Source organism: Aegilops tauschii, chromosome 1 (genome assembly GCF_002575655.3).
Source record: "Aegilops tauschii subsp. strangulata cultivar AL8/78 chromosome 1, Aet v6.0, whole genome shotgun sequence".
NCBI lineage: Eukaryota > Viridiplantae > Streptophyta > Magnoliopsida > Poales > Poaceae > Aegilops > Aegilops tauschii.
In genome coordinates this window covers 392,254,461-392,326,549 of record NC_053035.3, presented here as the reverse complement: position 1 = coordinate 392,326,549, position 72,089 = coordinate 392,254,461, and the positions used below count along the sequence as shown (strand labels likewise).

Sequence of the window (72,089 nt, the reverse complement as noted above, 5' to 3'; positions counted from 1 at the left end):
GGGATACATATCGAAGAGGTGCAGGCCTCCTACCTGGGATCCTCTTAAAGTACTCCTGGTCGTCGGCAGCCTGCATGTAGTAGTAAGAACCCTTGGATTGGTAGTATGGATCCTGGGCTCCAACATCTGGTTGCGACAACCGAGAAGAAAGGAAAAGGGAGAAAAGAGGGAGCAAAGCAACCGTGAGTACTCATCCAAAGTACTCGCAAGCAAGGATCTATACTACATATGCATCGATATCAATGAAATGGGTAGTATCTGTGGACTAAACTGCAGAATGCCAGAATAAGAGGGGGATAGCTAGTCCTATCGAAGACTATGCTTTTGGCAGCCTCCATCTTGAAGCATATAGAAGAGAGTAGCAAGTACGACATCAAGTAACATCGTATAGAATAATCCTACCCGGCGATCCTCTCCTCGTCACCTTGTGAGAGAGCGATCACCGGGTTGTCTCTGGAACTTGTTTGGGTGTGTTTTATTAAGTATCCGGTTCTAGTTGTCGTGAAGTCGGAATACAACTCCAAGTCATCTTGTCACCATGGACACGACTATTCGAATAAATCAATCTTCCCTGCAGGGGTGCACCAAATTACCCGACACGCTCGATCCCTCTGGCCGGGCACACTTCCCTGGGTCATGTCCGGCCTCCGAAGATCAACACGTCGCAGCCCTACCTAGGCCAATAGAGAGGTCAACACGTCGGTCTAAATCCTAAGCGCGCAGGGGTCTTGGGCCCATCGCCCGTTGCACTCCTGCATGTTGCGTACGCGGCCGATGAGTAGACCTAGCCCCCTTATACAAGTGCAGGCGGTCCAGTCCAACCCGACGCATGCCACTCAGTCGCTGACGTCTGGAAAGCTTCAGCTGATACTACAACCCCGGTTGCCCATATCTTGTCCCACGTGGCGGTTAGTGCGTATAGGCCAACGACCAACTCAGACCAAATACCCAATCTTGTTAAGCGTGTTATTTTGAAATAACCACGGACAACGACCAGGGACCAAGCCCACCTCTCTCTTTTGTGGTCTCAACCTGCCCTGTCGCTCCGCCACAAAGATCCACTCAGAGGGCCATTAGGAAATATATCCTTTCAGCCCCCAATCCGTGAATCACTTGTGGATACTCTATGAGGCGACCCTACTTTAGTCACCACATGTATCAAGTATAATATGTAGGTATGTATATACCCATGATCACCTCCTGAGTGATCACGACACGGTAGTATAGCAAGGCAGCGGACAAGAGTGTAGGGCCATTGATGAAATACTAGCATCCTATACTAAGCATTTAGGATTGCAGGTAAGGTAACAATATTAGTAACAAGGACAGGCTATGCAGTAGTATAGGATCAAACCGATGAAACAATAACACTACTCTAATGCAAGCAGTAGAGGGAAAGAGTATGCGATATCGGGATGATCAAGGGGGGTTTGCTTGCCTGGAAGCTCTGCTGAGAAGGAGGGGTCATCAACACTGTAATCGATCGGGGCAGCAGTGGCATTAGTCTCGAAGTCTACCGGAGAGAAGAGGGGGAAGAAACCATGAATACAATGCAAACAGATGCATGACGATGCATGACATGACAATAAGTGGTGCTAGGTATGCCCTAACACGGTACCAAGCGATACTGGCGAAGGGGGGGAAACATCCAGGAAAGTATTCCCGGTGTTTGGCTTTTTCAGACAGATGAAACGGAGGGGGGGCGATTGCATGTTCGCTATTCTAGGGACATGTGGCAGATGAACGGACTGCGTATTCGGATTCGTCATGTTTTTCTGAGCAACTTTCATGTACGAAGTATTTTCAACCGAGTTACGGATTATTTTATATTAATTTTCAAAGTTTTAAACATTTTCTGAAATTAATATTAATTCAATTTAAAAAGGCAAAAAGCTAAATGCACCCAGAACTGTACCAGTTCAGTGCACACAGAGGATGAGAGTGGCCCAGGCGGCCCAGTCAACAGCCTAGTCAGCTTTGACCACTGACTGGTCAAACTGACTAGTAGGGGCCACCTGCCATAGACTCAGGTATTTAGCAGTATGTTTGATTTATTTCAGTTAGACTAACTAACAGAGTGGGGCCCATATGTCCTACTCAATAACTACACTCATGGGGGGTATTTATTTTAATTAGACGCGTGGCGCCCAAGTGTCTGTGGGGGGTTAGGGGGATTAGCGTCCTACTTAAAAGGGGTAATTGGCAGGCCCATTAGTCAGTAGTCAGTTTGTCCAGCAGGGGGGGTCTGAATGCGCGTACACAGAGGGGAGCTCGCGGCCCCTGTGCGCTTCGGGCAACGGTGAATCAACGGCGGAACAGAGTGGATTCGAGGTGGGGGAAAGGGGAATCGGATGGGGGCTCACCGAGGAGCTCGGGGGTGTGCTCGGGGAGGCTGGGGGTGGCCGGAGGCGAGGTCGAGGCGGCGGGATGACGGCGACCGGAGCAGAGGGAGTCGCTCGATCCGGCTATTGTGGTGCTCCCCGCCTCGGTCTAACCCACGTAGGCGTTGTAGGGGAGGCGGATGAAGCTCCCGGCGTAACCTCGGCTGGAGGGGACGAGGAGCCGGGTGAGTGGGGCTAGGGTTTGCAGTGGGGGGTCGACGGGGTCAAGTAGGGCGCCGGGGAGGAGCGGGGTGCTCGGCACGTGGAGATCCCCTCGCCATGGACGTGCGGCCTTCGTCCACAGCGTCTCTGTGAACAGAGAAGTTGGTGGAAGAGGGGGTTGGGCTGGGCCTGATATAGTAGGCAGTGGGCTTAGGTGCAAAGGGGGGTTTCCTCTATTTCTTTTTTAGTTTTCTTTTCTTTTGCTTTTCTGTTTTTCTTTTATTTCTTTATTGTTTTCATTTAAAGTTTCTTTTATTTTAGTTTTATAAAATACCAAGTTAGCACCTAAATTAGTATTACTAATTAGGCCACTACCACAGTTATTTTGGCACACTACTAATTTAGTTATATTATTATAACTTTATAGAAGGCATTAAATTAATTGTTCTGCCCTCTGTTTTGGTTATTTTAGTGCATTTAAATATTATAAGAAATGTTGGTTTCTCCACTAGTATTACTCATGAATTATTTGTCACATTTAGAACATTTTAGTTTTAATGTTTGAAAATATTTATTGTTTAACTTTATTTTAAATTTGAATTCGAACGGGATTTGAGTCATCACGAGATTAACAATAGTAATCGTGGTGACATGGCATCAGTAGTAGAGGCTCACTCTATATTAATTATCCGGGCGTTACACTCCCCCTCTCCAATCGGTCTCCCCTTAGCCTCCAGCGCCACCTTTGTTATTGGGCCCTAGGGCCCAATAACTTTCCACTACTTTCCCTTATTGTATTTTCTTAGGCCCTTTGATTTTTTAAATAATTATAAGAGCCTCCTAATCATCATTAGAGCCTTTTATTATTAATTTAACATCTTCGAAAATGTTTTCCACCTAAATATCAATACCCAGTAAACCCCGAAATGCTTCTAGTTCCTCTCGAAACTATTTCGAATATTAATGAAACTATTTCATAAATATTTTCCCATTACTCCTGCTCCACTAACACTCAGCAGATCGATTACCAGTGGCGAAACTAGTTGTAATAACAATTTGAACCCCTCATATGTTCATGTTCAGCTAATCAGCGCGGGCGTCTACAGCTGCATGACAAAGGTTCTGCATAAGCTGGATTTCATTTCTAATATCAGTTTGAACCTTGTAATCTTCAAATTTGAGCCTTCTAATTCTGGAATTTGAACCTTATAATATTTCTATCATTTGCGATACAATCATTGAAATGGCGTCGTATGAGACTCATATATTGGTAGTACTATTTTGACCTTAATATGCAATGGACGATTAATATCTGGACCTTAATATGTAATTGACTTGATTTTATTTACCATTCTCGCATGTGTTTTCCCCGTCGATCTCATCACAAACGATCTATATTGCGGCCTCGACAGCGATCTTCAACATTATTGCATATAGTTGGTTTCTTCAATTGTGTGCTCTATAGAGCGCAAAATTATCGCACACGAGTGTCCCTCTTTACCCTTATGTGTAAGTTTTACCTCATTACACATGAGTAAACTTATTATCGAACGAGTGCGCTGCTTTTAGTCATTCCACACACTTTATTTTTGCAATGCTTTTGCAATAAACACCCACAATTTGCCCCTCTTCGAGATGACGCGTGGCCAAACGATTCGGGCGGGAAACTTGCACGGTTGTGTGCGGTAACCTGCACAGTTGCATGGGAACAGACTCACCAATGATACATTGGCGCCTTTTCGAGCCCGCGCGTGGCCAAATAAAACGTGTGTGGGGTGCTCAAGCGTGCACTGGAATCCTCCATCAGGAACGATGTGTCAAGACGTGCTGATTACAGGCCGTCCGACCACCATGTATTATAGTGGCCCTTTAACCCTTGTCTCTCTTCAACCTTTCGATCGCACCCCAATATTGCAAGAAGCACACCCACGATGACAAATACTAAGAGGGTATCCCGCACGGCTCCAATGATGCTCCGAGCGGCTGCCGACTACGAGCGCCAGTTCATCATGCGTGCCGTAGTGGGCACCCACAGAAGGTTCACGGAGCTCTCAGTGGTGTACACCAATGACCCGATCTGGGTGGAGAACTCCATCCACACTATGGAGCTGTTGCTTGCTATAGACAAGTACAAAGTGGTCGGGTTCGACATCGAGCACACATCGCTTATGCCGGGTATGATCAAAAGGTCGCCGTCATCCAGATGTGCGCGTGCAATCAGATCCTCGTCTACCACTACTACCTGGCCACAAGAACTTACGAGCGTTTCTCCAAGTTTGTCAACGGCCTTGACTACAAGTTCGCTACGATTGACACCAGCAAGGATTTAAAGGTGCTCAAGAATTCGAGCATCGCCTGCCAGAATCTTGTTGACAACCAGGGCTAATACAGGATCTTGGGCAGCAAGAAGTAGAAGAAGGATTCACTGGTTCACCTCGCCAAGGCCATCATCGGCCCCTACTACAGAGACATGAAGGATGTCTTCAACAAGAGCAGGCTTGCCTGTCACTCGGCCTGGATGGAGAAATTGGACAAAGATCACGTCATGTACGGGGCCAAGGAGGCGTACATGAGCTACGGGGTGTACAGGAGGATCGTTGACAAGAGAAAGTGTCTCCTTCCGCAAGACGACGAGGGATCCAGCCGGAAGCAGAGCAACAGCAAGCGTCACAACAAAAAGTAGATGATTTGATGATCGTTTCTCCTAGTTTATTATGCATGTAATTGTTTACTTAGGTGTGCAAATGTTATCTATGGTCAGTTATGTAATTGGATATTTATTTTGGTTATGCAATCATGTTGTTATAAGGATATATGTTGTTGTTCAGTAGACATAGCATAGATATTGTGCAGACTAAGCAAATCACATCGCATACGGATTAAATGACGGAACCTATCAGTGATGATTTCATCAATCGCTGACTATTGTTTACCAGCAAGCGTTTGCCCATAACACACACAACTTATTAGCAGGAATCGTCTATGTTATTATTGGTCTTCCCACATAATTCTGATTACTCACATGGATCATCTTGTTAAGCTGAATCGTTTGTGTTCTTATGGATCATCGCAAACAGGTCATCCGAGTGACCTGTATGCTGTCTATCGCACACATCTTGTCCTTGGCAAACCGTTTGTGTTATTTTGGCTCATGCAAATAGTACACCCGAGTGAACTGTATGCCGTTTATCGCACACATCTTAATCTGAGTAACCGTTTGTGTTTTTTGGCTCGTCGCAAGTAGTTCGTATGGATCAACTGTATGCCATGATTTGGCACACACAACTCTAATATGAATCGTGCTTGATGGATCAGCAATCGCAAACAATTCATTTATCGGCGAAGATTTTATTACAGTATCGTTTGTGATTGATGCATCACACATAGTTTGATCGATTGGTTACCTATACTTGTGTCGTCTTAGGACCTTCCTGCAGTAATATTAGATGGAATAGTTATGGCACATCTAGATGTGCTTTAACAAAACTGAATTATTATTATATCAAACCAATTCACTCCCATAATTTCTCACAAAAATATATTTGAATAATGATAGTGATGCTCGCTACTGTTGATTGTTGAACGTAATTCACCTTTAGAATTTTTCCCGGGTGATCAACACTAGTAAGGCTAAGGTTATTGTTAGTTATATGTACCTTTAGTCGTGTACCAGTTTATGTTTTACCTATTCTATAAGAGGTTTTCTGCATAGTGTACCGCCCTTGTGCGTGTATATATACTGGCCTATGGCCATCTGAAATAAAAATTGCATATTTTCTAACATGGTATTAGAGTTAATTTAGGTTAATTTTTGGAATCTGATAATTACTGAACGTCAGGTACGAGCACATGGCAATTTTGAAAGTTTTCGACGGCAAATTTGGTGACGCAGGGATGACAACTTTTGTTTCCAAGCATGGCGACTTTCGTGCTTCTGTTTATTTTTTGACAGAAAATTATCGTGCTTGCCAACTAATTTGCCATCCTCGCGGGGTGCGGACGTTTGGTTCCTGGATGTATATACACCCAGGGATTGGGAAAAAATAATTAGGAAAAAGACAAAAAAGTTCAGAAACATTTTTGAAATAAACTTGACTTTCTTTACACCAGTATGTAATTTTTCATCCACCAAAGCCCTGCGTTGACTTTGAGAAAAAACAAAAAAATATTGCTAAGACACTATTTACACTATTTTCACCAAAATTTTGTATGATTCTCCCTAAAGTCAATGCTTGGTTTCGGTTGGCAGAAAATAACATACTGGTGCAAAAGTGTTGGGTAACGTAGTAATTTCAAAAAAAACTACGCACACGCAAGATCATGGTGAAGCATAGCAACGAGAGGGGAGAGTGTGTCCACGTACCCTCGTAGACCAAAAGCGGAAGCGTTATGACAACGCGGTTGATGTAGTCGTGCGTCTTCATGATCGATCGATCCTCAGTACCGAACGTACGGCACCTCCGTGTTCAGCGCACGTTCAGCTCGGCGACGTCCCGCGAACTCACGATCCAGTAGAGCTTCGAGGGAGAGCTTCGTCAGCACGACGGCGTGATGACGGTGTTGATGAAGTTACCGACGCAGGGCTTCGCCTAAGCACCGCTACGATATGACCGAGGTGGATTATGGTGGAGGGGGGCACCGCACACGGCTAAGAGAGATCAATGATCAACTTGTGTGTCTATGGGGTGCCCCCGTATATAAAGGAGTGGAGGAGGGGGAGGGTAGGACCTCTCTTGGGCGCGCCATAGGGGAGTCCTACTCCCACCGGGAGTAGGATTCCCCCCTTCCAAGAGGAGGAGTAGGAGGGAAGGAAGGAGGAGAGAGGGGGAAGGAAAACGGGGGGCGCCTGATACGTCTCCAACGTATCTATAATTATTGATTGTTCCATGCTATTATATATTCTGTTTTGGATGTTTAATGGGCTTTATTATACACTTTTATATTATTTTTGGGACTAACCTATTAACCCAAGGCCCAATGCAAATTGCTGTTTTTTTGCCTATTTCAGTGTTTCGCAGAAAAGAAATATCAAACGGAGTCCAAACGGAATGAAACCTTCGGGAACGTGATTTTTGGAACAAACGTGATCCAGAGGACTTGGAGTGGACGTCAAGAAACGAACGAGGAGGCCACGAGGCAGGGAGGTGCGCATGCCCCCTGGGCGCGCCCCCACCCTCGTGGGCCCCTCGTGGCTCCACCGACCTACATCTTCCTCCTATATATACCTACGTACCCCGAAACCATCGAAGAGCACCACGAAACCCTATTTCCACCGGCGCAACCTTCTGTACCCGTGAGATCCCATCTTGGGGCCTTTTCCGGTGCTCCGCCGGAGGGGGCATTGATCACGGAGGGCTTCTACATCAACACCATAGCCTCTCCGATGATGTGTGAGTAGTTTACCTCAGACCTTCGGGTCCATAGTTATTAGCTAGATGTCTTCTTCTCTCTCTTTGGATCTCAATACAAAGTTCTCCTCGATCTTCTTGGAGAGCTATTCGATGTAACTCTTTTTTGCGATGTGTTTGTCGAGATCCGATGAATTGTGGGTTTATGATCAAGATTATCTATGAACAATATTTGAATCTCCTCTGAATTCTTTTATGTATGATTTGTTATCTTTGCAAGTCTCTTCGAATTATCAGTTTGGTTTGGCCTACTAGATTGATCTTTCTTGCAATGGGAGAAGTGCTTAGCTTTGGATTCAATCATGCGGTGCTCGATCCCAGTGACAGAAGGGGAAACGACACGTATTGTATTGTTGCCATCGAGGATAAAAAGATGGGGTTTATATCATATTGCTTGAGTTTATCCCTCTACATCATGTCATCTTGCCTAATGCGTTACTCTGTTCTTATGAACTTAATACTCTAGATGCATGCTGGATAGCGGTCGATGTGCGGAGTAATAGTAGTAGATGCAGGCAGGAGTCGGTCTACTTGTCTCGGACGTGATGCCTATATACAAGATCATGCCTAGATATTCTCATAACTATGCTCAATTCTATCAATTGCTCGACGGTAATTTGTTCACCCACCATAATACTTATGCTCTTGAGAGAAGCCACTAGTGAAACCTATGGCCCCCGGGTCTATTTTCCATCATATTAATCTCCCAACAACTAGCGATTTCTGGCGCTGTTTATTTTGCAATCTTTACTTTTCAATCTATACAACAAAAATACCAAAAATATTTATCTTATTATCTCTATCAGATCTCACTTTTGCAAGTGGCCGTGAAGGGATTGACAACCCCTTTAGGCGTTGGTTGCAAGGTTCTTATTTGTTTGTGTAGGTACGAGGGACTTGCGTGTGGCCTCCTACTGGATTGATACCTTGGTTCTCAAAAACTGAGGGAAATACTTACGCTACTTTACTGCATCACCCTTTCCTCTTCAAGGGAAAACCAACACAGTGCTCAAGAGGTAGCAGCGTCGCCCCCCCCCCTTCCTTGTCCAATTCGGACTAGGGGAGGGGGCGCGCGGCCTGCCCTGGCCGCCCCTCCTCTTCTCCACTAAGGCCCACAAGGCCCATTATACTCCTCGGGGGGTTCCGATAACCCCCCGGTACTCCGGTATTCGCCCGATATCATCCGGAACCTTTCCGATGACCAAATGTAGGCTTCCAATATATCGATCTTTATGTCTCGACCATTTCGAGACTCCTTGTCATGCCTGTGATCATATCCGGGACTCTGAACTACCTTTGGTACATCAAATCACATAAACTCATAATAACGATCGTCACCGAACGTTAAGCGTGCGGACCCTACGGGTTCGAGAACTATGTAGACATGACCGAGACTCATCTCCGGTCAATAACCAATAGCGGAACCTGGATGCTCATATTGGTTCCTACATATTCTACGAAGATCTTTATCAGTCAAACCGCATAACAGCATACGTTGTTCTCTTTGTCATCGGTATGTTACTTGCCTGAGATTTGATCGTCGGTATCTCAATACCTACCTCAATCTCATTACCGGCAAGTCTCTTTACTCGTTCCGTAGTGCATCATCCCGCAACTAACTCATTAGTCACATTGCTTGCAAGGCTTATAGTGATGTGCATTACCGAGAGGGCCCAGAGATACCTCTCCGACAATCGGAGTGACAAATCCTATTCTCGATCTATGCCAACTCAACGAACACCATCAGAGACACCTGTAGAGCACCTTTATAATCACCCAGTTACGTTGTGACGTTTGGTAGCACACAAAGTGTTCCTCCGGTATTCGGGAGTTGCATAATCTCATAGTAATAGGAACATGTATAAGTCATGGAGAAAGTAATAGCATTAAACTTAAACGATCAAGTGCTAAGCTAACGGAATGGGTCAAGTCAATCACATCATTCTCTAATGATGTGATCCCGTTAATCAAATGACAACTCATGTCTATGGCTAGGAAATTTAACCATCTTTGATTCAATGAGCTAGTCAAGTAGAGGCATACTAGTGACACTCTGTTTGTCTATGTATTCACACATGTACTAAGTTTCCGGTTAATATAATTCTAGCATGAATAATAAACATTTATCATGATATAAGGAAATATAAATAACAACTTTATTATTGCCTCTAGGGCATATTTCCTTCAGTCTCCCACTTGCACTAGAGTCAATAATCTAGTTCACATCGCCATGTGATTTAACACCAATAGTTCACATCACCATGTGATTAATATCCATATATAGTTCACATCGCCATGTGGCCAACACTCAAAGGGTTTACTAGAGTCAATGATCTAGTTCACATTGCCATGTGATTAACACCCAATGATTACTAAGGTGTGATCATGTTTTGCTTGTGAGAGAAGTTTAGTCAACGGGTCTGCCAAATTCAGATCCGTATGTATTTTGTAAATTTCTATGTCTACAATGCTCTGCACGGAGCTACTTTAGCTAATTGCTCCCACTTTCAATATGTATCCAGATTGAGACTTAGAGTCATCTGGATCAGTGTCAAAACTTGCATCGACGTAACCTTTTACGACGAACCTTTTGTCACCTCCATAATCGAGAAACATATCCTTATTCCATTAAGGATAATTTTGACCGCTGTTCAGTGATCTACTCCTAGATCACTATTGTACTCCCTTGCCAAACTCAGTGTAGGGTATACAATAGATCTGGTACACAACATGGCATACTTTATAGAACCTATGGTTGAGGCATAGGGAATGACTTTCATTCTCTTTCTATCTTCTGCCGTAGTCGGGCTTTGAGTCTTACTCAATTTCACACCTTGTAACACAGGCAAGAACTCTTTCTTTGACTGTTCCATTTTGGACTACTTCAAAATCTTGTCAAGGTATGTACTCATTGAAAAACTTATCAAGCGTTTTGATCTATCTCTATAGATCTTGATGCTCAATATGTAAGCAGCTTCACCGAGGTCTTTCTTTGAAAAACTCCTTTCAAATACTCCTTTATGCTTTCTAGAAAATTCTACATTATTTCTGATCAATAATATGTCATTCACATATACTTATCAGATATGCTGTAGTGCTCCCACTCACTTTCTTGTAAATACAGGCTTCACCGCAAGTCTGTATAAAACTATATGCTTTGATCAACTCATCAAAGCGTATATTCCAGCTCCGAGATGCTTGCACCAGTCCATAGATGGATTGCTGGAGTTTGCACATTTTGTTAGCACCTTTAGGATCGACAAAACCTTCTGGTTGCATCATATACAACTCTTCTTTAAGAAATCCATTAAGGAATGTAGTTTTGACATCCATTTGCCAGATTTCATAAAATGTGGCAATTTGCTAACATGATTCAGACAGACTTAAGCATCGCTACGAGTGAGAAAATCTCATCGTAGTCAACACCTTGAACTTTGTCAAAACCTTTTTCAACAAGTCTAGCTTTGTAGATAGTAACACTACTATCAGCGTCCGTCTTCCTCTTGAAGATCCATTTATTTTCTATGGCTTGCCGATCATCGGGCAAGTCAACCAAAGTCCACACTTTGTTCTCATACATGGATCCCATCTCAGATTTTGTCGGGTGGTTGGTGCGACATATGCCAATGGATGGCTTATCATTGTGGGTGCCAATAAGACATCGCCGGTGCCTGGAAACGGGATGAGGCGAAGACATGCACGCCGGCGGATCTTACCCAGGTTCGGGGCTCTCCGAGGAGATAACACCCCTAGTCCTGCTCTGCGGGGTCTCCGCATGATCACTAGATCAGGAAAGGTAGCTACAATCGCTCCTAGAGCTGTTTGGGTTCAAGGGAGAAGAAGAACAAGGCTAGCTCTTACTTCTCTCTATCTATGGTGTGTGTGCTAAGCTTGGAAGCCCACCCTTTGCATGGGTGCACCGGGGGGTTTATATAGGCCTACCCCCCGGGGGTACAATGGTAATCCGGCTGGGCACTGGTCCCAGCCGTCACTGTCTACGCTCGCCGGCTTCTCCGCCGGCTGTCGGGTCCCGCCGACTGGTGGGTCCCGCCGGCTGCCGGCTTCTTGGTCGACAGGCCGGCCCCACCGCCTAGGGTCTTGTCGGCGGCTGCTTACTGTAGCCTCGCCTCTGATGACGAGGGCTTTGTCAAGGTAAGCGTGGCTACAGTGGGCCGCCTCGGGGGCTCTCACTGTAGCCTTACCTCGTCTTGTCTCCTTAATGGGGCTCCTGCTTCGAGGAAGGGAGTAGCCGGCTTCTAGGGGCCGGCTACGCCCTTGGCCGACTGGGAAAGGCCGGGCGCCTTCACGCCTCTCTCTGGCTGAAGGGGCCCGCCGCCCGTGGGCCGTACGGGAGTCTGTCATGGATGACGTTGAGGCTAGCATGGCTACAGTGCCGAGCCGCACGGGAGACGGCCGTCCCGTACGGCCTCCTGTAGCCATGCCCGCCTCGGGCTTCGGGGGTAGTGGGCCGCACTGTGGCCACACCCCGTCTTGTCACCATTATGTGGGAGTAGCTTTGGTGGTTGTGGTCTCGGCCGGCTTCTTGGAGTCGGCGCTCTTTGTGGCCGGCTTCTTGGAGTCGGCCACCCCGCGGTTGTCTTGGGGAGGGAGGTCGCTTGAGGCTGGGCCGCCTTCTGTGAGTCGGCTTCAGAGGTAGCCGGCCAGGGAAGGGGGTCCAATGCTTGGAGCGTTGGGAGGCCCAAAGGCCTGATAATTTTTCTGAAGAACCAGGGGTAGTCGGTTAGGCTACCCGTGGCCATTTACTCCGACAGTAGTCCCCGAAGCTGATTGGGCTTCGAGGTTGAGTAGGAGTTGAGAAGCTCGATCAGCTTCCCATCTTAGCAAGCCGGCAGCTGGGATCCGGCTTTGGTTAGGCGTGCCGCCTGGGTCGAAAACTTCCGAAGTCGGAGGGCGGGAGCCCGCCAGTGCGTGCACCAGGCCGCGGGCCGGCCACTGGCCGTCTGCGAACCACGTGGCCCCTCTTGGCCGGAAAGCCTGCCAGCCCACGCGCGCGACGGGACGTCGCCGCAGGGAGGGGGCCCGCCACGTCCGCGCCCTGGCCCAGGCGCGGATTGTCTGCATCCCGAAACCGCCCGCACGCCTTATCGCGGCAATTTCGGCTCGCCTTTATGCGCAATAATCGCAAGGCGTGGGGGGAGTGGGTGCAGTTAATCCCACGACTCCCCCCACGTTCGGCCTCCCCGGCCTTGCCTCGCGAGGCTATAAGTAGGGGGAGGTGGAGGGCGGCAGGCCCTCGCACGCTCCTCCTACTTCCACCATCTTCTTCGCTCGCCGTTTCTTGCGTCAGCGCCTCGCCGCCGCGCTCTTCCACCACACGCTCCTCCACCGCCGTGCTTGCTTTCGCCATGCCTCCCGCCACGGAGCAGTATGGCGGGGATTGGGACGGCTCCAACGTCCACGACGACCACGTCGAGTTCCTCCGCAATACGCGGCGGCTGCCCAGCGCGGACAAGGTGGAGGTCCGTCTCGCGCCGGCGAAGGAAATTACGCCGGAGCCGCGGGAGGGCGAGCGGGTGGTCTTCTGCTCGCACTTCTTGCGCGGCTTCGGCCTGCCAGTGAGCGCCTTGTTCCGCTCCTGGCTTGATTTCTACCAGCTCCAGCCGCACCACCTCACCCCAAACGCGGTGGTGCTGGTGTCTGCCTTCGTCACCCTGTGCGAGGGCTACCTCGGCGTCCTCCCCACCCTCGAGCTCTGGGGGGAGTTCTTCCAGTCCAAGCTGGGCACGCGCATGCAGGACGTGCCGGCTCAGACTGGCGCCTTCATCGCGTCGCGGAGGTCGGTCGCCGACAACCCCTTCCCCGTCATCACGCTGATCCAATCGGTGAAGAAGTGGCAAAAATCGTACTTCTACGTGCGGAACATCGCCCCGCGGGGCGACTACATCAACCTTCCGGCTTACGTAGCCGGCCCACCAGCGGGCAGGCGGCCCCAGTGGTCCTTCCGGGCCGTGACTCTGACGCCGGCCGGGTCCGCAGCCATCGCCCGAGTGCGAGTGCTGACCCAGTCGGAGGGCTTGACGGGGCCCGACCTGCTGGCCGCATTCGTCACGCGCCGGGTTCTTCCGCTCCAAAGCCGGCCTCATCTGATCTGTCAGATGAGCGGCCAGCTCGATCCGAGCCGAATGTGCACCAAGGAAATGCCGCGCGAGGAGGTCGCCTATATGGTGAACTACCTTGCGAACTGCAAATTCTCTGAAGAGTGGCAGTTCGGCAAGGAGCCATACAGCCGAGCCAATCCACCGCCCACGGTATGCTTTCCTTGGCTCTTCTTTTCTTTTGACTTTGTTGCCAAGTTCCTCTTGTCCGACTCTAACTTAGTCGGCTCGTTTTTCGATAGAGCCCTCTGCTTCGGCCGGCCGGCGGGTCGGACGCGGAGCGTCGATTCGTCCCCGATCGAACCGAACACGATCTGGAGGACCCCGACTTGGGGGCGGCCGGCATGGACGACAACATCGAGCCGGGTGGTGGCCAAGCCGGCGGCGAAGCAGGTGGCTCCGGGCTCGGAGTCACCTTCGACGACTGGCCGGACGACAATGAGGCCGAAGTCGCCCCGCGCCGCCAGCCGGCATCTGGACGCAGCGCGGGTTCCTCCGCTGCACCGCCTGCTCGAGGCGGAGGGCAGAAGCGTTGCGCCGCCCAGGGTTTGTTCGGTAGTCGGACGAAGAAACCCAGGGGCGGGGCGGCAGCAACCAGGCGGGAGGAGGCGGCCGCGAAGGCGGCTCGCTTCCGCAAGACGGTGAAGCAACCGCAGACCGTGTCGGCGTAAGTTCACTTTCTTTTGTATACTCTTTTTTCTTTCTTTTCTCTGGTGGTTCTTGAGCCCTTGTCCTTTTCTCCAATGATCAGAGCTCCACTGTCTCTTGAGCGGGCGGCTGCCGCCTCCGTCGTCGAGTCGCCGAGGGGGTCTGGGAGCACCACTCGCCGTGTGGACCCCCGGGCCGACCTTCAGGAGGCGACAGAACGGAACGCGCGGGAGGCGCGAGAGGCGGAGGCACGGAAGGCGGCCGCCGCCCAGGCGGCCGCCGCCCAGGCGGCGCTGGAGGAGGAGGCGGCGAAGGTGCTTGCCGACGCTGCTGCCAGGGCCCAAGCGGAGGCTGTAGCTGCAGAAGCAGCGGGGGAGGTCCTGATGGTCACCCCTCTGCGCGTTGCGGCGCCGGGGTCCATGGATCCCTCGCCAGAAGGAGCCAGCGGCGACCAGCCAGGGCTGGGGAGAGACGACGACGTCATCATCCTGGAGAGGGCGCCGGTGCCGACCCCGCCAACTGGGGCGGCTCAAGGCGGCCGGCCTGATCAGCCGCCTACACAGTCGGCGGGGGGTGAGCCGGCCGCGAGGACTGAGATGGCGGTCCGGATGCCGCCGAGCCGGCGCGCGGGGAAGGCCGCGTCGGAGCCACAGCCGGCCGTGGGCTCCAGCTCGTCGGCCCAGGATGCGGAGGCGGCCAGCGCAACCTCAGGGTGGACGCCAGGCGGAGGGACGGCCGTGATGAACGTGGCTGCGCAGGACGTCCGGACCCGGCTCCAGGGCCAAGCCGCGGCGCTGAGGCAGTTCACCGATAAGTTTCTCGCGACACGGGCGGCCATCCGGGTTAGTCTTCCCATCTAGCTTCTCTTGATCTTGATTTCTTCCATGGGGGCGCGTCAGCGCACCCACTGGGTGTAGTCCCCGAGTTCCGAGCCGGCTGCTGAGCAGGCGGCTTGGAACTTCTTGGAGGATTTGTCTTTGCTATTCTTGTTCTTACTCCGATCTTCTGTCTTCCTTGCAGGACTACCACAATCTTCGTGCGGCCGCCTTCAACTCCCAGGCTCGGGAGCTGACCCAGAAGACCGCCGACCTTACTAAGAGCCGAGGTACGTGCTTAGTTCTTTGTCTCATGTGGGGGCGCGTCAGCGCACCCACTGGGTGTAGTCCCCGAGATTCGGGCCGACTGCTGAGCAGTCGGGTCGGATATTCCTTGACGACTTCTTCTTACTGTTCTTTCTTCTTCTGTCGTCTCTGCAGCGGCCAACGCCAGTCTGAGGGCACAGCTGGGGGAGTCCCAGACTGCCCTTCGTGCCAAGGATGCCGAGCTCGCCGCCTTGGTGCAGGAACGCGACCGCCTGGCCAAGAAGTTGGCCGACCAGGAGGAAGGCCACAAGGTGGCTCTGAAGGCTGTGCAGGACCGCGAAGCCACTCTCCAGGCCGAGTACGAGACGGAGGCGGCTGGCTGGGCTGAGGCCAGGCAGACTCTGATCTCTGGCTATGGCCAGATCGAAGATTTGGTTGACGGTAAGCCGCCTACCTCTTCGTCCTTTCTTGCCATCTGCCACTTTGGCTTGTTTTCTGATTTTGGTGTTCTTTTCTTCCTTTCTTCTTCTTTCTTGCGCAGAGTATTTCCCTGGCTATTCTACTGCCGCCAACCAGACCATCGAGGCCCGTTGCCAAGCGCGAAGGCAGGCTGGCTTTGAAATCTCGCCAACCGCCGGCCGCTCGCTGGAGGAACAGCTCCTGGCGATCCAGGCCCGCATCCAGCCGGCTCACCGACTGCTCCGCCGGCTTCAGCGTGCCGGGGCGCAAGTCTTGGCCGCCCTCTGGCCCGGCCAAGTGGTTCCTCGCACCCCCAGTCGGACTGCCGACTGGCTGGAAGTGGCAGTCGGCTGCTTCGAAGCTTGGAAGGCCTCGGCGGCTCGCACTGGTGCCAGGCGGGCGCTGGAGTTCGTCAAGGCCTCGTATCCCGGCCTGAGCCTGGACCAGCTGGCTACCTGGCGGCAGCAAGCCGACACGGAGCTGGAGCCGGCGCGGCCGACCATCATCCGGCGAGCTTCGGCAATCGCCGACTACCCCGACACCAGCGTCTTCGCCCCCGAGGTGGACGACAACGGTGTCGCCTAGCCGGAGGAGTGGTTCGGTCTGAACCCGGCGGACGACGAAGACTCGGCGGAGGAGATCGACTCCAGCGACGAGGGTGAAGAAGAGGAGGAGGAGGGTGAAGACGCCGAGCCGGCTGGTGGAGCAGCCGGCCAGCCTCAGCCTGACCGCACCTCCAGCACCACGTCGCGCGCGAGTGCGTCGCCTGCCGTAGGTGGTGATCAGGCCGAGACCCGCTAGGCGGCCACTCCTTCAGCCGGCGAGGCCGCCTTCACCGACCAGCTCGGCCTCCGCACTGCGCCTTAGTCTGCCGTCTTTTGTTTTCCTGTCTTGTTACTTTTGGAACAATGTTTGGTTAAGTCTGCACAATTCCACCCACTGGGTGTATTCGAACTTATGTCTGTTGCCAGCCTGTTGGGGGCTTTATGTGTATATATAACTTATGCATTTGGCCTTTCCTTGTACTTTTGCTTTTTGTCCTTCTGCTGTTTCCTTTGCCGCCCTCCCTTGGTTGCCGCCTCCCCAGTCCAACAGTTGCTCTGCAATCTGTAGCTGGAGGAGTACTTGGCCAATTGGGGGGGAAGTACTTTAGCTTTGCTGGACTGGAGCTAAGTGTTTAGGAAGCCGGCCAGCCGGCTGTTTTGACAGCCGGCAGGCATGTTTGGAGGCCGTCTTTTTGCTATATAGGTTCGTTGTTCCTTAGCCATTTTTCGTGTGGGCATCCTTTCTGCCTTGCCTCTTGCTAGTCGGACAGTCGGTTCTTCGAGCTGCGACTTTCAACAAGAGAGGACTCGGGAGCTGGCACACTACTTTTCTGACTTCAGGTAGAACTTTCAATATAGCTCAAGGCGGCCAGTCCCCGGGCCGACTAGTCGAACCCGGTGCCAGACAAGAATTCAAATGTAATAATACATTCATGGATATGACACTTGTCATTCATAGATAAACAAAGGCAGTCCCCGAGTACTGTTCGGGGGGCCTGTTGGTTTGTACTTAATACAAAAGGGGTAGCATGATACATACTGCTTTCAACTGTAAAATCGTCTCAGGAGGTTTGCGTTCCATGGTCGCTCCGACTCCTTGCCGGAGTCGTCTCTCTTGCGTGCTCTTGGTTTTTGTGCGTCGATCAAGTAGTAGGAGTCGTTGCCGAGTGCCTTGCTGACGACGAAGGGGCCTTCCCAAGGGGCCGAGAGCTTGTGCTGGCCGGCTGTTCGCTGGATCAGCCGGAGCACAAGGTCGCCCTCTTGGAAGGATCTTGGCTTGACCTTGCGGTTGTAGTAGCGACGCAGCCCTTGCTGGTAGATGGCGGACCGGCTGAGTGCTAACAGCCGGCCTTCTTCCAGTAGGTCGACGCCGTCTTCTCTTGCTTCCTTGGCCTCCTCCTCCGTGTACATGGTGATCCGAGGTGAGTCGAACTCGATGTCTGTTGGGATGAAAGCCTCGGCACCGTACACAAGGAAGAATGGAGTGAAGCCGGTTGACTTGTTGGGTGTAGTGCGCAGACTCCAAAGGACAGCTGGCAGCTCATCGAGCCAGCAGCCGGCCGATCGCTCCAGTGGTACAACTAGTCGAGGCTTGATGCCGGAGAGGATGAGTCCATTTGCTCGCTCGACCTGGCCGTTTGACTGCGGGTGGGCAACGGACGCTAGGTCCAGTCGGATGCCCTGCGTCACGCAGAAACGTGCCAGTGCTCCCTTGGCGAAGTTCGTGCCGTTGTCGGTGATGATGCTGTGCGGCACGCCGTACCGAGTGGTGATGTCGGTGATGAATGTCACGGCAGTCGGCCCGTTCAACTTCTTAATCGGCTTTGCTTCGATCCACTTTGTGAACTTGTCCACAGCGACCAGTAGATGTGTCAAGCCGCCGCGGGCTGTCTTGAAAGGGCCCACCATGTCCAGTCCCCATACAGCAAAAGGCCAAGTGAGGGGAATGGTCTTGAGTGCAGAAGCCGGCAGGTCTTGCTTGGAACTAAAAACTTGACATCCTCTGCAGCTCTTGACTATTTCTTTAGCATCCTCCAAGGCAGTCGGCCAGAAGAAACCGTGGCGGAAAGCCTTGGCCACGAGTGATCTTGAGGCTGCGTGGTGGCCGCATTCGCCTTGGTGGATGTCTTTGAGGATTGCCACTCCTTTTTCTGGCTCGACACAACGCTGGAAGACTCCAGTGACGCTGCGCTTCACAAGCTCTCTGTTGATTATTGTGTATGCTGCGGCTCGTCGTTGCACTAGTCTTGCTGAGATCTCATCAGCCGGCAGCTCTCTGCTGACTAGGAACTGAGGATGGGCTGGGCCCATGACGGAGCTGTGACTTCTTCTTCTGTTAATGTGGCCACCATGACTCGGGTGGGTGGGTTGGGTGGCGTTGAATTGGAGTCGGCCACCACTTCTTGTGTCGTAGCAGTCCCCGGGCCGACTGCTGCAGTCCCCGGGCCGGGTTCTGAAGTCCCCGGGCCGGGTGCGACTACGGCAGTCCCCGGGCCAGTTGTCGAAGTCCCCGTGCCGCCTGCGGGATTTCTCCAGTCGGATCCGGCTGTGTCTGGCGCAGGCGGTACGAAAATGGAATCTGACTCTGGAGACGGCTTGATGGACGGCTTGAGGAGGCGCTGGAGGGAGACGCCAGTCGGTATGGCTTGTCGAGTGGAGCCGATCTGTGCTAGGGCATCTGCTTGGTCGTTGTCGGCCCTTGGCACGTGAAGGAACTCGCACCCCTCGAAGTATCCGCTGATCTGCTGGACCAGAAATCGATAGCTCGCCATGTTCGCGTCCTTGGCGTCCCAGTCGCCAGATGATTGCTGGACCACCAAGTCTGAGTCGCCGTAGCACAGGATCCGGCGTATGCCGAGCTCTTTGGCTAGCCGGAGCCCGTGTACGAGCGCCTCGTACTCGGCCACATTGTTGGAGGCGGCGAAGTGGATCTGCAGCGTGTACTTGAGCTTGTCGCCTTTGGGAGAGGTGAGGACGATGCCGTCTCCCAAGCCGGTGCGCATCTTGGACCCGTCAAAGTGCATCCGCCAATGGGTAGAGTCGGGAGCCGGCGGTAGGTACTGGGTCTCGGCCCAGTCGACGAGGAAGTCGGCCAATGCTTGCGACTTGATGGCGGTGCGGGGTTGATAGAAGATTGTGTAGGGCGCCAATGCAATGGCCCATTTAGCCACCCGGCCAGATGCATCCCGGCTGCCTATGATCTCGGCGAGCGGGGCAGTGCACACGACCGTGATGGGGTGCTCTTGGAAGTAGGGCTTCAGTTTCTTGGCAGCGAAGTACACCCCATAGCACATCTTCTGGTAGTGCGGGTAGTTTTGCTTTGAGCTGGATAGTACTTCGCTGAGATAGTACACCGGCCTCTGGACTAGCTGGGCTCGGCCTTCCTCCGGGCGCTGGACCACAACAACAGTGCTGACGAGTCGGCTAGTCGCGGCGATGTAGAGGAGCATGGGCTCCTTCTCAGTCGGCGCTGCCAGGACAGGCGGAGTGGTCAACATTTTCTTCAACTCATGGAAGGCTTGGTCGGCTTGATCATTCCACTCGAAGTGAGTGGACTTCTTCATGAGTCGGTACAAGGGGAGAGCCTTCTCTCCTAGTCGGCTGATAAAACGATTCAGGGAGGCTAGGCAGCCGGTGAACTTCTGCACATCTCGCAGCTTGGTGGGAATCTCCATCCTCTCGATGGCCTTGATCTTGACGGGGTTGCATTTGATGCCGCGTTCGGAGACCAGGAAACCTAGCAACTGGCCGGCTGGCACTCCGAACACGCACTTCTCAGGGTTGAGCTTGATTTGGAATCGGCGCAAGTTGGCGAATGTTTCTTTCAGGTCTTCCAGCAAGGTACCGTGCTTCTCTGTCTTCACCACAATGTCGTCTACATAGACGTGGGCATTTCTGCCGAGTTGTTTCAAGAGGCATTTCTGCATGCAACGCTGAAAAGTGGCACCGGCATTCCTCAGGCCAAATGTCATAGTCAGGTAGCAGAAAGCTTCAAAGGGTGTGATGAAGGCAGTTTTCAGGCGGTCAGCTGGGTCCAACTTGATCTGATGGTACCCTGAGTACGCATCCAAAAAACTTAACAGCTCGCATCCGGCTGCGGAGTCTATCACTTGGTCAATCCGTGGCAGAGCAAACGGATCCTTTGGGCAGGCCTTGTTCAAACTGGTGTAGTCTATACACATTCGCCACTTGTTATTCTTCTTCAGAACCAGAACTGGGTTGGCAAGCCATTCTAGAAAGAATACTTCCATGATAAAGCCAGCGGCAAGGAGCCGGGCTATCTCTTCTCCCACGATTCTTCGCTTCTCTTCGGACAGTCGGCGGAGGGGTTGCTTGACCGGCTTCGCGTCAGCTCGGACATGTAATTTGTGCTCGGCGAAATCCTTCGGGACACCCGGCATGTCCTTTGGGGACCATGCAAAGATGTCTCGATTCTCGCGGAGGAAGTCGACGAGCTCGCCTTCCTATTTACTGTCCAAGTTCGCCCCAATGACAGCGAACCTCTCCGGGTTCTCCGGGTCCAGAGGTATCTTCTTTGTCTCTTTGGCAGGCTGGAAGGAGCCCTGCGCATCACAATCTTTGGGGTTGGGGGATAGGGCCGGCTGCTTGCCGGCCATGGCCACAACCCGTTCCAACATCTTCTTCTCTTCTGCCACCACGAGGGACTCGGCCAGCCGGCTACTGGCCATGGCGCACTCGATGGACTTCTTGTAATCGCCGGCTACCGTGATGATCCCCTTCGAGCTCGGCATCTTCATCTTCAGGTAGGCGTAGTGTGGCACAGCCATGAACTTGGCCAAAGCAGGTCGGCCAAGCAGTGCATGATAGGGGCTCTCCAAATCCACTACCTCGAACCATATTGCTTCTCGGCGGAAATGATCTTTGTCTCCGAAGAGAACATCCATTTTGATTTTGCCGATTGGGGAGCAAGACAGGCCGGGGACGATACCATGGAAGACGGTGCGGCTCGGCATGAGCTGCTTCGCTTTGATGTTCAGCTTCTCCATAGTATCACGGTACAGTATGTTGATACTGCTTCCGCCATCTAACAGGACGCGGGAGAATTGGGCAGCTCGCCTCTCCGTCGCGAGGGTGACATCTAAGACCATTGCATAGGAGCCAGGCGAAGGCATCACCTCTGGGTGGTCGGCCTGGCCCCAGCTGATCGGCTTCTCCGACCAGTGCATGAACTCGGGGGTGCTGGAGGCGACTGCATTCACTTCTTGATGCTGTCGGCGTCGGCTGCGCTTGTCGTCGGCTTGACTGGTGAAGATGACGTAGGCGGCGTGCTCTTCGGGGAATTCGTCTTGGATGGCGCCGACTGCCGGCCGAGCTGCCGGCTGCTGGGGGGCTGGAGGCGGCGGGCCGGGAGGCGGAGGCGGCAACATCCCCTCGCCCTTGGTGATGCGGGTGAGCCAATGGCATTTCCGGGTTGTGTGGTTGGACGGCTTCGCGCCGCTGTGGAATTTGCAGGGTGCATCAAGAGCCTGTTCGTAGGAGAAGGCCGGCTGCCAAGGCGGCCGGCCGCCCTTCTTCTTGGGAGCGGGCCGTTCTTCGGGCTGCTCATCTTCAGCGGTGGCCACCTGCCGACTGGAGGAAGTCGGCATGGGGGCCTTGCGCTTGTGGTCGTTCTGGTAGGGGCGCCGGTTAGGGTCGCCAGCCGGCGTCTTAGGAGCCGGAGCAATCACCTTCCCCGAGGCGTCTACTCGGAGCTCGGTCTTCATTGAGGAGTCGGCGGTGGCGTACTTGTCGGCGATGACCAGTAACTCGTCGAGGGTAGCCGGCTAGTCGCAGAGGAGTCGGTGCTTGAGGAGGGTGCCCTCTCGGCACCCGGCGGTGAAGTACTCGATGGACTGGACCTCATGCACTCCCTCGCAGGAGTTGCGGAGCTCGGCCCACCGCGTGAGGTAGTCGTGGGTCGACTTGTTGGGCCCTTGGACGCAGAGGGAAAGCTGGCGAGGCTTGGGAGGCCGCTTGTAGGTGCTAGTGAAGTTGCGGACAAAGACTTCTGTGAAGTCCAACCAACTGTTGATGCTGTAGGGCTTGAGGCTGTTGAGCCATGTACGCGTCGTGCCTTGCAGCATGAGGGGGACGTACTTCACGGCGACGCGCCGATTGCCGTTGGCTATGCTGACGGCCGTGGAGGAGTCGATGAGCCAATCTTCCGGCTTCACTGAGCCTTTGTACTTGGGCGTGTCTCTGGGAAGCGAGAACCCTTTGGGGAAGGGCTCGTCGCGGATGCGGGGGCCAAAGCATGGCGGGCCGACATCGTCTTCTTCTTCTAAGGCCAAGGATCGAGCAAGGCGGTCGATCCTGTGGCGGGCGTCGTTCTCGCCGACTCCTTCTCGGTGGCCGAGTCGGTCGCCAAGAGTCGGGTGTGTGATAGGCGGCGGAGTGAGGCGTCTTTCTCTTCGAGGCGGGGGAGGAGGCAGATTTCCTTGGTGCTCTACTGCCCGAGGGCGGCCCTCCGCGTCGCGCTCGATGGTGATGCGAGTCCGGCTGCGGCTGGCAGCCGGCTCCTTGTCTTTCTTCTGGCGCGCGCCGCTCGCAGTCGGCGAGCGGGATGTCGCGGCGTGCTCCCGGCGCGGGGGATGACTATCAGCATGGGCGCCGGCTTCGTGCCGTTCTGCAGCCGCGTCGACCAGCTGCTGGATCCGTCTCGTCATGTAAGGGAGGTCATCAGCTCCCAGCCCATTGAGCTCTTCTGCGGCTGCCTGGGCGGCTCGCAAATTTTCGAGCGGGGTGGCGTAGACGGGGCGATCTGCCCCCAGCATGCTGGCGACGGCCGCGCCGCGCTTCTGGACGAAGCCGGCCCGGCTCGGGCTGCTAGGCGGCGGCGTACTGAAGGCGGCGCGGTCGACTTCGCGCTGGTGGGCCTCGGTGAGGCGTCTCATGGAGGCTATCTTCCGGCCCTCCGCGATGAGGGCGAGGCGGCGTGCCTCCAGGGTCTCGGCGTCGGCATCGGTCGGGATGGGGACGGAGAGGTCGTCATCGCCGCTTGCAGGGCGTCGTGGGCGTTCTCGCCCGAGTTGGCGACGTGGCTGATGACCAGCACTTCGGTGACAGCGCTGCTGCCGCTGTCAGCTCGAGGGAGGGGGTCGTCGAAGACCACCACGTCGGAGGGGTAGGCGTCGAGCGATGCCGTGTCGGAGTCGACAAGCATCGGGTCGGTGGAGCCGACCGACTCCACATCTGCAGAAGGCTCGCTGGAGACGTGAAGCTGGTCGAGGAGGCTGACGAGGCGGCTCTCGGGGTAGCCCGTGCCTGCGTCGGACGCAGGCTCGTCGGAGATGCGAGTCTCGCCAAGCAGATCGGCGAGGCAGCTCGCAGCGCAGGCGTCGTCGACGCCTTGCAGCGCGTCGAGGCAAACGCCATCGGGCGCAGCAGGCTGGCTGCGCTCGCGGGGGAGGAAGAGGGTTCCCGTCCAGGACAGGTCTCCGGACGACGGTGCACCTGGCCCCACGGTGGGCGCCAAATGTCGGGTGGTTGGTGCGACATATGCCAATGGATGGCTTATCATTGTGGGTGCCAATAAGACATCGCCGGTGCCTGGAAACGGGATGAGGCGAAGACATGCACGCCGGCGGATCTTACCCAGGTTCGGGGCTCTCCGAGGAGATAACACCCCTAGTCCTGCTCTGCGGGGTCTCCGCATGATCACTAGATCAGGAAAGGTAGCTACAATCGCTCCTAGAGCTGTTTGGGTTCAAGGGAGAAGAAGAACAAGGCTAGCTCTTACTTCTCTCTATCTATGGTGTGTGTGCTAAGCTTGGAAGCCCACCCTTTGCATGGGTGCACCGGGGGGTTTATATAGGCCTACCCCCGGGGGTACAATGGTAATCCGGCTGGGCACTGGTCCCAGCCGTCAGTGTCTACGCTCGCCGGCTTCTCCGCCGGCTGTCGGGTCCCGCCGACTGGTGGGTCCCGCCGGCTGCCGGCTTCTTGGTCGACAGGCCGGCCCCACCGCCTAGGGTCTTGTCGGCTGCTGCTTACTGTAGCCTCGCCTCTGATGACGAGGGCTTTGTCGAGGTAAGCGTGGCTACAGTGGGCCGCCTCGGGGGCTCTCACTGTAGCCTTACCTCATCTTGTCTCCTTAATGGGGCTCCTGCTTCGAGGAAGGGAGTAGCCGGCTTCTGGGGGCCGGCTACGCCCTTGGCCGACTGGGAAAGGCCGGGCCGCCTTCACGCCTCTCTCTGGCTGAAGGGGCCCGCCGCCCGTGGGCCGTACGAGAGTCTGTCGTCGATGACGTTGAGGCTAGCATGGCTACAGTGCCGAGCCGCACGGGAGACGGCCGTCCCGTACGGCCTCCTGTAGCCATGCCCGCCTCGGGCTTCGGGGGTAGTGGGCCGCACTGTGGCCACACCCCGTCTTGTCACCGTTATGTGGGAGTAGCTTTGGTGGTTGTGGTCTCGGCCGGCTTCTTGGAGTCGGCGCTCTTTGAGGCCGGCTTCTTGGAGTCGGCCACCCCGCAGTTGTCTTGGGGAGGGAGGTCCCTTGAGGCTGGGCCGCCTTCCGTGAGTCGGCTTCGGAGGTAGTCGGCCAGGGAAGGGGGTCCAATGCTTGGAGCATTGGGAGGCCCAAAGGCCTGATAATTTTTCTGAAGAACCAGGGGTAATCGGTTAGGCTACCCGTGGCCATTTACTCCGACAGATTTCATGGACTCAAGCCATTTCGCTAAATTTGGGCTCATCATCGTTTCCTCATAGTTCGTAGGTTCGTCATGGTCAAGTAGCATGACCTCAAGAACAGGATTACCGTACCACTCTGGTACGGATCTCACTCTGGTTGGCCTACGAGGTTCGGTAGTAACTTGATCTGAAGTTATATGATCATCATCATTAGCTTCCTCACTAATTGGTGTAGGAGTCACAGGAACAGATTTCTGTGATGAACTACTTTCCAATAAGGGAGCAGGTATAGTTACCTCATCAAGTTCTACTTTCCTCCCACTCACTTCTTTCGAGAGAAACTCCTTCTCTAGAAAGGATACATTCTTAGCGACGAATGTCTTGCCTTCGGATCTGTGATAGAAGGTGTACCCAACTGTCTCCTTTGGGTATCCTATGAAAACACATTTCTCCGGTTTGGGTTTTGAACTTATCAGGATGAAACTTTTTCACATAAGCATCACAACCCCAAACTTTAAGAAACGACAACTTTGGTTTCTTGCCAAACCACAGTTCATATGGTGTCGTCTCAACGGATTTAGATGGTGCCCTATTTAACGTGAATGCAGCTGTCTCTAATGCATAACCCCAAAACGATAGTGGTAAATCGGTAAGAGACATCATAGATTGCACCATATCTAATAAAGTATGGTTACGATGTTCAGACACACCATTACGCTGTGGTGTTCTAGGTGGCATGAGTTGCGAAACTATTCCGCATTGTTTCAAATGAAGACCAAACTCGTAACTCAAATATTCTCCTCCACGATTAGATAGTAGAAACTTTATTTTCTTGTTACGATGATTTTCCACTTCACTCTGAAATTATATGAACTTTTCAAATGTCAGACTTATGTTTCATCAAGTAGATATACCCATATCTGCTCAAATCATCTGTGAAGGTCAGAAAATAACGATACCCGCCGCGAGCCTCAACACTCATTGGACTGCATACATCAATATGTATTATTTCTAATAAGTCTGTTGCTTGCTCCATTGTTCCGGAGAACGGAGTCTTAGTCATCTTGTCCATAAGGCATGGTTCGCAAGCATCAAGTGATTCCAAAATCCCATCAACATGGAGTTTCTTCATGCGCTTTACACCAATATGACCTAAACGGCAGTGCCACAAATAAGTTGCACTGTCATTATTAACTTTGCATATTTTGGCTTCAATATTATGAATATGTGTATCACTACGATCGAGATCCAGCAAACCATTTTCATTGGGTGTATGACCATAGAAGATTTTATTCATGTAAACAGAACAACAATTATTCTCTAACTTAAATGAATAACCGTATTGCAATAAACATGATCAAATCATATTCATGCTCAACGCAAACACCAAATAACACTTATTTAGGTTCAACACTAATCCCGAAAGTATAGGGAGTGTACGATGATGATCATATCAATCTTGGAACCACTTCCAACACACATCGTCACTTCACCCTTAACTGGTCTCTGTTCATTCTACAATCTCCCGTTTCGAGTTACTAATCTTAGCAACTGAACTAGTATCAAATACTGAGGGGTTGCTATAAACACTAGTAAAGTACACATCAATAACATGTATATCAAATATACCTTTGTTCACTTTGCCATCCTTCTTGTCCGCCAAATACTTGGGGCAGTTCCGCTTCCAGTGACCAGTTCCTTTGCAGTAGAAGCACTTAGTCTCACGCTTAGGTCCAGACTTGGGCTTATTCACTTGAGCAGCAACTTGCTTGCCGTTTTTTTTAAGTTCCCCTTCTTCCCTTTGCCCTTTTATTGAAACTAGTGATCTTGTCAACCATCAACACTTGATGCTTTTCTTGATTTCTACCTTGGTCGATTTCAGCATCACGAAGAGCTTGGGAATCGTTTCTGTTATCCCTTGCATATTATAGTTCTTCACGAAGTTCTAGTAACTTGGTGATAGTGACTAGAGAACTCTATCAATCACTATCTTATCGGGAAGATTAACTCCCACTTGATTCAAGTGATTGTAGTTCTCAGACATTCTGAGCACATGCTCACTAGCTGAGCTATTCTCCTCCATTTTGTAGGCAAAGTACTTGTCAAAGGTCTCATACCTTTCGACATGGGCATGAGTCTGAAATACTAATTTCAACTCTTGGAACATCTCATATGCTCTGTGGCATTTCAAAAACGTCTTTGAAGCCCCGATTCTAAGCCGTAAAGCATGGTGCACTAAACTATCAAGTAGTCATCATATCGAGCTTGCCAAACATTCATAACGTCTGTATCTGCTCCTGCAATTGGTCTGTCACCTAGCGGTGCATCAAGGACATAATTCTTCTGTGCAGCAATGAGGATAATCCTCAGATCACGGATCCAATCCGCATCATTGCTACTAACATCTTTCAACTTAGTTTTCTCTAGGAACATATCAAAATAAAACAGGGGAGCTAAACGCGAGCTATTGATCTACAACATAGATATGCTAATACTACCAGGACTAAGTTCATGATAAATTAAAGTTCAAATAATCAAATTACTAAAGAACTCCCACTTAGATAGACATCCCTCTAATCATCTAAGTGATCACGCGATCCATATCAACTAAACCATGTCTGATCATCACGTGAGATGGAGTAGTTTTCAATGGTGAACATCACTATGTTGATCGTATCTACTATATGATTCACGCTCGACCTTTCGGTCTCAGTGATCCGAGGCCATATCTGCATATGCTAGGCTCGTCAAGTTTAACCCGAGTATTCTGCGTGTGCAAAACTGGCTTGCACCCGTTGTATAAGAACGTTGAGCTTATCACACCCGATCATCACGTGGTGTCTCGGCACGACGAACTTTGGCAACGGTGCATACTCAGGGAGAACAATTGTACCTTGAAATTTTAGTGAGAGATCATCTTATAATGCTACCGTCAATCAAAGCAGAATAAGATGCATAAAGGATAAACATCACATGCAATCAATATAAGTGATATGATATGGTCATCATCATCTTGTGCCTTTGATCTCCATCTCCAAAGCACCATCATGATCACCATCGTCACCGGCGCGACACCTTGATCTCCATCATAGCATCGTTTTCGTCTCGCCAACTATTGCTTCTATGACTATCGCTACCGCTTAGTGATAAAGTAAAGCAATTACAGGGCGTTTGCATTTCATACAATAAAGCGACAACCATATGGCTCCTGCCAGTTGCCGATAACTCCGTTACAAAACATGATCATCTCATACAATAAAATATAGCATCATGCCTTGACCATATCACATCACAACATGCCCTGCAAAAACAAGTTAGACGTCCTCTACTTTGTTGTTGCAAGTTTTACGTGGCTGCTATAGGCTGAGCAAGAACCGTTATTACCTACGCATCAAAACCACAACGATAGTTCGTCAAGTTAGTGTTGTTTAAACCTTCAACAAGGACCGGGCGTAGTCACACTCGGTTCAACTAAAGTTGGAGAAACTGACACCCGCCAGCCACATGTGTGCAAAGCACGTCGGTAGAACCAGTCTCGCGTAAGCGTACGCGTAATGTCGGTCTGGGCCGCTTCATCCAACAATACCGCCGAACCAAAGTATGACATGCTGGTAAGCAGTCTGACTTGTATCGCCCACAACTCACTTGTGTTGTACTCATGCATATAACATCTACGCATAAACCTGGCTCGGGTGCCACTATTGGGTAACGTAGTAATTTCAAAAAAATTCTACGCACACGCAAAATCATGGTGATGCATAGCAACGAGAGGGCAGAGTGTGTCCACGTACCCTCGTGGACCGAAAGCGGAAGCGTTATGACAACGCGGTTGATGTAGTCGTGCGTCTTCACGAACGGCCGATCCTCAGTACCGAACGTACGGCACCTCCGTGTTCAGCACACGTTCAGCTCGGCAACGTCCCGCAAACTCACGATCTAGTAGAGCTTCGAGGGAGAGCTTCGTCAGCACGACGGCGTGATGACGGTGTTGATGAAGTTACGGACGCAGGGCTTCGCCTAAGCACCGCTACGATATGAACGAGGTGGATTATGGTGGAGGGGGGCACCGCACACGGCTAAGAGAGATCAATGATCAACTTGTGTGTCTATGGGGTGCCCCCCTCCCCCGTATATAAAGGAGTGGAGGAGGGGGAGGGTCGGCCCTCTCTAGGGCGTGCCATAGGGGAGTCCTACTCCCACCGGGAGTAGGATTCCCCCCCCCTTCCAAGAGGAGGAGTAGGAGGGAAGGAAGGAGGAGAGAGGGGGAAGGAAAAAGGGGGGCGCCGCCCCCCTTTCCTTGTCCAATTCGGACTAGGGGGAGGGGGCGCGCGGCCTGCCCTGGCCGCCCCTCCTCTTCTCCACTAAGGCCCACAAGGCCCATTATACTCCCCGGGGGGTTCCGGTAACCCCCCTGGTACTCCAGTATTCGCCCGATATCATCCGGAACCTTTCCGATGACCAAATATAGGCTTCCAATATATCAATCTTTATGTCTCGACCATTTCGAGACTCCTCGTCATGCCCGTGATCATATTCGGGACTCCGAACTACCTTCGGTACATCAAATCATATAAACTCATAATACCGAACGTTAAGCGTGGGGACCCTACAGGTTCGAGAACTATGTAGACATGACCGAGACTCATCTCCGGTCAATAACCAATAGCGGAACCTGGATGCTCATATTGGTTCCTACATATTCTACGAAGACCTTTATTGGTCAAACCGCATAACATCATATGTTGTTCCGTTTGTCATCAGTATGTTACTTGCCCGAGATTCGATCGTCGGTATCTCAATACCTAGCTCAATCTCGTTACCGGCAAGTCTCTTTACTCGTTCCGTAGTGCATCATCCCGTAACTAACTCATTAGTCACATTGCTTGCAAGGCTTATAGTGATGTGCATTACCGAGAGGGCTCAGAGATACCTCTCCGACAATCGGAGTGACAAATCCTATTCTCGATCTATGCCAACTCAACGAACACCATCGAAGACACCTGTAGAGCACCTTTATAATCACCCAGTTACGTTGTGACGTTTGGTAGCACACAAAGTGTTCCTCCGGTATTAGGGAGTTGCATAATCTCATAGCCATAGGAACATGTATAAGTCATGGAGAAAGTAATAGCAGTAAACTTAAACGATCAAGTGCTAAGCTAACGGAATGGGTCAAGTCAATCAAATCATTCTCTAATGGTGTGATCCCATTAATCAAATGACAACTCATGTCTATGGCTAGGAAATTTAACCATTTTTGATTCAACGAGCTAGTCAAGTAGAGGCATACTAGTGACACTCTGTTTGTCTATGTATTCACACATGTACTAATTTTCCGGTTAATATAATTCTAGCATGAATAATAAACATTTATCATGATATAAGAAAATATAAATAACAACTTTATTATTGCCTCTAGGGCATATTTCCTTTAAAAAGAAAGTCAAGTTTATTTGAAAAAACTTCCGAAGTTTTTTGACTTTTTTTTGTAATTATTAATTATTTTTTCCAATTTCTGGGTGTACACCCAGGAATCAAGGGGTATTTCCCCATTCTTGTGTCACTAAATTTGCCGTCGAAAATTTTCGGAGTTGCCATGTGCTCGTACCTATTGTTCGGTACTCCCTTCGTACGGATGCATAAGTCATGTTACGTTGTGCACCGTGACTAAAGGCGGAGGGGAAAACAAAAATACTTAATATTTATTTACTAATTAATAACATTGCATGCAATAAACTGACCACTAGATGCCATGCTAGGTAGTCTTAAATCATTAAAAACATACACACCCCACGTTTCTTATTGGTTGATTCCTTTATTAATTTCAAGAAATCAGAAACAAGGCGAGAGTTAATGCACAGCGTCTAAGTGTTTTGGAATTATTTGGTTTTCATAAGATGACTTATGGACCGATACGAACTGAGTACAAAGCAGTATTTCAAAAATGAACACCAATGATTACTTGGGAATTTGCGGGAATACCAAGACTCGACACATCTCTGAACTCTTTTCCAGCGGCTTAATTTGTGAGTGTCTTGAGATCCAATAATTTTAGCTGTTCAACAGTACCTGCCGAGCTTGAACATCGTGGTCCATCAGCGATAAGTCAAGATTAGGGTACTAAAAACATGTCGCCGGTAGATGGCAGCGCTGTGGCTGGTAGGATACTAAGGAATCAAGACGGGTCAGTGGTGTTTGCGGCCTACCGCTTCCTGTTCCATTGCAACGAAGCGTTGGAGGCCGTGATTCACGGGTTGATGCAGAGGTATGGCCGGTCATACAACACACTAACAAACCGGTTCTGGTTCAGTCTGACTCTTCTGAGGCACTATTCATTTTATCGGGGAATATGCTCACTCATATGGACATCTTACTTTAGAAATAAAAGAGCTCATGGAGGTTAGGGAGTTTGTTAAACATAGGCTTAGAAGGGAACAAAATTGGGTTGGCTAGTTACAGCCGTACAAAGTCTACTACCGCTGTATGGATCCATAGAGGTCCTCCTGCATTGAGAACTTGTGCCTCTTGATTGTAACCCTGTTACATTGGAATAAAATTCCCTTTTCTCTCACAAAAAAAACATTATAAGTTCACGTTTCTTCGCACCAATGCTGAATTTTGGTACTGATTCATGGCTTGGTCCATAACTGTAGTATAATAAGTTACAAATTCACCTCATAACATAATTACATCCACCACAAATACAATTCTTGGACCATCAGCACCTAAACAAGCTCACGTCAGTACCAACCATAGCTGCCAGCTTAACATGATTGTTGAAGTTAACTTGCCAAGGAAATCGATGATAAGAGCTTGCATATATACAAAGGAAACAACATATAACAATAACAAAAACTACTACATATGTGGAATAGAAGAATTATACTATTTGTTTTTTTACCTGGAGTACAACCATTGTCACCAGAATGGCCACGATGTGATTCCCGCTAGAAACCTTGAATATGTTCAGCTCATCTGTTTCATTGCATTGAACTCATCGAACACCTTAGAAAAGAAAGATGGCATGATATCTATACCCAACTATGTTAACAACATATATTCTGATTCACATTCGACGAAACTATTAAATTACACCGGTACATCAGGAGGTAGTTACTCCTGAACTATAAAATTCAGAATTTAAGCTCCTAATCCTGAATAAATGAATACAGTAAACATGTACAGAAATTGCCAAGTTATGTTCTCTATTGCCCAAACTCTCGCCAAGACTACCTTATCAAAGGATCAAGGAGATACTAGTAACTAGCCAAGTTAGGAGGGATGACAGCCATATCTTGCTTTGTTTCTTCAGATCCAAACACACACTAAAGGCCTTTCTTCCGGATAAAAACTGGTCTGTCAAGCCCTGAAATAGTTACGCTGTACGTCAGATGTAGAAATACATGTCACAATTGCAAGGACAAACATAACTGCTCCCCTCCTCAGTTTATCGCAGAAGATAAATTCCCTCTCTAATACATAATTAATTAATGGAGGCGGTATCCCAGAATAATCTCATACATAATGAAGATGCACGTGTGATGATTTATAAAATGGATTATGTTAACCTTTGAGTCCTTCATTTTCCATGCACGTGGGATTTCCCACGATTTATGCAGGGGCTAAAATATCATACTGTTGAGCACCAGAATCAGCTCTTTCAGTCCTCGGTTTCACAGGAACAATTCATCTTATGACTGCCGTAAAATTCAGTACATACTACTAACACAAATTTCACTCTCCAACTAAGATTTTTAATAAGGCACTTTTCGCTACTAATATTACCAAGCATAATCAAATTCTCCCTCCGTTCCTTTATATAAGGTGTATTTGTATTTTCAAAAGTCAAATGAGTGAATGTTTGACCCATTTTTTAGAAAGATATATCAATATCCACAATACGAAATTTATACCATTTGATCCATCATGAAAAATGGTTTCATATTTTATCTATTAGGTATTGCAGAAGTTGTTATTTTATTATATAATCTTGGTCAAACATTCAAATGGTTGACTTGCACAGACATCAATACACCTTATATTCTGGAATGGAGGGAGTATCTCACAATATCAGCAGGCATTCAACAAGGTGGACCATCAACATGCATTTTTGGAACTAGAATGTGGCACAGAGAAATATGATCAACAACTAGGGAGTGGAAATTATTGATCTTCTATTACAAAGGGATAACAGTTAGTACTTAGTACTCCCTCCGTAAAGAAATATAAGAGTGTTTAGATCACTAAAGTAGTGCTTTAGTGATCTAAACACTCTAATATTTCTTACAGAGGGAGTAGCATCTAAGGCCTAATATAAATAAAGGCTTGTGTGACTGACAGGCAAACAACAACCAATTAAAACAATTTTTTTCTGCAGAACCTAAATATTGTACAAGGAACATCTTTACCTCTCGTGTGAAAGAAACCCTATGCACACAAGGTTAGACAATTAAAAATACATAGTTTATATTACCGGAAGTAAAAGGAATGCACCTTTAGTTTGAAATGGAATATCTGAAAAGCCTACCTTACAAGGAGATTTCAAAAGAATTATCATGGAACCTTGATTTAAATCTTTTCAACTTGCTGATTGCTGGATTATCAAGGAGATGAAGGAGAAGAGGGTTAAGTCCTCTTGGTTTGTGGGTTGAGTCGACCAAAAATTCAGCAAATATTAACAGTCCTTCTCATTGCAATGGAAATAAATCCATCTGGAAACTGCTAGGAGCCAAGCATTGCTCCAGACAACATGAAACACAGAACAAAAGTTAAATTACTCATGTCATCAGATGGATAATCACAATAATTTTACTTGTGACATTGGGGTAGAGGTGGATGCAAATCCTCACAATGGCAAAGTGTTGGTATGGCGCTAGCTAAGCTTGTAATTACTGTTGCTCCCCAGAAGCTCGAGACACTGCCGTTCAAATAAATCCAACTTGAATTCTGTGAAGTTGGCTAATGGCAACTAAACAAGAAAATTATGTGATGCACTGTATCTGGACTTCTGGAGTGAGCAGAGATTTGGGAGCATTACTGAAGAATATATGTGATTCTAAAGAATACACACGCAATGAAAAAGGGCTGAGAAACTCTGTCCTTGCCAGAATCCGTACCAGCCTCGAGGGGACGCAGGCCTTCCACCGGCAGGAAGATGCGATGCCCCAGGCCCGAATCCTCTACGGTCGATTTCACACGCTGATGCCCACCCCCGAATCAACCAAGAGCAGAAGCACAACAGTAGGGACGCTGTAATGTGTCGCTGCAAAGCCGAGGCCCCGATTCCTCCGCGGCTGAAGCCAAGCGCCAACGAGGACACCCAACGCAAAACCGCCCGCTCGCGACCGAAACCGACGACCCTCGCCTCCGACCTCGATGCTGCTGGTAGTGGAGCCCTCGTTTCCCAGAAACTGCGGGGAGGCTAGCTCGCAATACCCACGACCAAATTTTCTTTTCCTCGCTAACATAAAAAAAAACATTGTCTGCCAGCCGTGGTGGGAATTGTTTTTTTCTTTTGGTGGGGCAACCAAGCGAATACGAAGGGAGTCCGGCTCGGTGGGTCGTTCGACTGCGATGAAGAATAAGTTATTCTTCACCCAAGGTAATATATATTAGAGAGAGAGAGAGAGAGAGAGAGAGAGAACTGGAACAGGGGCTCCAAGAGGAGGAAGCAAGCGAGGGGAGGAGGCGGCTGCGTCATTTGCTCTGCCTGCTTCTCTGCACTTACGTGGCAGCCGGGGTTCTGGTTCAAGCCAAAGGGGAGCAGCCGCCGTTTGAGGCGCCCTGACTTCCCTTCATCTTCTTCAGCAGCCTGTGCTGGACAAGGGGAGATAAAGCCCCACAGTTCCGCACCTGCTGCTCCTTGCGCCCCACGCCGACCTCTCCTCCACCCGCGATGCATGCACCGCCTAGAGCTCGGGCCTCGATGCTCCCTGCACCGCTAGCCTAATGACCGTCTCTACGACTCCGAGCGTCTCCGCCGACCCCGAGTATGCTAACGACATGATCATCAATGGCGACGACCCTCAGTATATTGCCTTTGTGAAGGCACGTCTTAGTGAGCAGTTTCTGATGTCTGATTTTGGCCTACTTTCTTGGGATAGAGGTCTCTTCTACCTCTGATGGCTTTTTTATTATCCAAGAAAAATATATCCAGAATCTTCTTGCTCATGCTGCTCTTATTGATGAGTGCACTGTTGAGACTCCCATGGAGCTCAATGTTCACCTTCATGCTAGTGATGGTGACCCTTGTCTACTCCGACGTGTTATCGTCATCTTGTTGGGAGTCTTGTTTATCTAGATGTTACTCATCCAGATATCTCCTATCCCGTCCATAGTTTTGAGTCAGTTTGTCTTTGCACCCACATTGGTTCACTATAGTCACCTCCTCCTTCGTGTTCTCTGATATCTTCATGGCACGATCTCTCAGCGTATGTTCTTTCCCTGCTCTAGTTCATTACAGCTTCAGGCCTATTCAAATGCTACGTGGACTAGTGATCCCTCGGATCGTCGTTCACTTTTTGCTTACTGTGTTTTTCTTGGTAGTTCTCTCACTGCCTCGAAGACAAAGAAACAGACTACAGTTTCACATTTGAGTGCAAACGCTAAGCCTCGAGCTATGGCTCTTTTGACGGCAGGGGTGACTTGGTTACGGTGGTTACTTCAGAAGTTTGGTATTTCTGTCACTACACCTACTTTGCTCTTATTTGGCAATACAGGTGCTCACAGTGTTGCGCGCGACCCAGCGAAGAATGAGCTCACCAAGCATATTGGTGTTGATGCTTTTTTGCGTGTGCTGGTGTGAGCTCACCAAGCATATTGGTGTTGATGCTTTTTTGTGTGTGTTGGTGTGCAAAATTCGGGTTATTGCTCCTCAGTATGTGCCTTCAGAGTTATAGTTGGCAGATTTCTTTAGGAAGGCCCAAACTAGAGCACAACACGACTTCTATATCTATCTCTCCAAGTTCGGTGTGGTTGATCCACCATGAGTTTGAGGGGGAGTTAAGAGCTATATATTTAGTCGTGTACCCATCTGTATTTTCCTCGCTCTATAAAGGTTTTTTTGCATATTGTAAAACACTTGTACGTGTATACAATGGCATATGGCCACCTGGAAATACAGTTGCATATTTCCTAACAGGTATCTCCCTCCTTGTTAATGGCCAAAGACTTCTTAGCACTTTGTCCTTTCATGTTCCTCAACATACCATGCAGCTCATTTCTGGTGGTCAGATTGTTGGCTCTGGTTGTCGGGTAATTTTCGACTTTGACTCATGCTTTGTTTCGGACCGTCACACTAGTGCTGGTCCTCGATGTCATAACTCCCAGGGCCTCTGGGAGCTTGACTGGCTTGACTTTCCCTCCGTTGCCACCACCGCCAATCTCTCCACCTCTGTTGCCTTGTCTACCAACTCTTTTCAGCAGTGGGATCATCGCCTTAGTTACTTGTGTTACTCTCGTCTCTCATCCTTAGTTCGGCGTGGTCTCTTGAAACGTGTGAGGCCTTAATGCACTGACTCGAAGCTTTGCCCTCTGTGTTCACCTTAGGCAACCGTATGTGGTCCTTTTGCTGATGCAGATCTCCTCCAAAAGCTGAGTTGCGCTCCTCGCAACCTGGTTCTTGGGTCGTTACCGGTGACTCCAACTTGATCTAGCAAGCGGGGGCGTGTAAGAATAATGCTAACCTAAAAAGAAGATAGATGGGCAGATTTCACCATTTCCTTGATGACCTTGGGCTTCGCGAGATCAACCTCATCAGGCGGCGCTACAATTCGAGCAACGAGCGACGATCAGCAATGTTGGTGCGGCCAGACCGCTTATTCTGTTCAACGAATTGGGGGTAATGACATCCTAGTTGCTTTTCCGCGCGGATACTCCATGGCATTAGATTTAGCCTGTATACCACACCAGTCCCACTTCAAGGATATCTAGCCGAATTTTGATCCTTCCGCCAGGTGGTTGCTGATGCCTAGCATGTGTCGCCGCACCTTCGCCAACTGTAACGTTTGGGTGTCCTACTGAAGCATATGGACAACACATTGCAGCTGTGCAGCGATCGGCATATTGGCAGCATCAAGCTACAACAGCTCATGGCTAAGGAAATCATTTTTCAGCTCAACGCGGTGCAGGAGTCCCGACAGCTGTACCAAAAGGAGTTTAATTTGCTCAAAGAGTTGAAGCTTAAGTTGCTTGGTTTGGCCTCCCTCAAGTGCATCATCCCCCGCCAGCCCTCCGCTTCCACTAGCTAGCCGAGGGAGACACAAACACGTGCTACTTCTACATCCATGCGTGCCACTGCCACTGCAAAAAACAAATGGTTGCCATTGCCCGTGACAGTATTGTCGCCTTGACCCATGAGGATAAGGAGTAGACGTTGGCAGACTACTCGTCCATCATGGGTTGCGCCATCCCTCGTAGAGTTGTTTTACCAACTCACTTTGGAGATCTTCGAAGATGAGCTTCCGTAGTCGTCCACCAGCTCTATTTGCTTATACCGGGTTGCCTCGTCGAGCCTAACGATGCCATCATCGTCTTGGTGCCAGAGAAGAAAAACTCAAACAAGGTCACGCACTTCCACCTGATCTGTTTGCCGCATACCTTTGGTAGGCTTTTCTCCAAGTTGCTTGCTCTCCACGTCATGCCTCGGCTCCCAGAACTGATCAAGGAAAACCAGAGCTCCTTCATGCTCACCACTAAGGGCTTCCACATTAGACACATCGCAACCCTCGTGCTCAAGGTTGACACTGCGAAGGCATTCGATTCAGTCTCATGGCCCTTCATCCTATGGTCTCACGGCACGCCGGCACTGGCAGAAGGTTCGACGAGTTGGTGTGGATGATTCTACCATAGACACCCTCAACAGGGTGCCCGGGAGGCATATTCTTCACCTTCATGGCATGTGGCAAGGTGACCCCCTTTTGTCTTTGTTGTTTCTTCTTTGTGCTGGAGGTGCTCAACGCCTTGCTGGTCCATGCAAAGAGCATTGTCATGTTAGAGCAAACGTGCTGGCATGGCGTCAAGCACCTCATGTCAGTGTACAATGCCGACATGGTCGTCGTCCTGTCTTCGACGTGCGGCAACCTGGTCTTGGTGGCACGTCGAGCTTATGCACCAACTTCGACAAGTGTTCCTTTCCACCAATCTATTGCAGCATCACCGAAATTTAAGTGATTAAGCTAAGTTTCACATGTGCTTTCCCAGCGCTCCCGTGCACCTACCTTAGCCTCCCTTGTTGTGCAAGATTCGCACAGTCCACATGTAGCCTCTTCTAGACAAAGTTCTCAACTGCATCCCCACTTGGATTGAGAATCTACTAAACATGGGAGGCTGGCTCATGCTTGTCAAATTAGTACTTCTTCCCATCCCAGTTTATCAAGCCATTGCCATGCAACTGCCTCTGTGTTTACTTGCGGCGGTTGAGAAGTACATTCGCGTTTTCCTTTAGAGCGGGACCGACATAGTCAGCGACGGGCAATGCATGGAGCAAGGTGTGCTTCATGTGGAACTCAGCGGCTTCAAGATCCTTAGGTACATCTCTCATTTGCTGGGTAGATTCCTTGTTGAGCAGGGCACACTTCCTCAGTTCTCTTGTCCCGGTGCTCATGCGCAGAAGGGTGTTGCTGAGCGCAAGCAACGTCACCTTCTTGAGGCGGTTCGTGCGTTGATGATTGCCGCCTCTCTTCCACCTCACTTTTGGGTTGAGGTAGTTTCTACTTCTACCTATCTCATCAACATTAATCCTTCCTCTGCTCTACAGACTGGCATTCCCCTGGAGCATCTTTTTGGTTGTTCTCTTGACTACTCAACACTTCCTTTGTTTGGTTGCATTTGCTACATTCTTCTTGCCCCCCATGGATGCACCAAACTAACTACTCAGTCTGTTGAATGTGTCTTCTTAGGTTACAATGATGCAAGGGCTATTTGTGTTGGGAACCTGTCAGTCATAGGATGCACATTTCTTGGGATGTGACTTTTGATGAGTTTCGTCCTTTATATCCACGTCCATCCTCTCCTTTGAGCGTTTCATCTCAATAGTGATTGCGGCTGGTTTTTCGGTGAGTGCTCATGCTCCTGCACTTTTTGTCTACATTTCAACTCGTGGGCGAACTCTTCTTCTATATGTCGATCATCACCGACAACGATTCTAAGTACATTGCCTTTGTGAAGGCTCATCATAGTGAGTTTCTTATGTCTGATCTTGGTCCTCTTCACTACTTTCTTGAAATTGAGGTTTCTTCTACCTTTAATGGCTTCTTTATTTCCCAAGAGAAGTATATCCAGGATTTTCTTGCTCTTACTGATGAGCGCACTATTAAGACTCCTATGAAGCTCAAAGTCCACCTTTGTATCCACCTCCGCTCCCTACCAGTCCGGCTGGGCATCCGTTGCCTGGTTGTGGGTTACTATGTGTGCTGCCTCGATCCCACATCTTGTCTTCCCTTGTTAGACGGCCACATCACCGCACACTCGGGCACCACCATCGGCGAGCAGGAGCACGAGCAAGCGTCCTTTCAACCTTGTTCAGTCTGATGTCTGGGGTCCATCTCCCTTTGCCTTGGAAGGAGGTCATCACTAGTATATTATCTTGATAGATGATTTCTCTAAACACACATGGATATACTTTATTTCTTCCAGGCCTGGGCCCATGGGCGTGCAGTCCGTGCGACGGAGCATGGCCAATTTCCAGGGGCCATGAAATTCCTAGCACAAGGCAGCCCATAGCACGCAGCAGCCAGCATGCTTGCTACTCGATATCCAGCATGGGCCCGTAAACCGCCCCGCTACCGCTAGCGCGTCTAGCCGTCCAGGCTGCATAGAGTCTCCCATGGAGCCCAGACGTCGAGCAATCAAGGCATCGAGCCATCGAGGACACCAGGTCGAGTGGAGGAGTCCTCTTCAACGCCGCCTCCTGCCCTCATCTCTTGTCTGTTCGTCTCCTCTCCTCTTTTTCCAGTACGACGCTTGAAGCTCGGCGATCCTCCATCGATCCATCCCCATCCAATTCAGCATGTGACACTTCTACCAGCTGTCGGCCATCGATCCGTGAGTCCTGCAGATCGCATTCCATCTAGCAATTTTAATTAATGCCAATAGCTTGTTGTTAATTCTGTTATACATCTTTTCTATACATGTTTCAAGATCCAAGTCATGTCTTCTCAAGATAAAGAACATGAATCCGGTTACCAAAAGCGTTTGAAAAAAACAAAAAACAGAGAAGTTAGGTCGATTACAGAAAGGAGCCATGGATAAGTTTGTTGCAAAAGTACCACACGTGTCCTCTAATAATCAATCACGGGATCAAGGCCTCACGGTTGATAATAATGTTGACCCTGATGTTGGCAATGATCATAGAGATGAACAAGCAGAGAAGGAAAATAATGATGAGGTTGATGATCTTATTGGTAACACAAACATTGATATGGATAATAATGGTGATGACATCGGGACAACTAGTATTGATGTTAACTCAAATACTTCACCTGTTGCAGATGTCGGTGGTTCTTTTCATGTAAATATATTTGATCCAAGAAATTAGGGTTCTCTTGATCCCAAGCAGATTGACATTTTAGCACAAAAGGGCCCTAAAAGAGACTCACAATTTCAGAAAGGTCCTAAGGATAGATATTCTAGCAGGTTTTTCTGCACTATTCTATACTAGAATTATGTCAAATGGGGAGCATTGCGATAGAGATTGGTTTGTCTATTCTAAGGACCTCAATAGACTATTTTGCTTTGGTTGTAAATTATTTACAAAAGGGCATAGAAAAGGTCAGTTGGCAAACGAGGGGTGTGATGATTGGATACATCTTGGCAGTACACCTAAAGAGCATGAGATATTATATATTGTTAATTTAGTAAGCAAACACTTGCAAGCAAAGGATATGCTTATAGATGTTGCTATTGAGAAAGTGAAAGGGTTGATTTTTTTTCGAAGGGTATAGAGAAAGTGGCTAGTTAGAAGCATTGGAGATAGCAAAAAAAATTGTACTTGATATGGTTATTAGTACAAGATTTCGTGAAAGACGAGAAATTAGAAGAAAAGAGACATTTTGATGAGAACCCAGATGACACAAATGTTGCCACACAGTCTGCAGAGGAATCATTTAGAAACGGTTATTTTACAACTATTGTTGATCAAGCAATTATGTCACTTACAAGCAGATTTGAACAATATGAGGTTAGCAGGAAGATTTTCGTTTCTTATTTACTTCCAAATCATTGCAGTCATTGGATAATGAGAGCTTGAAATCTTCTTGTGATAAACTTGAGGCAGCCCTTAAAAAAGATGGCAAATCTGACATTGATGCCAATGAACTGCAGTGGAGTTGAGGTTACTTAAAGATTCCATTCCAAAGGATGATATGGGGCCCAATGCAGGTGCTTTCCCAATGCAGGTGTTGCATACATATTTCTATTGACCATTCATGTGACTGTTGCATCAGCAGAAAGAAGCTTTTCAAAATTAAAGCTATTGAAGTCCTATATGTGTACTACAATGACACAACAAAGGCTTATTGATTTGGGCACAATAGCACTTGAGAGTGAAGTGTTGGAGAACATTGATTACGAGGATATAATTGAAGATTTCATTTCAAAGAACACTAAAAGAATGTTGTTATTCAAGTAAAGAATATTCAACCAAGCTTCGAATATGTATGATTCTTGAATATATTCCTTGCTATGTAAGACATTATGATATATACACTACACCTGTTTAATTTTCTATTGTGGGGATGAGTTTCGCACAGGGACTCTAATTTTGCTGGCCCGGCCCTGATTTCTCCCATAGTGAGGTCTTATCTATATATAAGCATTTTGCTGCCATGGTTCACACTCAGTTCTCTACGCCTATTCGTGTGTTCTATGCTGACTCTGCTGGAGAATATATATAGATGATTTATCTTGACACACATTGATATGCTTTATTTCTCCCCGTAGCGAGGTCTTATCTAGATATGTCTTTTGCTGCCATGGTTCACACTCTGTTCTCTACGCCTATTCATGTGTTCTATGCTGACTTTGCCCGAGAATATATTCTCCAAGCTGTTACGTGTAGTCCTTGCTCAGTTCTCTTGTCCTGGTGCACATGCTTAGAATGGCGTGGCTGAGTGCAAGCATCGTCACCTTCTTGAGACGGCTCGTCCGTTGATAGTCACTAACTCTCTTCCGCCGCACTTTTGGGTCGAGTCTGTCTCCACTTCCATCTGTCACATCAATCTTCAGCAATCCACTGCTCTGCAGGGTGGCACTCCTTTCAAGCGTCTATTTGATTGTTTCCTTATTATTCGGCACTTCAATTGTCTGGTTATGTTTGTTATGTCCTTCTTGCCCCACATGAATGCACCAAACTGACTGCTCAGTCTGTAGAGTGTCTCTTCTTAGGATACAACGATGAGCACATGCGATATCGTTGTTGGGATCATGTTGGTCCCCAGATGCCTACTTCTCGGGATATGACTTTTGATGAGTTTCTTCCTTCTACCTTTGTCCATCTTCCTCGACCTTTCCGGTTTGGCAAAAAACAAAAAGATAGCGAAAAACAGATAAAAGATGAAACTAAAAAACCGGTTGGAACGATCCCCAATCCCTGAGCGCTTCTAGAAAATTGAGTGATTCTTCATCTCGTGATGCTTCTTCGTCGACCTCTTCAATTGAGCCCCTAACTACGCTAGAGATTACATGAGGTCAATGTCTGGTAGCTGCTTCTTTTGGTTCTCCATCGACAGGTTTTCAAGGTTTTGCTACTTACTCTAATGGTACCAAGAGACCACTTTACAATATCAGGTACACCTCCATGTATCCTTGGTCATACAACTTATGATTCTTCTAATTTGTCCTCCAATCCACCTCCATATTCTCCTATTCATGTTCTTACTGCCGATCGTACTTCCCTCCCAGTAGATAGTAAAGGCACTCTTTGGCACTTTGACTACTCGTGGTCCGCATGTTGTGGATTCTTCTAATGGGCCATCTCCCTCGACTATTATATCTTCTTTTGTTGGCAACACACTTCCTCCAGCTCACCCTACTTATGGCTTTCCAGCTCGCCCGCTTCTGCCTATTGACCGCTAAGGTTACTGCGCAGCTCTTCCCGAGACGACTTCTTACCGTGAGGTCGTTCATATCAAATGGCTGCATGTGATGGCATCGAAGATTGATGCTCTTGCCCGCATCGGCACGTGGAATCTCATTTCCCTTCCTCCTCGTGCTTGTCTCATCACTTGTAAGTGGGTCTACAAGGTTAAGACTGATGATACTCTTGAATGTTACAAAGCTCGTTTAGTAGTGAGAACATGGTCATGACTACGATGAGACATTTGCTCCTATATATATGGCCCACACAGCCACTCTTCCCACACTTCTCAATGTGGCTTCTATTCGCCGCTAGTCTGTCTCTCAGCTTGATGTCAAGAATGCCAACAAGTAGCCACCACCTGGGTTCTCTTCCTGATGGCATGGTTTGTCGTCTCCGTCACTGTCCATAGGGCCCTAAGCCAACCCTCTGCCTGGTTTGAGCGCTTCGTCTCAATGGTGATTGCGGCTGGTTTTTGGCGAGTGCTCATGATCCTGCACTTTCAGTCCACCATTCAACTGGTGGTCGAACACTTCGTCTACATGTCAATCATCACTGGCGACGACTCTTAAGTACATTGCCTTCGTGAAGGCTCGTCATAGTGAATTTCGTATGTCTGATCTTGATCCTCTTCGCTACATCCTTGAGATTGTTCATTACTGCCTAAGAGAAGTATATCCAGGATCTTCTTGCTCGTGCTACACTTACTAATGAGCGCACTGTTGAGACTCCTATGGAGTCAACGTCCACCTTTGTGCCCACCTCCGCTCCATGCAAGTCTAGATGGGCATCCTTTGCCTTGCTGAGGGTTGCTATGAGCACTGTCTCAATCTTACATCCCGTGTTCCCTTGTTGCGCGACACCATAACCACACGGTCGAGCACCACCAATGGTGAGCAATAGCTCGAACAGTTGACACGTACCTGGATTATGCACGGGACGAGCCGAGGACAAGGCACCACCTAAAGCCAGGACCAAGGGCGCATAGTAGGAGAACCTGGGGTGCTTCATCAAGTGTGTGGCACACAACCCGCAAACAGGAGAAGAACACCAAGCCGAATCGGCAGGGTACGAAGAGTGCATAGGCACGTGGGATGTTGGATCAAGTCCCTTCGCTGCTATCGCCGCCGGTCTTAGACTCTGTTGCCTTGCCTATCAGCTATTTTCAGCACTGGCATCATCGCCTTGGGTCACCTGCGTCCATCTTCCTCGACCTTTTCAATGGAGTAAATCTCTATTTTTTTAAGTCCAACACTCCTATCACTCCCTTATCCATTCGTTGTACTGCTCCTGCTTCTCCGATAATTGCAGATCCAATGCCATCATCTCCTATGATTTCCTCACCTCGCTTATCACAAGATTCTACACCTTCATTAGTTGTGGCTTCCTTGTCTCCATCACCTGAGTTTATCCCGATGATTTCTGCTCGTATTCTTCCATCTTTTCCTCACTTTTATATACACGGTCGCATGTTGTGAATGTGTCTACTGATGTGCCACTTCCCCTCTTAGCCTACTTATGGCTTGCTTCCTCGCCCGCTTCCGCCTGTTAACCGCCTTGGTCTTCGAAGCGTTGGCGCTGATGTTCTTCAGCTGACTTCTTATCGTGATGTTATTCATACCAAATGGCACCTTGCGATGGCAGAGGAGATTGTTGCTCTTGAGCGCATCGGCACGTGGGATATTGTTTCTCTTCCTCCTCGTGTTCGTCCCATCACTTGGTGGGAATGTTATGACTCACTTTGACTTTTTATATGTTCCTTCTTTTGCACATGTTCCTCGACTCACTACACTCGTGGTCCGCGTGTTGTGGATTCTTCTGATAAGCCATCTCCCTCGACTATGATATCTTCTTTCGTTGGCAAGGCACCGCCTCCAGCTTAGCCTACTTATGGCTTTCGAGCTCACCCGCTTCTACCTATTGACCGCTATGGTTACTGCGCAGCTCTTCCCGAGACGACTTCTTGTCGTTAGGTTGTTCATCCCAAGTGGATGCATGTGATGGCATAGAAGATTGATGCTCTTGCCCGAATCGAAACGTGGAATCTCATTTCCCTTCCTTCTCGTGCCCTTCCTACAAGCTTAAGAGTGATGATACTCTTGAGCGTTACAAAGCTCGTTTAGTGGTGAGAACATGGTCATGACTACAAAGAGACATTTGCTCCTATATATATGGCCCATGTGACCACTCTCCGCACACTTCTCAATGTGGCTTCTATTCGCCGCTAGTCTGTCTCTCAACTTGATGTCAAGAATGCCTACAAGTAGCCACCACCTAGGTTCTCTTCCTAATGGCATGGTTTGTCGTCTTCATCACTGTCTATATGGCCCTAAGCAAACCCCTCGTGCCTGGTTTGAGCGCTTCGTCTAGTTTTTGGCGAGTGCTAATTATCCTACACTTTCAGTCCACCATTCAACTCGTGGTCGAACACTTCTTCTACATGTCGATGATCACTGGCAACGACTCTAAGTACATTGCCTTGGTGAAGGCTCGTTATAGTTAATTTCTTATGCCCAATCTCGGTCCTCGTCGGTATTCGTGGAGATAGAGGTTCTACATCTAATGACTTCTTTAGTTTCTAAGAGAAGTATGTCCAGGATCTTCTTACTCGTGCTACTCTTACTGATGACCGCACGGTTGAGACTCCTATGGAGTCAACGTCCACCTTTGTGACCACCTCGCTCCCTACCAGTCTGGATGGACTTCCTTTGCCTTGCTGCGGGTTGCTATGAGCATTGTCTCAATCCTACATCTCGTGTTCTCTATTTGTGTGACACCATAATCGCACGCTCGAGCACCAGCAATGGTGAGCAGGAGCTCGGACAGTCAAGGCGTACCTGGATTATGCACGGGACGAGCCGAGGACAACCCGCAAACAGGAAAAGAACACCCAGCCAGATCGGCGGGGTACGAAGAAGCAAGTGGGATGCCAGATCAAGTCCCTCTACTGCCAGTGCCGCCAGTCTCTGCCTCTGTTGCCTTGTCTACCAGATATTTTCAAGAGTGGCATCATCGCCTTGGGTCACTTGCGATCTCTCATCCTTAGTTCGACGTGATCTTCTTGGTGAGTGCTCATTATCGTGCTCATTATCCTACACTTTCGGTCCACCATTCAATTCGTGGTCGAACACTTCTTCTACATGTCAATCATCACTGGCAACGACTCTAAGTACATTGCCTTGGTGAAGGCTCGTGGTCGAACACTTCTTCTACATGTCGATCATCACTGGCACCAGGATCATCACTAGCAACGTCCACCTTTGTGACCACCTCCGCTCCCTACCAGTCTGGATGGGCATCCTTTGCCTTGCCGCGGGTTGCTACAAGCACTGTCTCAATCCCACATCCCGTGTTCCCTTTATGTGTGACACCATAACCGCACGCTCAAGCGCCACCAATGGTGAGCAGGAGCTCGGACAGTCGACGCGTACCTGGATTATGCACGAGACGAGCCGAGGACAGGCGCTACCTAAAGTCGAGGCCAAGGGCGCACAGTAGGAGAACCTGGGGTGCTTAATCAAGCACGTGGCACACAACCCACAAACAGGAAAGGAACACCTAGCCAGATCGGCGGGGTACGAAGAGTGCACAGTCAAGTGGGATGCCGGATCAAGTCCCTCTACTGCCAGTGCCGCCAGTCTCTGCCTCTGTTGCCTTGTCTAACAAATAGTTTCAAGAGTGGCGTCACCGCCTTGGGTCACTTGTGATCTCTCATCCTTAGTTTGACGTGATCTTCTTGGATCCGTTTTCGATGATGTCTCTAATACGTGGTCCAGTTACCTTATGCTCATTGCGAGACAATGTCTCAGCGTCCTTTAGACCTTGATCACTCTGATCTCGAGGGATCATCTCCCTTTGCCTCCGCTAGTGATTTCTCTCTACACACCTGGATATATACTTTATTTCTTCTCATAGCGAGGTCTTATCTATAAGCCTTTTGATGCCATGGTTCACACTCAATTCTCTACGCCTATTCATGTGTTCTATGGTGACTCAGGTGGAGAGTATATCTCCAAGCTGTTGCATGGAATCCTTGCTGAGCAGACTTTGGTTCTCTTATCCTGGTGCTCATGATCTAAATGGTGTGGCTGAGCGCAAGCATCGTCACCTTCTTGAGACGGCTCCTCCATTGATGGTCACCGCCTCTCTTTCACCGCACTTGTGGGTCGAGTCTGTCTCCAATTCCATCTATCTCATCAACCTTCAGCAATCCATTACTCTGCAAGGTGGCGCTCCTTACGACCGTCTATTTGATTCTTTCCTGATTATTCAGCGCTTCAATTGTTTGGTTGTGTTTGCTATGTCCTTCTTACCCACGTGAACGCACCAAACTGACTACTCAGTCCGTTGAGTGTGTCTTCTTAGGATAAACGATGAGCATAAGGGATATCATTATTGGTATCATGTTGGGCGTCGGATGCCTATTTCTCGGGATATGACTTTCGATGAGTCTCATCCTTCTACCCGCGTCCATCTTCCTCGACCTTTTCAATGGAGGAAATCTCTTCTTTTTTTAAATCCAACACTCATGTCACTCCCTTATCCATTCATTGTACTGCTCCTACTTCTCCGATAATTGCAGATCCAATGCCATCATCTCCTATGATTTCCTCACCTCGCTTATCACAAGATTCTACACCTTCATCAGTTGTGGCTTCCTTGTCTCCATCACCTGAGTTTATCCCGATGATTTCTGCTCGTATTCTTCCGTCTTTTCCTCACTTTTATATACATCGTCTGCGTGTTGTGAATGTGTCTACCGATGTGCAACTTCCCCTCTCGGCCTACTTATGGCTTGCTTCCTTGTCCGCTTCCGCATGTTGACCGCCTCCTTAGTCTTCCAAGCGTTGGCGCTGGTGTTCTTGAGCCGACTTCTTATCGTGATGTTATTCATACCAAATGGCACCTTGCGATGGCAGAGGAGATTGTTGCTCTTCAGCACATCGGCACGTGGGATATTGTTTCTCTTCCTCCTCGTGTTCGTCCCATCACTTGGTGGGAATGTTATGACTCACTTTGACTTTTTATATGTTCCTTCTTTTGCTCATGTTCCTCGACTTTACTACACACATGGTACGCGTGTTGTGGATCCTTCTGATAAGCCATCTGCCTCGACTATTATATCTTCTTTCGTTGGCAACGCACCGCCTCCAGCTTAGTCTACTTATGGCTTTCGAGTTCGCCCACTTCTACCTATTGACCGCTATGGTTACTACGCAGCTCTTCTAGAGACGACTTCTTGCCGTGAGGTTGTTCATCCCAAATGGCTACATGTGATGGCATCGAAGATTGATGCTCTTGCCGCATCGGCACGTGGAATCCCATTTCCCTTCCTCCTCATTCTCGTCTCATCACTTGTAAGTGGGTCTACAAGGCTAAGACTGATGATACTCTTGAGCATAACAAAGCTCGTTTACTGGTGAGAACATGGTCATCACTACAAAGAGACATTTACTCCTATATATATGGCCGACATGACCACTCTTCGCACACTTCTCAATGTGGCTTCTATTCGCCGCTAGTCTGTCTCTCAGCTTGATGTCAAGAATGCCTACAAGTAGCCACCACCTCGGTTCTCTTCCTAATAGCATGGTTTGTCGTCTTCGTAGCTGTCTATATGGCCCTAAGCAAACCCCTCGTGCCTGCTTTGAGCGCTTCGTCTCAGTGCTGATTGCGGCTAGTTTTTGGCGAGTGCTCATTATCATACACTTTCCTTCCACCATTCAACTCGTGGTCGAACACTTCTTCCATGTCGATCATCACTGCAATGACTCTAAATACATTGCCTTGGTGAAGGCTCGTGGTCGAACACTTCTACATGTCGATCATCACTGGCACCAGGATCATCACTGGCAACATCCACCTTTGTGACCACCTCCGCTCCCTACCAGTCTGGATGGGCTTCCTTTGCCTTTCTGCGGGTTGCTACAAGCACTGTCTCAATCCCACATCCCGTGTTCCCTTTACGTGTGACACCATAACCGCACGCACGAGCACCACCAATGGTGAGCAGGAGCTCGGACAGTCGACGCGTACCTGGATTATGCACGAGACGAGCCGAGGACGGGCGCTACCAAAAGTCAAGGCCAAGGGCGCACAGTAGGAGAACCTGGGGTGCTTAATCAAGCACGTGGCACACAACCCGCAAACAGGAAAGGAGCACCCAGCCATAACGGCGGGGTACGAAGAGTGCACACGCAAGTGGGATGCCGGATCAAGTCCCTCTACTGCCAGTGCCACCAGTCTCTGCCTCTGTTGCCTTGTCTACTAGATATTTTCAAGAGTGGCATCATCACCTTGGGTCACTTGTGATCTCTCATCCTTAGTTCGACATGATCTTCTTGGATCCGTCTCCGGTGATGTCTCTAATATGTGGTCCAGTTACCTTATACTCATGGCGAGACAATGTCTCAGCATCCTTTAGACATTGTTCACTCTGATCTCGAGGGATCATCTCCATTTGCCTCCGCTAGTGACTTCTCTCAACACACCTGGATATATACTTTATTTCTTCTCGTAGTGAGGTCTTATCTATAAGCCTTTTGCTGCCATGCTTCACACTCAATTCTCTACGCCTATTCATGTGTTCTATGGTGACTCTGGTGGAGAGTATCTCCAAGCTGTTGTGTGGAATCCTTGGTGAGCAGACTTTGGTTCTCTTTGTTAGGAATATGCAACTTGTATTCCCATGGGGCCATAGGCCAGTATATATACATGTACAGGTGCAGGAAATATGCAGAAAACCCCTTATACAATGGGGTAAAGACAAAAGGCTACATGGCTATATATACTACTCTAACACCCCCCCCCCCCTCAAACTCATGGTGGATGAACAACACTGAGTTTGGAGAGATAGAAGCCATGTTGTGCTCTAGTCTGGGCCTTCGTAAAGAAATCCGCCAGCTATAACTCGGAAGGCACATACTGAAGAGCAATAACCTGATCCTGCACACCAGCGCGCACATAAAAAGCATCAACACCAATATGCTTGGTGAGCTCATGCTTCACAGGGTCACGCGCAATGCTAATAGTAGGTGTAGTGACAGAAACACCAAAATCCTGAAGTAACCACCGTAACCAAGTCACCTCTGCCGTCAAAAGAGCCATAGCTCGCAACTCAGCCTCTGCACTCGAACGGGAAACTGCGGTCTGTTTCTTCGTCTTCCAGGCAATGAGAGAACCACCAAGGAAAACACAGTAAGCAAAAAGTGAACGGCGATCCGAGGGATCACTAGCCCACGTAGCATACGAAAAGGCCTGAAGCTGTAATGAACTGGAGCGAGGAAAGAACAAACGGTGAGAGATCGTGCCACGAAGATATCGGAGAACACGAAGAAGGTGACTGTAGTGGACTGAAGTGGGAGCAGAGACAAACTGACTCAAAATATGGACTGGATAAGAGATATCCGGACGAGTGACAGCTAGATAGACAAGACTCCCAACGAGATGACGATAACGCATCGGATCAGACAAGGGGTCACCATCAGTATCACAGAGGTGAACATTGAGCTCCATGGGAGTCTCAACAATGCGCACATCAGTAAGCGCAGCACGAGCAAAAAGATCATGTATATACTTTTCCTGGGAAATAAAAAAGCCATCAGAGGTAGATGAGACTTCTATCCCAAGAAAGTACCAAAGAGGGCCAAGATCAGACATAAGAAACTGCTCACTAAGACGGGCCTTCACAAAGGCAATATACTCGGGGTCGTCACCAGTGATGATCATGTCATCAACATAGAGAAGAAGAGTCCGACCACGAGCTGAAAGGTGGACAAACAGCGCTGGATCATGAGCACTCACTGAAAACCCAGCGGCAGTCACCACAGAGGCAAAACTCTCAAACCAGGCGCGAGGGGCCTGCTTAAGGCCATAGAGAGAGCGACAAAGACGGCAGACCATGCCATCAGGAACTGAATACCCAGGTGGAGGCTGCATGAAAACCTCCTCACGCAGCTCACCATTAAGAAAGGCATTCTTAACATCAAGCTGAGACACAGACCAATGACGGACAAAGGCCACGGCAAGAAGTGTGCGAATAGTGGTCATATGGGCCACAGGAGCAAAAGTCTCGTCGTAATCACGACCATGCTCCTGCTGAAAGCCACGAGCCACAAGGCGAGCTTTGTAGCGCTCAAGAGATCCATCGGAGCGAGTCTTAACCTTGTAGGCCCACTTACAAGTGATTGGATGAACACCGGGAGGAAGAGAAACAAGGTCCCACGTGCCGGTGCGCTCAAGAGCAGCAAGCTCCTCTGCCATCGCAAACTGCCATTCAGGACGAACAACAGCTTGACGATAAGTAGTCGGCTCGAGAACAGCAGCACCAGCGCTTGGAAAACCAAGACGATCAACAGGCGGAAGCGGACGAGGACGTAGGCCATAAGTAGGCTGAGAGGAGGAAGATGGCGCATCAGTAGACGCATCCACAGGACGTGAACGACGAGTATAATACTGAGGAAAAGATGGAAAAATACGAGGAGGAATCGCCGAGGTAGACTCAGGGGATGGAGATGAAGAAGTCACCGGGGATGAAGGTGGAGAATCCGGTGACATGCGAGGTGAGGAAACCATGGGCGATGGTGAGGGCGAATCTATGATAGGCGGAGAAGGAGGGGTAGCACTATGGATAGACAAGGGCTGAGGGGGAGTGATAGGTGTGTCGGGAAAAGTGAGGAAAGATATATCCTCCACTAAAAAGGTCGAGGAAGATGGGCGCGGATAGAAGGGACGAGACTCATCAAAACTCACATCCCGAGAAATACGCATCCGACGACCGATAGGATCCCAACAACGATAGCCCTTATGCTCATCACTATAGCCTAAGAAGACACACTCAACAGACTGAGCGGACAGTTTGGTGCGTTCACGAGGGGCTAGAAGAACATAGCAAACACAACCAAACATACGAAGCGTCGAGTAATCAGAAGAACGATCAAAGAGACGTTCAAAAGGAACACCACACTGCAGAGCAGTGGGCGGCTGAAGGTTGATGAGATAGGTGGAAGTGGAGACAGCCTCAGCCCAAAAGTGAGGCGGAAGAGAGGCGGCGATCATCAATGCACGAGCCGTCTCAAGAAGGTGACGATGCTTGCGCTCAGCCACGCCATTCTGAGCATGAGCACCAGGACAAGAGAACTGAGCAAGAGTACCCTGCTCGGCAAGAAACCCACGCAACATCTTGGAGATATACTCTCCAGCAGAGTCAGCACGGAACACACGAATAGGCATAGAAAACTGAGTGTGAACCATGGCAGCAAAACGCTTATAGATAGACAAGACCTCACTACGAGAAGACATAAAATATATCCATGTGTGTCGAGAGAAATCGTCTATAAAGATAATATAGTAGCGATGACCTCCTTTCGAGGCAAAGGGAGCTAGACCCCAAACATTAGAGTGAACAAGGTCGAAAGGACGCTGAGACACAGTCTCGCTATGAGGATAAGGTAACTGGATCTGTTTACCGAGACGACAACCCTGACAGTCTAAAGACACACCGCCGGAGACGGATCCAAGAAGACCACGTCGAACTAAATAGGAGAGACGAGAGCCACACAAATGACCAAGGCGATGATGCCACTACTGAAAAGAGCTGGTAGACAAGGCAACAGAGGCGGAGTGACTGGCGGTGGTAGCAGCGGAGGGAAGGTGAAGCCAGTCAAGCTCCCAGAGGCCCTGGGAGTCACGGCGCCGGGGGCCAGCACCAAGAAGAGCACCAGTATGACGGTCTACAACAGAGCAAGAGTCGAAGTCGAGAATGACCCGACAACCAGAGTCAACAATCTGACCACCGGACATGAGCTGCATGGTTAGTCGAGGAACATGAGCAACATCAGGAACATGAAAAGATGAAGTGCTAAGAATGCCTCGACCAGTAACAGGAAGAGATGTACCATCAGCAGTAAGAACATGAACAGGAGAATCAAGAGGTCGAGCAGAGGACAGAGTGGATGAATCATGAGTCATATGAAAAGATGCTCCAGTATCAAGAATCCATGGAGATGTACCTGCTTGTGTAGAAGGTGATCTCACAATGCCAGAAGAGTCAGTAGCAGAACCAGCGAAACCTGTCGATGGAGAACCAGAAGTTGAAGCTAACAGGCCTCGAAGTCACACAAGCTCCTGCTCGGTCAGGGACTCAACTGAAGAGGTCGTCGTAGAGGGACCCGACAATAGTGAGTCAGATGCAATCAGCATGTGAAGTCGCGCAATCTCCTCTTGAGTGAAGTACACAGCTGAAGTAGTCGACGTGGTAGCACTCGCAGAGCAGCGGCCACCACCGCCTGTGGAAGCCGCTACATGTGCCGGTGTAGCATGACCAGTAGCGTCTGCAAAGGCCAGTGGAGGAGAAGAGGCCGTAGTGTCCGCAAAGGCCGGTGGGGGAGACGAGGCCGTATGCAGACAAGCACCAAGCGCCAAAGGAAGACGCGTGTGCGAGGCACAGTCGATGGAGTCATATGCACCAACACAGCCGGTGAAAGTCGTGAAAGGAGTCGGTGTAGAAAGACGACGTCACGAACGGACGAGCACCAAGCACCGAGAGACGATGCATATGTGCGACGGGACCAGTATAAGAAACACCGTCGATAGGCAGCTGGGAGCAATGCAAAGACATTGTGCTGAACGACACTTTTTTTAGAACACAATCAGCCTGACGCACCAGAAGTACAAAACCACCTCGCGTGTGCAGACCAGCCGATGGGTGTACAGCAGCCAAGCAGCCACCAGCAGGACGGCCCAAAACCGTGGCCCAAAGCAGCCACGCCCAGGTCAACAGACAACGCAGCCTCAAACAGATGGCAGCGGCCACGCACAGATCTTAGCGATGGCGGACGAACGGCGGCCGAACGGTGACGGAGGCAGACAGCGGCCGGAGGATGCGGGCGTCACCCATGCACGGGTCCTTCCCAAGGCAAGCAGCGGCATACTGCAGCGGCTCGATCTCAGCGGTGGGGGACGGACGGAGAAGTCCTTCGATCGCGCCAGTAACGGGAGGAGGAGTCCTGCGGCGCTCGGGCTCGATCTGTAGTCAGCACGAAGGAGTCCACCGGCTCGATCTGAGTGCTCGAGGCGGGCGAATCAGATCCGGACGAGGCGGACTGACCGAGATAGGTGGAAGAGAAAACGCGGCGGCAACAGAAACAGCGACAGCCGGCAAGAAGAACACGACGGCGCGGGGAGAGGATCAAGCACAAGTTGCGCGTGCTAAAAAAATCTAAGCTCTAATACCATGTTAGGAATATGCAACTTGTATTCCCATGGGGCCATAGGCCGGTATATATACATGTACAGGTGCAGGAAATATGAAGGAAACCCCTTATACAATGGGGTAAAGACAAAAGGCTACATGGCTATATATACTACTCTAACACTCTTATCTGGGTGCTCATGCTCAAAATGGCGTGGCTAAGCGCAAGCATCGTCACCTTCTTGAGACGGCACGTCCATTGATGGTCACCGCCTCTCTTTCACCGCACTTTTGGGTCGAGTCTATCTCCACTTCCATCTATCTCATCAACCTTCAGCAATCCACTGCTCGGCAGGGTGACGCTCCTTTCGAGCGTCTATTTGATCGGTTATTCAGCGCTTCAATTTTTTCGTTGTGTTTGTTATGTCCTTCTTGCCCCTCGTGAACGCACCAAACTGACTTCTCAGTCTGTTGAGTGTGTCTTCTTAGGATACAACGATGAGCGTAAGGGATCGTTGTTGGGATCATGTTGGTCGTCGGATGCCTATTTCTTAGGATATGACTTTTGTAGATTCTCCTCCCTTCTACCCGCGTCCATCTTCTTTGGCCTTTTAAGTGAAGTATATCTCTTCCCACAATTTTCCTGACACTCCTACCACTCCTATTGAGCCCTTATCCAGTAGTCGTACTGCTCATGCTTCTCTGATTATTGTAGAACCAACGGCATCATCTCCTATGATCTCCTCACCTCGCTTATCACATGATTCGACACCTTCATCACCGGTGACTTCCTTGTCTCCATCACCTGGGTTTATCCCCTGATGATTCCAGCCCGTATTCTTCCTTTTTTTCCTAACTTCTATATAGGTCGTCTGTGTGTTGTCGATGCGTCTACTGATGTGCCATCTTCCCCGCCTCATCCTACTTATGGCTTGCATCCTCATCCGCTTCGGCATGTTAACCGCCTTGGTCTTCCAAGCGTTGGCGCTGCTGTTCTTGAGCCGACTTCTTGTTGCCATGTTGTTCATACCAAATGGCACCTTTTGATGACACAGGAGGTTACTGCTCTTGAGTGCATCGACACGTGGGATATTGTTTCTGTTCCTCCTCATGTTCAACCCATCACTTGGTGGGACTACAAGGTTAGGACTCACTCTGATGGTTCTCTTAAGCATTAGAAAAACTTGTCTTGTGGGTCATGGCTTTCAGCAGGAGCATGGTCCAGATTACAATGAGACTTTTGCTCCTGCAAAACCGTATGCTTGTGGCCTCTGTTCGCGACTGGTTCGTGTATAGCCTTGATGTTAAGAATGCCTTTCTTAATAGTGAGCTGCGTGAGGAGGTTTACATACAACCACCACCTGGGTATTCTACTCCTTACGACATGCTTAGTCATCTTCATCGCTATCTCTATGGCTTTAAGCAAGCCTCTCGCGCCTGGTTTGAGCGTTTTGCCTCTATGGTGGATGTTGCTGGTTTTCAGCGAGTGCTCAAGATCCGACGTTGTTTGCTCTGCTCTTGGTAGGACTCTTCTTCATGTTGATGACATGATCATCACCGACACTGACCGTGAGTATATTGCCTTTGTGAAGGCATGTTATGCAGTTTCTTATGTCTTATCTTGGCTCTCTCTGCTACTTTCTTGGGATTGAGGTCCCTTCTTGCTCAAAAATAACAATCCAGGATCTTACTCGTGCTGCTCTTACCGATGAGCGCACTGTTGAGACTCCCATGGAACTCAATGTTCACCTCCCTGCTACTGATGTTGATCCATTGTCTAATCTGACGCTTTATCGACATTTTGTTGGGAGTCTTGTCTATCTACCTAACACTCGCCCGGAAGAAGAAACAGACTGCAGTGCCCCTCGTTCGAGTTCACCTCTTCCCGCAGCGCCGTCGCTCCACTTTCCTACTCTACCCTCCACTATATGCTCTGCGGCATTGTCGTCGTGGCCAGGATGGTGGCAAAATCACTAGCACCGATGCCTCTCGCATGATGTTGCTAGAGCCTTCATCCTCTCAAGTGGCATGAACGACCGAATGGGACAATGCCACCATGGATGTTGGCATTCCCTCTGTTGGATCGTGAAATGCTTGGGTGTGAGACTAAGAGAAATACGGGAAGGGAGATGATTGGTGTATTAGCGGAATGAGGCCTAAACAGAATTGTTGAGATGAGTTATAGGCCCGCTACCAAAATGGTTGGTGTATTCTTCTCCAAAGTGGGACACGCGTTTGATGCAAACAATATAATTGTTTGTGCAACCACAAGTATGCTACCTTCCGTTTCATAAACAGATGTCCTACTACGAAATATGCAGTAAAAAAGATAGCTCGATGTAAACAATATAATTTGTGCAGCCACAAGTATGCTACCTTCCGTTTCGTAAATAGATGTCCTACTACGAAACATGCAGTAAAAAAGATGTAAGTTTGACTACTACAATATAAAAGATGGTTCACATTTGTAAGATAAATATTATTTTTGATTTATCATGTTCTGGGTTTATCATGACTGTTAATTACAGAACTATTTCTGACCAAGAGAGAGATATGTGAAACTCATGATTTAGCTCATTTAAATATCACAAAATTATTTTAGGAGAGACCATCTAGCGTACTCAATTGTGGCATTGGTCGTGCTATTATTTTATGAGTTTATTTTGATGTCTACTTATTTATTTTAAAATTAAAATCAATAATATGGGTAGCAGCACATTCACTGGTGATGCAAGAACGTTCCAGCTTGCCTGAAGAACAAAAAGTTCCATTATTTTGTGAGTCTATACAATTGTTTGCTTGCATTGTATATTAAACTTCATGTGAATTTGTATCACTTGCACCCTAATCCTTACCTACTGCCAACCCCAAGAAAATTCACACGCTAATTATTAAATAAAAAGATCTGAATCATGATTATTTTTTGTCCATACAAGATAGTTAGAGTGTAATCAACTGTATATAGACCCTACATTATTAATATATGCAGATGTAACACCCCGCATGTAACTTGCCATAATTGTAACTCCGACTCTTGCCATTTCCGGCTATGTGATATGTTTTTTTCCCTCCGTTGTTGGGTTTGGTCTTTCGTTTTGTATTTTGTCATGTCATGCATTTTTATATCATATCATCATGTGCATTGCATTCGCATACGTGTTCGTCTCATGCATCCGAGCATTTTCCCCGTTGTCCGTTTTCCAATCCGGCGCTCCTATCTCCCCCGGTGCACCCTTCTAGTTTTCTTTCGTGTGCGTGTGTCAAACTTTCTCGGAATGGACCGAGGCTTGTCAAGTGGTCTTAATATACCACCTGGAGTCTACCGGTCAAGTTTCGTTCCATTCGGAGGTCGTTTGGTACTTCAACGGTTAACCGGGCCTCCGCAAAGTCCATTTGAGTATCCAGCAAAAACCCCCTCCAAAACCAGCCCTAAGCCCACCAAACTCTCTTCCATGCTCTAGGTCGTTCGATCACGATCGTGTGGGTGAAAACCGCACCTCATTTGGAGTCTCCTAGCTCCCTCTACCTATAAATGAGTGGACATCCCGAAAAACGAAACTGCAGTCGAAACCCTAATTTCCCCTCTCCGCGGGCGGACGCGTCCAGCCGCCGCCGGACAACGTCCGCCGCGCGCCCGGCCAACCGGAGCGCGACACGTGTCGCCGCCGCCTCTTCCACCGCGCCGGCCCGCGAGCCCGCCGTGGGCCCGCCGGCCCGTTCCCCGCCGCCGCGCCCGCTCCTCCGCGCCTCCCGCCGGCCGCCGCCGACTCCGCCGCCGCAGCGCGCCGCCGCGCCCGCCCGCCGGCCAGCCGCCTCCGCCGCCGCGCCGCGGGCCCCCGCCGCCGACTCCGCCGCCGCGCCGGCCACTGCCTCCTCCGGCGCCGCCCCCGCCGGCGGCCCCCTCCTCCGGCGCCGCCGCCTCGCCTCCGGCCGCCCCCGCCCTCGCCCGCCGGCCCCTCTCCTCCTCCGGCCCGAGCCGGCGAGCTCGAGCGCCCGCGCCTGGAACCTCCCCCCGATCCGATCTGGTCAACGGGAAGGTTTGACCCGACCCCCCCTTTTTTTCCTAAGTCTGTGATTTCCATCAGCAAGTGCTTGTGTTCCCGATGCCGTAACTTTATGCATGTAGCTCCGATTCGTGCGTGTAATATGTCAATTTGTTCGTCTCGTGATGCTCTACATTTTGTTCAATTGCACCATGTTCATTAGAGGTCATCTTGATGCCCAAATCTTCGTTGGAAGAGGGCTAGTTGCTGTTAATCTCTGGTTCTTATCAGAACTTGGAGATTTGTCATTTTTGTATCATTTATTCTGTGCATCTTTTGAGCATGAGCTCTACATGTGTTTTGAAGTATGCCATGCCATCTTTCCAGTGGTATAGTCCATGTATTTTTGTGATCTTTGTGGTGACTAGCACAAGCATGCAAAGTAGGCCCCGTAATATTTCTGATTTCAGGGACTTAGTGATTTCTCTAAGTCCTTGTCTGCTGTAATTTTGTTGCCATGTAAACTTGATGCTAGAGAGAGATCCATGCATATTTTGGAGATGTCCAGTAAGGATGTTTTGTAGCTATAGTTGTAATTGATCCATTCCTGCAATTGTTTGCAATTATAGAGTACCATAGCATGACTCAATCTTGCTCTACTTTTGTTATAAAATATTTCTGGCAGATTCTTAACATGATTTTCAATCTTGCCAAGCTTATTGTGGTTGATCCATATATGCTATGCAATTGTTCTTACCATGGATAGCTTCATAAACATGCCATCTTGCTGTAGGTATGCTTGGTTTTTCATGCATTGCTCTGTAGTGAGTGCATCAAGCTCACAAAGAGGCCTACATATTAATATTTAGGCCATGCTCTGTTTTTCTGCTAAGTCTGAAACCTGATAACGAAACTTGCTATGTTTACATGCTTGCCATCATTTCTTCTGGTCCTTTTGGCTTATGGTCAGTAAGGGACTTTTGTCATGTGCATTTAGTAGAACACTACCATGCCTTGTTTTGCTATGTTAAGTTCCTGTAGCATGTTGATTTCGTGCTCTGAACATTGCTACCTGATGCTGATTTCTGCCATGTCTAGTTTTTCACCGTCTGTGAACCTGTAATCTTTTGCACTTTTGCCATGCTTGTTTGAGCTTGATATGTTATGAACTAGCAGTAGCTCAGTGTTCATCTTTTGTCAAGCATCTCCTGTAGATTACTGCAATGTGCTTTGTTGCTATGTTGGGGTGCTGTAGCATTGTTGCTTGTTGCATTTTAAGTGCTATCTTGCTGTTTATCGCAGATTATTGTCATTCTTGTTTTGCTTGCCATTTGCAAACCGTGCATCCGATTCCGGTGATCTTTATATCGATTTCGACCGAAATCATCTCATCTTTCCAGTGGCATGCTTGGTTTGTCAAGTTACTGCCATGTTCATCTTTTTCCTTCCGGAGCACGCATATGCATCGCATATCATAACTTGCATATCATACATGTCTTGCATCATGTTGCTTGCACATTTCTCGTTGTTGATTGTGGTTCCGTTTATTTGTGTTCTTGTCTTGGGTAGAGCCGGGAGACGAGTTCGTGAACGAGGAACCTGTCGAGTACACTTACGAGGATCAAGCTTTCGACAACTCTGAGAATCTTGCAGGCAAGATGACCACCCCTCGAAATCACTTCTATCTTTGCTATGCTAGTTGTTCGCTCTATTGCCATGCTCGCTACCTATCTCTTGCTATATCATGTCTCCTATTTCAGCCATGTCAGCCCCTAACCATCCTTTCCTAGCATACCGTTGTTTGGCTATGTTACCGCTTTTGCTCAGCCCCTCTTATAGCGTTGCTAGTTGCAGGTGAAGTTGAAGTTTGTTCCATGTCGGAACATGGATATGTTGGGATATCACAATATCTCTTATTTAATTAATGCATCTATATATTTTGGTAAAGGGTGGAAGGCTCGGCCTTATGCCTGGTGTTTTGTTCCACTCTTGCCGCCCTAGTTACTGTTATGCCGGGATTATGTTCCTTGAGTTTGCATTCCTTACGCGGTCGGGTGATTTATGGGACCCCCTTGACAGTTCGCCTTGAATAATACTCCTCCAGCATGGCCCAACCTTGGTTTTACCAGTTGCTACCTAAGCCTTTTTCCCCCGGGTTTTCGCGAGCCCGAGGGTCATCTTATTTTAACCCCCCCCCCCCGGGCCAGTGCTCCTTCGAGTGTTGGTCCAAACTGAGCAGACTGCGGGGCCACCTCCTGGAAACTCGAGGTCTGGTTTTACTCGTAGGATGTCTCATCCGGTGTGCCCTGAGAACGAGATATGTGCAGCTCCTATCGGGATTTGTCGGCACATTCGGGCGGCTTTGCTGGTCTTGTTTTACCATTGTCGAGATGTCTTGTAAACCGGGATTCCGAGACTGATCGGGTCTTTTCGGGAGAAGGTTTATCCTTCGTTGACCGTGAGAGCTTATGATGGGCTAAGTTGGGACACCCCTGCAGGGTATTATCTTTCGAAAGCCGTGCCCGCGGTTATGTGGCAGATGGGAATTTGTTAATGTCCGGTTGTAGATAACTTGTCACTTGACCCAATTAAAATACACCAAGTGCGTGTGTAGCCGTGATGGTCTCTTCTCGGCGGAATCCGGGAAGTGAACACGGTCTGTGTTATGTATGACGTAAGTAGGTGTTCAGGACCTTTTCTTGGTCATTGCTAGATGACGTCCGCTCCATTGCTTCTCTTCTCGCTCTCATTTGCGCAAGTTAGCCACCATATATGTTTTGCCGCTGCAGCTCCACCTCTTTGCACCTCTTGTCCTACAAGCTTAAATAGTCTTGATCTCGCGGGTGTGAGATTGCTGAGTCCCCGTGACTCACAGATACTTCCAACACCAGTTGCAGGTGCCGACGACGCCAGTGCAGACGATGGCGTCGATCTCAAGTGGGAGTTCAACGAGGAACGTGGTCGTTATTATGTGTCTTTTCCTGATGATCAGTAGTGGAGCCCAGTTGGGACGATCGGGGATCTAGCATTTGGGGTTGTCTTATTTTCATCTGGATTTTGACCGTACTCGGTCTATATGATTGTATTTTGGATGATGTATGAATGATATTTTTGTATTGTGTGAAGTGGCGATTGTAAGCCAACTCTTTATCCCATTCTTGTTCATTACATGGGATTGTGTGAAGATGACCCTTCTTGCGACAAAACCACTATGCGGTTATGCCTCTAAGTCGTGCCCCGACACGTGGGAGATATAGCCGCATCGTGGGCGTTACAGCAGATGAACAATACAAGACTTGCACTCAGTCCTGCTTGGTTCCTTTCGTTTGTGCCACATCCATTGGAAGTGAGATTTTAGCTGTCTTTCTTTGTGATAAAATGTGAAAGATTCAAATCCAATGTTGATATCTTTTTTCCAGAATGATGCTTTGTTGGTCTTTTTCACCTATTGTCTCACATGTTAAATATCTAGAGCATACTTAGATTTGCTATTTCTGTATTTTGTTTTTGTAGACTTAGTACAAGGAGTAAGGACACAGAGAAATAATATTTGAAAGGTGCAGGTTGAAATATAATTGACAAAAAACATATAAGGAAAAAGGTCTTACTAGAGATAGTCATTTATGATGTCTTCTCTCCCCTCACGATTCTTGGCTTGTTGCCTTAGGCTGATGACCCACCTAATAAAAATAACTAATAATTTGAATTGCAACGCATAATGTGAGTTTTATCTCTCCGTCAAGACATGTATCCTTCAATAGTGTACTAGACCTTATGTAGAGAAAACCTTATGTAGAGAAAGAAAGATAGAGAGGACTAGTTCTTGTTAATTTTGTCAGAGAGATGGAGAGACAAACATGGAAAGATGGGAGACACACAAATGGGAGAGATGGAACATCAGGGGGACTTCGGTGCTGCTTCTTGATCTGCTCGGTGCGTGAGGAGGTAAGAAACAGGGACATAGAGGAACATTGGGCTTAAAATTTATAGAAACTCGAAAACTGACAGCTGGAAGCCATGCTGCTTTCTGTTCCCATCGAATTTTGTGTGCGCAATTCGGTCGGGCATTACATCAAACATGTGGAAGGCATAACATACATGTATTATGGTTCACTACTATTACACAGCAACTCCAGCGGCATGCAGCAATCAAGAAATTTAGAGCAATGGCATGCAGTAATCAGTATATTTAGATCAAAAGAGGGAATCAAGTCATGACCAAGAAAACAAAGCAATGATGATGAAACTTACATCTCGCCGTGGCTTCGTGCTTGGACATGAGGAGTGCAAAGAAACGTAGAGAGGAGAAACGCTGGACGTCGCTGAGTTGATGCAATTGTTTCCCACAGGGCTCAGTTTGTCCATCGCTCTTGTATGAGGAGCTGGCAGATAGCGGCGTAGCGCCCCCACAGCCTGCGCTAGGAGAGAACACGGAAGAGCACAGAGCCGTGGACGTCGAGAGGAGGCGGCAGACCGGACGCACGACTCGATTGCGGATCTGCGGAAGGGCGGCGCCCCGGCCCACACCGTCGAAGCCGGCGGGCAGCGAGAGCGCACCACGAACGCAGCTTGTCCCGTGAGGAGGACTGCAGGCCGGCAACCTGTCGTGGCGCCGCCGCAATCCGGTCTGATCTGGGATTTCGATCGAGGGACTCGAGTCCTTTTTCGGCTTGCGGAACGGGCAAAGAGTCCATGCCGATGACGGGAACCATGGGAGCGGGCTTGAGCAGAGTTCGTGTCGGAGTAGGAGTTCGTGGCGGCGGTGGGGACTGGGGAGGAAGGAGGGGATCAAGGCTGCCGCCTGCGTTGGGGGCATTTTCTTTTGAGAATCCTGTGTTGAGGGCCGATGTACACGGGAGAAGGCCCAAGTGGATCGCAGGCCCAGCCAAGCGACAACTGCAGCGGACGACCAATTGTAAGGAATTTCCTATATGACGGTCGTTCGTATTTTGTAAATTCGATCACTTTTTAAAAAGAGTAATTTCAAAAAATCTTCAATTTGTAATATAAATGTTCAATACTTTTAAATTTAGTTTAGAATTGTAAAGATTGTTTTCAATTTCAAAAAATTATAATAAAAGACACAATTAAAAAATGATCACATTTTTAAAAAATTGTTCATGCATTTTCAAAAAAAATTCGTGTGGTTCAATTTTTTTTGAACATTTCCTAGAAACCATGAACAATTTTTCAAAAGACAAATAATGTTTGAAAAAAGAACATTTTTTGAACAGCATGAGCAAAATTTTGAAATCTCAAACTTTGGCTAGCAACAGTCCTTAACCAGTGAGAGGTCTGTAGTTTGATTCCTTGTGCGTGCACTGCTTTTTGTGAATTGTTGTTGCGCTACACTACCGGCAGGGCGAACGAGCGTGCACGCTAATGGGTCGGCCCAATCGAGGGGTCAAATAGGAGCTCACCGGTTGTAATGCAAGCTCAATCGAACAACACCAAAAAAAAGTAGTCGCTGGTGTCGCCTTTTCCCTCTATCCAGGTTTTGTCTCTTCTCTCGTTGCTCCGCCTACGTTTTATTTTATCTTTTCTCCTCCCATCTGGGCTCTTGTTCGGGCTGACCAGGGGTTGCGCTATAGTACCAGCAGGGCGGACAGGCGTGCGCGCCAATGGGTCGGCCCAGTCAAGGTGACAATTAGGAGCTCCCCGATTATCACGCAAGCTCAGTCGAACGATGACAAAATAAGCAGTCATTGGTATCGCCTTTTCCCTCTCGCTAGGGTTTGTCTCTTCTCTCATCACTCTATCGGTGTTTGTGTTTATCTCTTCTCCTCTCATTTGCGGTCTTGTTCGGGCTGACCAAGGGGTGGTCTCGGACTCTCGTACGACTTCCCGACCTTTGTGAGCTATGGTTTGGATTATGAGGGAATTCAGCGGGTTTATTCGATCTTGGGTAAGATTGGATTGCGGTAGCTGCTCTCATGGTGTTGGGTGATTGGGCTTCATTGTTTGAATTGTCAGAGAAGGAAAAACATCAAGCCATGACGCGGGATTTGTATCTTTTTGGAAAATAGGCCTTTGCCCCACTTTATAGATAAAGTCAATGTCAAACAACCAAGTTCAAACACAATACAGGTACAAATACACCAACATCAAATCTGCTGGGGCACCAGCTCAATAATAGGCCCACACACACACAAGTAAAAATAGAGGGTACAGCAATCCGGATTCAACGAAGGTTGTGGCGTAAGGCGCTGAGCAAGAGAGTGAGTCTAACTGATAAGTCGTCGATGGTGTCGCGCTCCTATTGCTTACTGTGGACCTTCCATTTGATTAGTCCCTTTAGTTATCCGGTAAAGGAGCATAAAGGATTCTCGGCTTTTTCCCCAGAGGTGACCCTGAGTTATCGAACCCACGAGAGGACGGAGCCCTTTAAGCAAGGGTTTCTAACAAGCTTTTGCAAGAGAATTAAATTCTAGCTTTTGACCAGATCGTAAATCAAGCTGACACTAAAAACACTTATAATAAAAATAGGCATGGGTATGAGGACTTATGCTTACAACCATATATTTGTATTGGGATTATTATGATATTGATCTGTGCCCTAGAAGTCATCCATCGACATGTACTTGCTACGTACTGAAGTGGGGGATGTGTGCAAATTACGTCTTGACCGGCACGCGTCCTGCATCAAGAGTCAGATGTCCAACTGAAGGCCTTATCCGTCGCGCGGTGTTGCCCCGGTAATTAAGATAGCAATAATCGGCCAAAATGAATTGTCTTTTAAGGACTACACCTCTTGTGTCCCAGAGATAGGATCTGTGTTATTGTAGTAAGGGTCAGTTCATTAAAGAACACATCATAAAGATTGATTGATTGGTAATATGTCTTACAATAGGTGTCAGATGTGATGCACGAATTAAAGTATGGCTAGATGGCTAAGAACTATGGTGGTGATGAAGGTGGTGGCTATGGAGATGGGAAATGGCGGCGACTAGGGTTGATGGAGATGGTTTCTGTGAAGATGATGATGTTCTCCTATGTTCTGTTGTGCATTTGGCGTCAGGCCTTTTATAAAGGTTGTTCAGGTGGATCAGATGCCTCCATTGGCACTCCATACGACCGCCTATACGAGCGAGATCTGTCGTATGGAACACTGACTATTTCTCTGGCTCCTCCCACTTGATCTCCTCTATCTCTACTTTACTCATTTCCATGTATTGGCTTGATTTCGTCCATAAATAGCCCTTTTCCTGTGGCAACAAAAAAAAGATTGAATATTTGGAATCCTTCGCACTCATTAGTAATTAGTGGCAATATCAAAGCGAATATGTCAGTTTTAATGAAATATTTCAGTTTAAACCCAGGTTAGAGGAGTGTAAAAATAACACTCATCAACTCCTCGAAGCTTAAACTTGATTGCCTTCGAGCAACATAGAGAGAAATCCAAATCATAAGGAACTCAGTTGTTTAAAACGAAATAACGAGAAGGTTTTGGTTCACTTATGATCGATACACCTAGATAGCCCTCCTCTTATTGACTGTAAACTTAGTATAGTTGTAGCGGTGGCATGGTTATTATTCAAGTGTTAGTGAAGCAAAGATATTTAAATCAAAGCTCTTGCTCAATTATATAAAATAGTAGCACTTATTCTATCTCACCTAGGTATTGTGGAAAACTAGTACAAATGAATTCAAAGGAAAATACCTATCGAATGTAATTTCGGTGCGTCAATTTCCTCGGTGCATCAATGACCCTAAGTATTGATGGACTTATTCGACAAAGTACAAACAATCTCTCAAGGAAAGGCGCATGCTCAATTACCATATCATTATCGCATCAGCAAGACAAACAAATCGATCGAAGATTCATCGAGGTGATGTGGAGGCTACTGAACCCGTGGATCTCCCCAAGACGAAGGCACTCGAGGGCAATACAACCGCAGAGCAGGTGCTCAATAGCCTCCTTCGAGATGCGGATGTCGAAGAGCTCGAGCTGCTTGAGTTGAGGGAGAAGAAGAGTGGGCGCAACATTAATCTCGGGAAACAGGAGGGCATGAACCTGGCGCGGTGCAGCGTGGGCGCGAGGCAGAGCACAAACGGCTAACGAGTGCTGATGTCCAGCTGCGAAACAGAGCTCCTCACTACTGCAAAAATGCCTAGCAATGGTGGGCGCAAAACGGTCAACAGTGACGGGCCAGCATCCTAGGGGCGCCTGCTACCGACCTCCCGCCACTGCTTACCACATTAGTGGCGGGCGCACGCCCGCCACTGGTACGTAGCTTCCAATGGCGGGCGCTCGTACCTGCCCGCCATAGCTTGCTTTTGTTGCCTGCCGCAGATGCCTGAAGGAAATATGCCCTAGAGGCAATAATAAAGTTGTTATTTTGTATTTCCTTATATCATGATAAATGTTTATTATTCATGCTAGAATTGTATTAACCGGAAACTTGATACATGTGTGGATACATAGACAAAACACAGTGCCCTAGTAAGCTCTACTAGACTAGCTCGTTAATCAAAGATGGTTAAGTTTCCTAACCATAGACATGTGTTGTCATTTGATGAACGGGATCACATCATTAGGAGAATGATGTGATGGACAAGACCCATCCGTTAGCTTAGCATAATGATCGTTAAGTTTTATTGCTATTGCTTTCTTCATGACTTATACATATTCCTTTGACTATGAGATTATGCAACTCCCGGATACCGGAGGAATACCTTGTGTGCTATCAAACGTCACAACGTAACTAGGTGATTAGAAAGATGCTCTATAGGTATCTCCGAAGGTGTTTGTTGGGTTGGCATAGATCGAGTTAGGATTTGTCACTCCGAGTATTAGAGAGGTATCTCTAGGCCCTCTCGGTAATGCACATCATAATAAGCCTTGCAAGCAATGTGACTAATGAGTTAGTTGCCGGATGATGTATTACAAAACGAGTAAAGAGACTTGTCGGTTGCTACTGTAACGCCCACGATGCGGCTATATCTCCCACGTGTCGAGGCACGACTTAGAGGCATAACCGCATAGTGGTTTTGTCGCAAGAAGGGTCATCTTCACAGAATCCCATGTAATGAACAAGAATGGGATAAGGAGTTGAATTACAATCGCCACTTCACACAATACATAAATATCATCATACATCATCCAAAATACAAACATATAGACCGGCTACGGTCAAAATCCAGATGAAAATAAGATAACCCCAAATGCTAGATCCCCGATCGTCCCAACTGGACTCCACTACTGATCATCAGGAAAAGACACATAGTAACGACCACGTTCCTCGTCGAACTCCCACTTGAGATCGACGCCATCATCTGCACTAGCATCGTCGGCACCTGCAACTGTTTTGGTAGAATCTGTGAGTCACGGGGACTCAGCAATCTCACACCCGTGAGATCAAGACTATTTAAGCTAATAGGAAAGGGAGGTGCAAAGAGGTGGAGCTGCAGCGGCAAAAGCATATATGGTGGCTAACTTGCGCAAATGAGAGCGAGAAGAGAAGCAACGGAATAGACGTCATCTAGCAATGACCAAGAAGAGGTCCTGAACACCTACTTACGTCATACATAACACAGACCGTGTTCATTTCCCGGACTCCGCCGAGAAGAGACCATCACGGCTACACACGCAATTGATGTATTTTAATTGGGTCAAGTGACAAGTTATCTACAACCGGACATTAACAAATTCCCATCTGCCTCATAACCACGGGCACGGCTTTCGAAAGATAATACCCTGCAGGGGTGTCCCAACTTAGCCCATCATAAGCTCTCACGGTCAACGAAGGATAAACCTTCTCCCGGAAAGACCCGATCAGTCTCGGAATCCCGGTTTACAAGACATCTCGACAATGGTAAAACAAGACCAGCAAAGCCGCCCGAATGTGCCGACAAATCCCGATAGGAGCTGCACATATCTCGTTCTCAGGGCACACAGGATGGGCAAGACGTCGGGTTGGCATAGACCCTGGTTGCCCAGGGGGCGTCGGACATCGCCCAGTTTGGGCCAGCATTCGAAGGAACACTGGTCCGGGGTTAAAATAAGATGAACCTCGGGCTCGCGAAAACCCGGGGGAAAAAGGCTTAGGCGGCGAATGGTAAAACCAAAGTTGGGCCTTGCTGGAGGAGTTTTATTCAAGGCGAACTGTCAAGAGGGTCCCATAAATCACCCGACCGTGTGAGGAACGCAAACTCAAGGAACATAATCCCGGTATAACAGTAACTAGGGCGGCAAGAGTGGAACAAAACACCAGGCATAAGGCCGAGCCTTCCACCCTTTACCAAATATATATAGATGCATTAATTAAATAAGAGATATTGTGATATCCCAACATATCCATGTTCCGACATGGAACAATTTCAACTTCACCTGCAACTAGCAACGCTATAAGAGGGGCTGAGCAAAAGCGGTAACTTAGCCAAACAACGGTTTGCTAGGAGGGGATGGTTAGAGGCTGACATGGCGAAAAATGGGAGTCATGATATAGCAAGTGATAGGTAGCGAGCATGGCAATAGAGCGAACAACTAGCATAGCAAAAATAGAAGTGATTTCGAGGGGTGGTCATCTTGCCTGCAAGATTCTCAGAGTTGTCGAAAGCTTGATCCTCGTAAGCGTACTCGACAGGTTCCTCGTTCACGAACTCGTCTCCCGGCTCTACCCAAGACAAGAACACAAACAAACGGAACCACAATCAAAAACGAGAAATGCGCAAGCAACATGATGCAAAACATGTATGAAATGCAAAATATGATATGCGATGCATATGCGTGCTCCGGAAGGAAAATGATGAACATGGCAGTAACTTGGCAAACCAAGCATGCCACTGGAAAGATGAGATGATTTCGGTCGAAATCGATATAAAGATCACCGGAATCGGATGCACGGTTTGCAAATGGCAAGCAAAACAAGAATGACACTAATCTGCGATAAACAGCAAGATAGCACTTAAAATGCAACAAGTAACAATGCTACAGCACCCCAACATAGTAACAAAGCACATGGAAGTAATCTACAGGAGATTCTTGACAAAAGATGAACACTGAGCTACGGCTAGTTCCCAACATATCAAGCTCAAACAAGCATGGCAAAAGAGCAAAAGATTACAGGTTCACAGACTTAGTGAAAAACTGGACATGGCAGAAATCAGCATCAGGTAGCGATGTTCAGAGCACGAAATCAACATGCTAAATGAACTTAACATAGCAAAACAAGGCATGGTAGTGTTCTACGAAATGCACATGACAAAAGTCCCTTACTGACCATAAGCCAAAAAGGACCAGAAGATATGATGACAAGCATGTAAACATAGCAAGTTTCGTTATCAGGTTTCAGACTTAGCAGAAAACAGAGCATGGCAGAAATAATAAAATGTAGGCCTCTTTGTGAGCTTGATGCACTCACTACAGAGCAATGCACTACAAACCAAGCACACCTACAGCAATATGGCATGTTTATGAAGCTATCAATGGCAAGAACAATTGCATAGCATGTATGGATCAACTACAATAAGCTTGGCAAAATTGCATATCATGTTAAGAATCTGCCAGAAATATTTTATAGCAAAAGTAGAGCAAGATTGAGTCATGCTATGGCACTCCATAATTGCAAAAAATTGCAGGAATGGATCAATTACAACTATAGCTATAAAACATCCTTACTGGACATCACCAAAATATGCATGGATCTCTCTGTAGCATCAAGTTTACATGGCAATAAAATTACAGCAGACAAGGACGGAGAAATCACCAAGTCCCTGAAATCAGAAATATTACGGGACCTACTTTGCATGCTTGTGGTAGTCACCACAGAGATCACAAAAATACATGAACTACACCATTGGAAAGATGGCATGGCATAATTCAAAACACATGTAGAGCTCATGCCCAAAAGATGCACAGATTAAATGATAAAAAAATGACAAATCTCCAAGTTCTGATAAGAACCAGAGAATAACAGCAACTAGCCCTCTTCCAACGAAGATTTGAGCATCAAGATGACCTCTAATGAACATGGTGCAATTGAACAAAATGAAGAGCATCACGAGACGAATAATTTGACATATTACACGCACGAATCGGAACTACATGCAAGGAGTTATCGCATCGGAAACAGAGGCACATGCTGAAGAAGTTTCATGACTTGGAGAAAAAAGCTAGGGTTTCGGGAGGTCAACGCTCACCACAGAGAGATCGATCCAGATCCGGCGACGCTCGCTCGAGCTCGGGCCGGCGATGGCGCCCGTGGCCGGCGACGGAGGAGGCAAGGGAGATGGCCGGCGGGGGAGCGGCCGGAGGAGGGGACGCGGCGGCGCCGGCGGAGGGGGCCGGAGGCGGCGGCCACGGGCGGCGGCGCCGGGGCGGCGGACGGCGGTGCCGGCCGGCGAGGAGGCCGCGGCGGCGCGGGCGGGTTCCGGCGGCGGCGCAGCTCGGGCCGCGGGGGCCGGGGACGGGCCTGCGGGCCGGCGGCGGCGGGAGGACCCGGCGGCGACACGTGGCGGCGGCGGGGCGGTTGGACGTGTCCGGCTCTGCCCGGACGTGTCCGGCGGCGGAGTGGGACGAGGGCTAGGGTTAGACTGCGGTTGTATTTCGGGATGCCCACCTATTTATAGGTAGAGGGAGCTAGGAGGCTCCAAATGAGGTGCGGTTTTCGCCCACACGATCGTGATCGAACGACCTAGAACATGGAAGAGAGTTTGGTGGGTTTTGGGCTGGTTTTGGAGGGGGTTTTTGCTGGACAACCTAATGGACTTTGCGGATGCCCGGTTAACCGTTGGAGTACCAAACGACCTCCGAATGGAACGAAACTTGACCGGTAGTCTCCGGGTGGTATATTAAGACCACTTGACAAGCCTCGGTCCATTCCGAGAAAGTTTGACACACGCACACGAAAGAAAACAAGAGGGGTGCACCGGAGGAGATAGGAGCGCCGGATTGGAAAACGGACAATGGGGAAAATGCTCGGATGCATGAGACGAACACGTATGCGAATGCAATGCACATGATGACATGATATGAAAATGCATGACATGACAAAATACAAAACGAAAGACAAAACCCGACAACGGAGGGAATAACATAACACATAGCCGAAAATGGCAAGAGTCGGAGTTACAAATATGGCAAGTTACATGCGGGGTGTTACAGCTACCTCTTGAGCACTGCGTTGGTTTTCCCTTGAAGAGGAAAGGGTGATGCAGTAAAGTAGCGTAAGTATTTCCATCGGCTTTTGAGAACCAAGGTATCAATCCAGTAGGAGATCACGCTCAAGTCCCACGCACCTACACAAACAAATAAGAACCTCGCAACCAACGCGATAAAGGGGTTGTCAATCCCTTCACGGTCGCTTACGAGAGTGAGATCTGATAGATATGATAAGATAATTTTTTTGGTATTTTTATTATAAAGAGTAAATAAAGATGCAAAATAAAATAAACAGCAATAGAAATAGCTAAG

The 72,089-nt window shown here is 48.8% G+C and overlaps 1 long non-coding RNA gene across 1 annotated transcript; it reads right to left on the bottom strand.

The window, feature by feature from the left end:
• Positions 1–32,369: 32,369 nt before the first annotated feature.
• On the bottom strand, positions 32,370–63,473 carry LOC120963171 (uncharacterized). The gene is made up of 2 exons (XR_012183784.1): positions 62,927–63,473; positions 32,370–32,794 (listed from the first exon to the last, which is right to left on the bottom strand). It is a non-coding gene; the product is annotated as an uncharacterized lncRNA (long non-coding RNA).
• Positions 63,474–72,089: the final 8,616 nt, after the last annotated feature.